Source organism: Salvelinus fontinalis, chromosome 5, assembly GCF_029448725.1.
Source record: "Salvelinus fontinalis isolate EN_2023a chromosome 5, ASM2944872v1, whole genome shotgun sequence".
NCBI classification, from domain to species: Eukaryota; Metazoa; Chordata; class Actinopteri; order Salmoniformes; family Salmonidae; genus Salvelinus; species Salvelinus fontinalis.
The window spans coordinates 46,493,048-46,547,076 of NC_074669.1; the positions used below are offsets into that span (position 1 = coordinate 46,493,048).

Sequence of the window (54,029 nt, forward strand, 5' to 3'; positions counted from 1 at the left end):
CTTCATTTTTGGGATCCTTATTATCCACCTGCACAGTAGGTGATGAAATACAATTGTTGTGAACACCATTATATCATAGAAGAGAGTCGTCCCTCCCATCAAAGGAGTCATCTCAGGGGTGACGACTGATGTTCAGGTTGAATACCTGAAGAGAATTCCTGGTGTGGTTGGTGCCCGGCGTCTGACCCGTTAGGTAATTGGAGAAAAAGAAGAAAGTCTGTAGGTCCTTTTGTTTTTTGACAAAGAGCAAATACCTACGCATGTGAAGCTTGGTTATAAAAGGTATACCGTAAGAGCTTTCGTCCCCAAACCACTGCAGTGTAAGAATTTTAAAGGATTTGGTCATGTTTCAAGTGTGCGCAGATGGACAGAGTATATTGAACGGTGTGTAGAAGGACAACGGTGTTGCAATTGTGGTGGGAATCAGGATCCCGAGTTCCTGGAGTGCCCTGTAAGGGTGAAGGAGATTGAGGTGGCAAAAGTTAGAGCAGTCAATCGAATCTCCTATGCAGAGGCGATTAAAATAATTGAGAAAACAAGTGATGCTAGTGAAGATATGGTAGTGGATGCACCACAGCCTGTAATAAATGTTTGCTGCCAGTCAAAAGACACCCGTGTGTTACAAAAGTGGATTTTGTGGCGTTCATTGCCACAGTTATAAACTGTACGGCACAAGTGTCAAAGAAGTCTGAGAAACTGGACATTTTTTGTGGCTGCAGCAAAAACGTTTTTGGGACTTAAGGATTTTACATCTGAAGACTTGCAAGGGGTACTGGCGCCGGAAGACCCACCCTCCCAGGTTTCCCTTGAGCCTGTGTAGTGATCAGATCTGTTTTATTCATTTTGAACAGAAAAGTTGTTTGATTTAGTTTAGTTAAATTATAAATGTTTTGGTCATTTTGTTGTTTTTTGCAGGGGTATTTAGTTCCATTTTTGGTAATCCTGTTTCCATCCCACATAGTAGTTGGTAGGATGCACATTAAATTGTGCGATCGCCAATATACCATAGACGAAGTAGAACAGGCGTTGTGCTGAAAATCTCCCCCCTGCTAGAATTCTCCTTCCCTTCGCGTTCTTCATTGCTGCGACTGGCCTGCCAGTTGTGATTTCTGCTCTTCACTCAGTTTTCGGTTTGGCTATTTGTTTCAAGTGTATGTGGCGGTTCTAGCTTGTATAGCGCCCGCATCCGATGGCGCCCCGTGCCGCCGCCCATGTCGCCCGTACATAAATCCGCTACTGATTTGTATTAGTCTATAAATAAATATCTTTGCCAAAATTCGTCATCTCTCCCATGTCTTATTCGACTAGTAGTTTTGAAAGTGTAAGGATAATAATTCAGCCATAGTTGTTCTGAAATGTTTATTGCTTGCCAACGTTTTACTCCCTCTATGCTTAATTTAACACACATACATGTTGTTCTATAGAAAGTATTGACTAGCCACAAAATTAAAGAAATTACAAGGTGGGGAGGGGGAGATTTTCGGGCACAACACCGGTCGGTGGAACGAAGATGGCCGCTGAAAGCGAGTGAGTTTGTTGATGAGAGCGTGTAGGTGGAGAAAATGTGTCAAATGCCTGTATAATACGTTAATTCATATTCAATACCATTTACTTAAATGTATCTTCAAATGATATGTACGTTGTAGATTGTGGTTAGCTAGCTATGGGTCGCTAGCTTGCTAGCTCCAGCAGCTAGTTTACTAACGTTAGCTACACCCAAATTAACCAACAACACAGCTGGGTGCAGGGGATGATGCAGCCAAGCATAATCTTGCAAGCAAGCTGTTTGTTCAACATTGTAATTTACTAAAGATATTACATACAGTGCTAGTTAGCTGACATACATATAGGAAAATACACGAAGTTTATATCTGATTGAACCAGAATCTGGCTTTAAAGGAGACGTTGAACGTGGCAGGAGAATTTCCATGTTCAACGTCTCCTGTAAAGCCAGATTATGGTTCAGTGCTGGGTCGTTCCATGGCATTTCAGCAAACCATGACACCAACCATCTCAGATTGTTCTGAAATAATTTCCATAGTTAGAAACCTATAACAATAGCATTTTTGACACGTTATTTTGATGAAATGTAATTTGATCTCTGATAAATTAATAAGCTAATTGATTACACCCAAATTGGCAATTTAAATGTATAGAATTCATAATACCCAATAAATATAGTACCTAACACTCTGATTTTGACCAAACTTTTTTATAACATTGAGTAAGGCATGAAGAATACAAGGAAATGGTAAAACGCCAGCCATGGACCCCTCGCACCAAACCCACCACAAGGAGTGTGACAAGTAGTATGAAGCTGCGCCTCTGATTATAGTTTCTTTGTTTTATGTAATGGATTCTCATCTAATTTGTTGACCCCCCCCCCCCCTTCATAGAAATTAGTCATTGAAGTTGTTAGGTTTATGTCCTATCCTACATTCTGAAATTACAAGGTTCTGACCACTAAACAGTGTTGTTCCTGCTAGGAGGTGATCAAAAAAGAACAGCCCCTCAATATTAAAGGGATAGTTAACCAAAATCACAACATTTGTTTCCTTACCCTGTAAGTGGTTTATGGACAAGATATGACAGCAACCCATGCTTTGGTTTTGTTTACCTGGCCACTATTTCAAATGCTAACGTTTTAGCATTTGTGACACAAATCCAATGCAAGTCAATGGTACAGTGCTTAATAGAAAGTCTACACCCCCTTTGATTTCTTCATATTTTATTTTGTTACAAAGTAGAATTAAAATGTTTTAATTGTCATACTCTGTCAAAGCGGAAGAAAAGTAATAATATATTTTTTAAAGATGAATGAAAAATAAAACGGGCGGCAGGTAGCCTAGTGGTTAGAGCGTTGGGCCAGTAACCAAAAAGTTGCTGTATCAAATCCCTGAGCTGACAAGGTAAAAATCTGTTGTTCTACCTACTGTTCCCCGGTAGGCCGTCATTGTAAATAAGAATTTGTTCTTAACTGACTTGCCTAGTTAAATAAAGGTTACATTTAAAAAAACATTTTTTTTTTCCTTGATTAGATAGGTATTCACCACCATGAGTCAATGCAACTTTGGCAGCGATTACAGCTGTGAGTCTTCCTTGGTTAGTCTCATAAGAGCTTTGCACACCTCTATTGTGCAATATTTGCCCATTATTCTTTTCAAAATTGTTCATGCTCTGTCAAGGTGTTGGATCATGGCTTGACATCAATTTTCAAGTCTTGCCATAGATTTTCAAGCAACTACTGAATAAGTCAAAACTGTAACTTGTCCATTCAGGAACATTCATTTGGCTTTGTGTGTAGGGTGTTGTCCCGCTGAAAGGTGAATTCCTGTTCAAGTGTCTGGCGTTAAAGCAGACTGAATCATGTTTACCTCTATGATTTTGCCTTTGCTTAGCTCCATTTCTTTTCATCCTGACAAACTCACCTGTCTCTGGTGATGTTAAGCATACCCTTACCATGATGCAGCCACCACCATGCTTGAAAATAAGGAGGCAGTTATTATTAGCTGATGTACGAAGGGCTATATAAAAAAATAAACTTGAGTTACTCAGTGATGTGTTGGATTTGCCCCAAACATAAGGCTTTGCAAAAATATATATAAATATTTTTTTGCACTATTATTTTTTTGCTTTGTTGCATACAATGCATGTTTTGGAATATTCTTTGTATTTTTATTATTTTAACTGTCATTTAGGTTATTATTGTGTAGTCTAAGGCTGACCTCATTTAGTCAACTGGTTGATTGTTTGGTTGATAGGCTGTTGGTCAACCAAGATTTCTTTAGGTGAGCGCTAGCAATGTTAACCAGTATATTGGTGTTGATAACAATGCCGGGGAGGCAACAGAGTTGGGAGATTCGAAAACAGACCTTGCCTTAATTGTCTAAGAAAAGTTAGGGGAGAGGAAACCCCTACCTAATTAGGTATTTTTTGTATTTATTTATAGATTTTTTTTTTTTTTACAAGGCAGTTCAGGGAAGAACACATTTTTATTTACAATGACGGCCTACACCGGCCAAACCCGAATGATGCTGGGCCAATTGTGCGTCTTAGCGTCTGTAGTGACGCCTCTAGCACTGAGATGCAGTGCCTTAGATCGCTGCGCCACTCGGGAGCCCAATAATCAATAGCCTAACTATTAAATGTGCCTGGCTTTATAAATCAATCATATATCAACTGAAATAAGACAGATATTGCGTCTGTTGCCTGTTTGGTTGATAGCCTACTGATTCCATGAGCACCAAGTCTCAACAATTTCACAAATTTGGCAGTTTTAATTTTTGCTATGCTGTAATAAAGGCTTTAAACTTTTTTTTCATTAGACCAGCATCTGGTATTATTTGTCATTTATTTAGTGTTTACACTGTTCCAAATTGTCAGACATGATTTAAAATAATAACCCTCCTTTTTCCTTAATCTCCTTATTGTTATTATCATCATAATAATGAATGTCATTATCATTAGTAGGCTTAGTATAGCCTTGTAAAACCACCATCGAGCTGTAGGCCTAAGAGTGCATCCTGTTTAGTCTTCATACTGTAACTTATTTAGGTCTATATTTCAATACTTATATAGGCTACTGTATCAATCAGTCATTAATTCATTCATGTCATCAGACAACATACGAGTCATTCATAATGTGAAATGCAATCCAGCATTTTAGTTTAAAGATAAAAAAGCGACCATTGAATAGTTAGCGTAAGCATTAAATAGGCCTAAACCATTTTATTTTGGAAATTGCATTCACGAATGTGACAGTTTTTAGTAGTGATTTATCGATATCAGATATTTTCCTTGCCAAAAAACCCCCGATACCGATAACTGATATTTAACATTTTTGCGGCCTTTTAAGCATTCTAGTACAGTTAAATAGTTAACACACACACAGACGCAGCGGTCTAAGGCATTGCATCTCAGTGCAAGAGGCGTCACTACTGTCCCTTGTTCGAATCCAGGCTGTATCACATCCGGCCGTGATTAGGAGTTCCATAGGGCGGCGCACAATTGGCCGGGGTAGGCTGTAATTGTAAATAAGAATTTGTTCTTAACTGACTTGCCTAGTTAAATAAAGGTTACACACCACACTGAACAAAAAGTTATTTTGTTGGCATTTACCTATGTCCCCATTACTACTAAAACATAATCAAAACCTATTTGCCAGCAGCATACCACCCTGCATACCACTGCTGGCTTGCTTCTGAAGCTAAGCAGGGTTGGTCCTGGTCAGTACCTGGATGGGAGACCAGATGCTGCTGGAAGTGGTGTTGGAGGGCCAGTAGGAGGCACTCTTTCCTCTGGTCTAAAAAATATCCCAATGCCCCAGGGCAGTGATTGGGGACACTGTCCTGTATAGGGTGCCGTCTTTCGGATGGGACGTTAAACGGGTGTCCTGACTCTCTGAGGTCATTAAAGATCCCATGGCACTTATCGTAAGAGTAGGGGTGTTAACCCCGGTGTCCTGGCTAAATTACCAATCTGGCCCTCAAACCATCATGGTCACCTAATAATCCCCAGTTTACAATTGGCTCATTCATCCCCCTCCTCTCCCCTGTAACTATTCCCCAGGTCGTTGCTGCAAATGAGAACGTGTTCTCAGTCAACTTACCTGGTAAAATAAAATAAAAAAAATAAAACATTTCTTTCACTTACTTGCTGTGCTGTTTCGTTGTTCAGTCGTTTCATTCTCAACCAGGATGGAACGCCGTTTGGGCCGTTTCTATGGAACGCCGTTTGGGTCTTTGCACGTCAAATAACTCTATTTGACATGTCAAATAACACGACAATCTGTTTCAGTAGCTATAGTTAGCTAGGTGTCATCATCTAAAATAACCCTAATTTATAAGACAGTTCTTATTTGATTAATGGTGGTCAGAACCATCTATGTGAAGCTAGGCATAATAAGGATTAGCCACAATAGTGGACTTTGCGGTTAGCCTTCAGAATAAAAGTAGGGCATAATTCTACTATTTGTATGATTTGCATCACTGTCAATTACATACTTTTATTTTGAAGGCAAACTGCAAATTCCACTATTGTGCCTAATCCTTATTGTGGCTAGCTTCACAACCCATAACCTGGTCCGGTTCAGCCTCACTAGACAGATGAAGCTAGCTGGCTGCTAATAACGTTAGCTTTGGGCAACAAAGTTAAGTAGCTGGCTAGCTATTTATTTTCATGAACTGAAGTTCAATTTCAATAGGCGAACAACAAGTGGCTACCTAGCTAATACTCTCTCACAAGGATTCCTGAATCATTGCTAAGAATAATGAAAATAACTGCACTTTCTACTAGTCATTGTTTTTAGGTTGGTTTTATTGGTGCTAGCTAGGTACCAAGCAAAAGCTAGCTACCCCATACATTACATTTTTTTACATTTTAGTCATTTAGCAGACGCTCTTATCCAGAGCGACTTACAGTAGTGCATACATTTTATTACATTTTACATACTGAGACAAGGATATCCCTACCGGCCAAACCCTCCCTAACCCGGACGACGCTATGCCAAATGTGCGTCGCCCCACGGACCTCCCGGTTGCGGCCGCGTGCGACAGAGCCTGGGCGCGAACCCAGAAGTTGCCCCTTAGAAGTTGCGGTCGAACAGATTATGCTTTATCACCAATGCGGTATTGTTAACACATCGTCTGTGGCCAGTTATTGCTTGTTTGCAGACTTTTTTTGTACAGCTTTGACAGTACTACTGTATTTTTTTTGACACGCAAAGACCCAAACTGCGTTCCATAGTATGTCGTGAAGCTAGTATCAGTGACACTAATACTATGTAAATCCAGTAGGGCAACATCTGAAAAATAGGGCACTTGATAGTGTGGACCGGTGCTCGACCAGTCGGCGAAAGCCAACATCACCCACGACAGAGAACGGTTGATTGTCAAGGGCAATGAATTCCATTATCTTGCCGTTAACTTTGAGTTGTCTCGTAAAAATGTTCTTACTCTTTTAAATGACTGCTAGACTTGTTAACTGCTCGATCCACACAGCAGAAAATTGTGTGGATTAGGAATGCTATGTAGCGCAACATTTTACGTGGCGTCATTACGTCATGTACCTACGTTTTATTGGTATGCACGGTAGCTTTGACATCGTTTTTTAACATCGGTGTTAAACTAGATATCGAGCCGATACCGATGTTGGCATTTTTAGCTAATATCGTCTGATTCCAATATGTTCACCATTATATTGTGCATCCCTAGTTTTTAGTGTTTACTGTAATAAAGGCATTACAACAGACTCTCTGGTACGCTTATAATTTATTTGGTGATTACATTGTCCAAACGGTCAGAAAAAATGTATATTGTAATCTGTTTGGTCGGAAGTTTATTTACACTTAGGTTGGAGTCATTAAAACTCGTTTTTCAACCAGTCCACAAATTTCTTGTTAACAAATTATAGTTTTGGCAAGTCGTTTAGTACATCTACTTTGTAAATGACACAAGTAATTTTTCCAACAATTGTTTACATTATTTCACTTGTAATTCACTGGATAACAATTCCAGTGGGTCAGAAGTTTACATACACTAAGTTGACTGTGCCTTTAAACAGCTTGGAAAATTCCAGAAAATGATGTCATGGCTTTAGAAGCTTCTGATAGGCTAATTGACATCATTTGAGTCAATTGGAGGTGTATCTGTGGATGTACTTCAAGGACTAACTTCAACCTCAATTCCTCTTTGCTTGACATCATGGGAAAATCAAAAGAAATCAGCCAAGACCTCAGATAAAAACTTGTAGACCTCCACAAGTCTGGTTCATTCTTTGGAGCAATTTCCAAACGCATGAAGGTACCACGTTCATCTGTACAAACAGTAGCACACAAGTATATACACCATGAGACCACGCAGCCGTCATACCGCTCAGGAAGGAGACGCGTTCTGTCTCCTAGAGGTGTTCTGTCTCCTAGAGGTGAATGTACTTTGGTCTGAAAAGTGCAAATCAATCCCAGAACAACAGCAAAGGACCTTGTGAAGATGCTGGAGGAAACAGATACAAAATTATTTATATCCTCAGTAAAACGAGTCATACAGTGGGGCAAAAAAGTATTTAGTCAGCCACCAATTGTGCAAGTTCTCCCACTTAAAAAGATGAGAGAGGCCTGTAATTTTCATCATAGGTACACTTCAACTATGACAGACAAAATGAGAAAAAAAAATCAAGAAAATCACATTGTAGGATTTTTAATGGGGGGTCTGTGGGTGGCTTTTGACCACTTCTTTGGATTCCTCATGTCTAACTCATTGTTGGAAAAAAGTTGGGTCCAAATCAGGTGCTCGGTACTATATTTATTGAATATTATATGAATCCTATTAATGAAAATAGACAATTTGGGTGCAATCAATTAGTTTAGTTTCTCAGAGATCAAATTATATTAAGACAAAATAATTTCTGAATAATCTAAGATGGTGGGTGTCAATCCTTTGTGCTTTTTGAGGTTGAACGACCCCGCTGTCATTTATAGCTAGCTTGATAATTTGCCACACATGATTATCTGAGCTATGCAGGCTCTACATTTTACATCTGGTTAAGCTAGCTAATGATCCTGCTCTGCAGTAAGTTAATAAGTTACAGTTCAAGCCATTTCTGCTGTAACATCCAGATTGTTGCATCATTCATTGACATTGGCTACATCTCCTCTCTACAGTGTGCTGTCTGAGATTGAGGTTCTCCAGTCCATCTATCTGGATGAGCTGCAGATTAACAGGAGAGATGATGGGTGAGCCATTCTATTTGATGATAGTGGTGTTCTGGGGCCTGGGCTAAGACCTCACTTAAGATTTTGCTGACTCATGAATCTATATAAATACCAGCTGTAGCCTGATTTGCAGATCTGTTTGTGCTGGTGTGGCATAGCAACAAATGACAAAACAACTTGGTTCACCTTAAGCACATACAGTACAGATCTGTGACCAAACTATAATACTATAGGCACACAAACACCACACACACCATTGTATCAGAAGTGCAGTGTGCAAGTTAACTATGTTTTATGTTGCATCACGAGGATGGGCCAAATCGAGGGATATTGCAGGTCTGTTGCATCATACTCAGCTGATTGTTGCGTTCCCTCTGAATTCAACATCCTGTCCTCCCAACTGCTCTTTGAAGAGGACTATCGGCCTTCACACTTAAACAGACATCTCTTTCTGCTCTCTTTTCTATCCCTGGGTGTTTTGCTATAGCACATGACTGTTTAGCCTCCCCCGGACAATAGATAAGACTAGATGAATAGCTGATAGACTTCGGGCTTTGAAGTGTGTATATAGACTTCGGGCTTTGAAGTTAATTGACATTCTCTGTTGCTCTCTCTTATAGGGGATGGGAGGTGAGTCTGGTTCTATATCCCTCCACGGGTGAAGATTCCTTCTCTCAGTTTGTGCGACTCACCCTGACTTTGACTCTCGACTTGCAGGTATGCTCATATTCCCTTCTTCCTTGTCCTTTGCAATTCCCCAAAAATATTCCCCATTCCCTGGCTTAGGGCATGTATTTAGGTTACTTGTGTAAAAAAAAAAAAAGATTTGTGTACCCGCCTAAAGATACTGGCCTTCCCTGCTCCTGGAGAGCTACCTACAGGGTGTGTACACTTTTGTGTATTGGTGCAGGGATGTAACAAAAGCTTGCTTACCCAGTAGCACTGTAGGACCGGAGTTGAGGGGTCCTATGTGAGTTTTGAGACAACCCTCCATGTAGCAACAACACTTCCTGTAATATTGTTTCTGAATCATGTGAAAGTTTTTCCTATGCTTTCAGAATTTCCTGTCCTTAGGACCCTGCCCTGTCCCTTTCATTCTCAGGACATGCCACTTCCAATGTTATACACTGATCTCTCTCTCTTCCTAAGTATCCCTGCTCTCCTCCCTCCATTTCCATCCACAACCCTCGGGGTCTTTCTGATGACAAGCTGTGCAGGTAACTAGAGGAAGTCTGTTGTCCATCTTAGGTTCATTGTAGTCTTATCCACTGCTCTGATGAAGGGTAGTTAAAAACATTTTTGTGTCCCCTGTTACTTGTATTGCTCCCAGATTTCTCTCTCTCTCCCAGTGTGCAGAAATGTCTGCAGAAAGAGGCGGTGTCCTGCCTGGGTTCCGCTGTGTTGTACCAGCTCATTGAGGCCAGTTCTCTTTCTCTCCCTTTATTTACCCCCCTCTCCCCTTTTCCCTCATTTTCTCTTTCTCTCACTCCCTCTGTTCTTATTTGAAATCTCTTAGTTGGAGACCACAGTAATTTAAGTACTGTATTTGTGATATTAAAATTAGAACTGTGGCTCGAGGATGCCCTTTGACCTGATTTTATTTTATTTATAAATTTATAAATAGAGATGAATATCAAGTACCTGACTCAGTCCCTCTTCTCTGTCTCTCTCAGAAAGCCAAAGAGATCCTGACAGAGAGCAATATTCCCCATGGGAACTGCGTCATCTGCCTTTACGGGTTTAAAGTGAGCTGTATAATTTGTATTTCCATTAGTCCACACAAGATGAAAGTTTAAACTAGTCTTCCTGTTTGAAACTCTGTAGACAATGTTTACACCAATCCAATGCTTTTGAAATCTATGAGGGGGAGTGAGCAAGTGGACACAAAATGGGACCGCAGCATTGTCCTCCCCTGTGTCTTTCTGGTATGTCCCAGGATGGGGAGGCGTTCACCAAGACCAGATGCTACCATTATTTCCACTCCCACTGCCTAGGCTGCTATATCATGCACTCTGAGACTGAGCTCCAGGAGAGGGAGAAGGAGCTGGAGCAGGACAAGACACGGGAGAGGACCGATGAGGTGAGATCAAGTGTCCATATGCAGCGGTGGAATTGAGGGGGAGCGCCTGGGTGTTCCTAAAGTGAAACAGAATTTTTTTTTGGGGGGGGGGGGGGGGGGGTCAATTTATTTTTTTTAGCTATATTACTGGATATTTTACAGTGATGATTCACTTTGTGGTCAGTTTGACTGGTGGTTCTTTCTTTCTCCCTCCCCCTGTAGGAGCTAACGGTTGTGTGTCCCGTGTGTAGAGAACCTCTGACTTACAACGTTGACCAGCTCCTGTCCAATCCCGCCCCTAGCTTTCCAAAGGTAAAGACACAATTGCACACACTTACAACACACTGTACTGCTATGTAGCTGTTCTTTTTTCTCTACAGCACATTTTTTTCATGGCTTGCAATTTTAACTAAACTACTTGAGGGACACAACCCCTTAAATTATAGTGGCTACTATTGCAAATACATCCATGCATTTGTGCTGACCTCTACTTCACTCAGCTGGAGGGAGCGGTGATGGGGGTGGAGTTTCGGCAGAAGTGGGCTGAGCTCCAGAACCTTTTGGAGCGTCAGAAAGCAAAAGGCGGGATTATCGACACAGAGGCGGAGTCTAACCGCTTCCTCATACATATTAATGAGGTAAGGAAGCAAGGAGGGGCTTAGAAAAAATATTAGCTGAAGTGTCTGTGTGTGAGCGTGCACTTTCCTGATAATGTATCTTAATTAAATAACGTTGCCACTTGTTTTTCATAGCCACCTCCTGACTCAGACAATGTCAGCGCTGATGGGAATGCCTCTCCCAGCCAATCACTGCCCTCCCTTCCCCCTGCCTCCACCAATCAGATCACAGCACCAAAGCTGCAACACGCTGGCCACTCACATCGCAGGGGAGGGCTAGGTCACCAGTACCGTCACCAAGTGCCGCAGGGCCACTTCAGGGGCCCCAGGAGGGGAGGGAGAGGCAGGCCAGAGGCGGGGCGAGGCAGGCCCCACACCCACCCAGGGACACCTGTCCCCCCCACTGACCATCTGGACAAACTCTCTCTGTCCTCAGAGAAACATGACAACCTTTACAGTGCTCCTCCTGACAACTTTCACAACGCACCAATCAAAGCCAGACTTCAGGAGAACTCTAGCCACCCAGACCTGGGACAAGCACAGTTAAGCCAATTGGAGAAGGAAGAAGGGGAGGGACGTACGGAGCTAGGCCTACAAGAGGCTCCAGTTCCTAAAGACGGTCAGCCAATAAGCAAATCAAGCCTGGACACTTCTAAAATAGACATCCCACCTAGCAACGGCATTGAAATGGAGCCTGGGCGAGGCCATAGGGAGAGAGGAAGGAGGAGGGTCCCTCGCGGTTCAGTGCAACAGCCTGACCAATGGCAAGAGAGGCATTTCAGAGGAACAGACCAATGGGATGCTCGGGGGAGCGGGTGCCATCACTACTGGGACGGGCGAGGTCAGCCAAGCAGGGGAGTTGCCAACTACCCCCGTAGCAGAGAAGGCAGAGCTCACATGGCTGGTGGGAGGGGCTTCCATCAGAGTGTGGTAGAGGGAGATGTGGGGAGAGATGCTGCTGCTCTATGACAAAGGGACAAAGGAGGAACTAAGAACAACTATGTCTGTACCTCCATTTACATTCTCGACACACCTAAAATAAAGCTTTGCACTGTCTGGCACCTAAATGAATCGGTGTGTCCTGCCTTCTTTCCTATTGCTGTTTGAATTGTTGTCAGTGGGCAGTTGTTTAGTTTATGCTGAAGCATTCTTTTTACTGCATAAGATAAAGAAATGACGGGCCACATTTGTCTGAGGGAACATACAGTATATTTATTATTGACAGAAATCAGCTGAAATTGACCTGCCTTGAACATCACACACATCAACTTATTTCCCCCCACCCTCCCCCCTTCCTTTTTTCCTCTTGCTTTCACTCCACCCCTTATTTCTGCATACCAACCCCTCCCCCTGGGCGTCCAGCCTCACCCCCAGCCCAGTAGTAGTAGTTGTAGGCCGGACGAGAGCCCCCCTGCTGGAAGTCTGGCCTCTGCAAACGCGGCCCAGTGGGGACACTGACACCCCGGGGGAAGCGCTGCACTGGCCGGTAGATGTCTCTGCACTTCAGGGTTTTAGGAAACAGCTCCACCTGAGAGTAGGACAGGGGTATGAAAGGATAAGCTTAGGCACTGTACATTATTTATGAGGGATACCTGGAGAAAATCGGACCTCTGAAATAAAAATGTATGGCCCTCCTTTCAGTAAAATCTATGTTTTACTTGACCCTCCCTGATCACTTGAAAAAAGTGACCCTCCCCTATACCCCAAATAATAATTAAAAGGTGCATTATGCAGAAATCGCTCCGCCATTTCCTGGTTGCAAAAATGCTAATAGTCGCCTAATTTCAGTAACGACGCAAGCAATGTAGAGAATGAGTACTGTCTAAACTGCTCTGCTCTGGCACCCCAATGGTGGAACAAACTCCCTCACGACGCCAGGTCAGCGGAGTCAATCACCACCTTCCGGAGACACCTGAAACCCCACCTCTTTAAGGAATACCTAGGATAGGATAAAGAAATCCTTCTAACCCCCCCCCCCCCCCCCCCCCCCTTAAAAGAGTTAATGCACTATTGTAAAGTGGTTGTTCCACTGGATATCATAAGGTGAATGCACCAATTTGTAAGTCGCTCTGGATAAGAGCGTCTGCTAAATGACTTAAATGTAAATGTAAATGTAAACCCCTGTGAAATATACACTACATGAACAAAATTATGTGGACACCTGCTTGTCAAACATCTCATTCCAAAATCATGGGCATTAATATGGAGTTGGTCCCCCCTTTGCTGCTGTAACAGCCTCCACTCTTCTAGGAAGGCTTTCCACTAGATCGATGTTGGAACATTGCCTTTTATAAACGTTCTATGTCATTTTACATGACTGGAAACACACACATTTTTTTAAATCCACAACCGAGCATGACAGCGAATGAATGAATGCATGCTACTGAGATGTTTAGATTTCTATACAGGCTAAATGTAAAAAAAAAAAAAAAAAAATTTAAAAAATAGGATAGTCTAAGTTTGGAACAGTGCTAACGTTGTCAACAGTAAAAATGTAGCGGAACAGAACCAGTTACAACTGAAGTATCTGATCATCAATGAATGAGAATTACAATTGTGTTTTAACACAGCAGCCGCACATCATCAGTTAGGCCTATAACTTGTAACTTAAAGTTCATTTGGGAAACTATAATTTTCTAATACAATTTTATTCCTTGATATTGTTACAAAATAATTGATAAGGGCATGGGAATATGAGTGTCTGCTAGACTAAATTAACAAACTAGGCATGCATAGCTCACCGCATGATCAGCCCGGTGCCAGGATAAAGTGACTTTGTTTGAGGGCGTTCTTGCATCAGAATTATAATGAATTCTTCTTATATCATGCTATACCACAAACAAAGTTCAAATGCAGAGACTGAGACCACTGAGTGCTTTTGCAGTGACAGGTTGGTGTGAAATCTGTAGCCCATCTCCGCTGCGCTGTATCAGCGTAAAATAGGGTCCTTCTATCAGTTGTAAGGACAAAGATTCAGCAGGAGGCAGACAGTGTTGGATTTATTTACACAGCGCGGTTGTTTCAAAGATGACAGTGATATTTACAAATACACTGTATACAAAGTTCTGACTTCAATGTCAGCATTCAAAAGAAAAAGCCTCTCATTAGGCAAAACTTGTCTTACCATTAAAGCACAGGTGGGGTCTACCAGCCTCAGATACAGCCTCCCCTTGAGTTACCCAAAAGTGAACTAACTAGAACATCCCCAAACCAGCACTTAAATACATTTGGCCATACCTATACTTGGAGCGCAGGCCAGGTATATCTGTGCACGCTAAAGCATGTGCTTTCATGCAAAATAAAACATGACAGAAACCAGACAAAGACAATGAAGAAATTGACAGTAAACTGGTAATTGCAATTAAATAAACCAAAAGTTTTTACCACAACTGTTGTGCAGTTTGAGCTCTCCAAACAATGTTTCCACTTGAAGAATGATATGAATGTATATTATATTTAATGAATTAATGAATTTCTGTCACCAAACATTTTAAATTAATGAGGGAATATGTTGGGATTAACAGATTAAACTGATTAATATATATTTCACGGGGCATTGATAAACATTGACACAATTAAATAAATAGTGTGCACGAATTGGCGGGAGTCGTGCCTATAGCACGTCTTCGCCACACACCCCTCCCCTTATTCTGGTCTCGACATCTTAAATTATGCTTGAGACATGTTCCTCACAAATAAGCAGTAACCTCAAACATTTTCAGGACGTAGCAGTGTTCATTTTCCATTCAACTGAAATCCTTACAGTTCAGTATTTCTAAACACCCCCCTTAAACACACACACTACCCAAACTATTGGACATGTGACAGCAAGTCAGTATGGCACATTCCAAACGAGCACTGGGTACTTGATACATATTGACCAATATGGGTATGTCCATTTGGTGAATGTAGATTGGTGGAGGAAGTAAAGGAACATCATAGCAGTTGCCCCAAGGCAGATGAACATGTTGCCCAGGCCCTCAACTCTGTTCACTAACCTTTTGGCGATGAGGTGGCACAAACTTCCCTGCTTAGGCCTTTGTTGAACCAGGTAAGGGAGTATTCTCTCCCAAACTATGCACAGTGGACACTGAGGTTGTCTCCAGACCCCCCCCCCCCACCCCCCACCCCCCAGCTGTGACTGCTAGGTCATAATAAATTCAGCTAGGTCATAATAAATTCAGTGTCAGTCACCCCCCAGCTAGGTCATAATAAATTCATAATGAAAACCTCACACACTCATCATCATAGGGCAGACACTCCTGCAGAGCAACCCCCCCCCCCCCCCCCCCCCATAGGAAGAGCATAAGAGCAGGAAGGAGACAGTTCGGCCTCCAACATGGCGTCCTCACCAGGGGCCGACTGGTAAAATTGACCCCGCCCTTATAAATCAAAATCAACTGTTACAGACGGAGGCGCTTCACATTATTCACTTAGCCTACCACAGAGATGAGAAGTATTTCCCCCCCGCTTTTTATGGAAGCCCCAGAAACTTTCCATAGCCCCCCTTACATACAGTATTAGTCAAAAGTTTGGACACACCTACTCATTCAAGAGTTTATTTTTACTATTTTCTACATTGTAGAATAATGGTGATTCCATCAAAACTAGGAAACAACACATACGGAATCATGTAGTAACCAAAAAGTGTTAAACAAATCAAAATATATTTCGTATCGCTGCAGAATGCTGTGGGTAGCCATGCTGGTTCACTGTGCCTTGAATTCTAAATAAATCATAGACAGTGTCAACAGCAAAGCAACCCCATACCATCACACATCCTCCTCTATGCTTCACGGTGGGAACCACACATGCTGAGATCATCCGTTCACCTACTCTGCATCTCACACGGCGGTTGGAACCAAATCTCAAATTTGGACTCATCAGACCAAAGGACAGATTTCCACCAGTCTAATGTCCATTGCACGTTTTTCTTGGCCCAAGCAAGTCTCCTTCTTATTGGTGTCCTTTAGTAGTGGTTACTTTGCAGAAATTCAAACATGAAGGCCTGATTCACCCAGTCTCCTCTGAACAGTTGATGTTGAGATGTGTCTGTTACTTGACCTCTGTGAAGCATTTATTTGGGCTGCAATCTGAGGTGCAGGTAATTGCCGATTTCTGAGGCTGGTAACTCTAATGAACTTATCCTCTGCAGCAGAGGTAACTCTGGGTCTTCCTTTCCTGTGAAATTCCTCATGAGAGACAGTTTCATCATAGCGCTTGATAGTTCATGCGACTGCACTTCAAGAAACTTTCAAAGTACTTGAAATTCTCCGCATTGACTGTCCTTTGTCTTAAAGTAATGATTCTCTTTGCTTATTTGAGCTGTTCTTGCAAACAAAACCTACAGATGGAAATTATTCCTAGGTGGGGTCTGGCATCCAAATTAAGGTCGGACAATGGCACACATTTTGTAAATAGTGTTATTCAAAATATTTCTGAGAGTCTGTGAAGGTTGCTGAGAGATCTACGTGGGTTCACGCCAGCCACTGCAGGAAGGTGCCATACGACCCAGTCCAAGCTGTACCAGAGGATGAATCGCTGCAAAGGACCTAGCTGGCCATGGGAGGATCAGGACCAGATTCTGCGTATCCTGTTTGTAGCTTTTCTGGCTAGCTTCTTTATTGCAACTGCTGTATTAACTCTGAAGGGATCAGAGCAGACCAGAGGAGGTGATGACAGGAATGCTACCAGTCTGACCAATTCCAGTGCAGTCCCACGGCGGGACTTAAATAACAGCCGCTCAAACAGAAATAAACGTTCAGCCCCTTGGTGGTATCTCCAAGAGAAGCTGAACATTTCAACACCATGGAAAGACAATGTATGGTATGATATGCTGACGTTTCACGTCAGACAACGGAAAAATGGGACTTGTATAGCATGCCTTCCCACCCCTACTAGTTCAATTTCTATGTTCACTCTGTATGAAAACCTATAAAGTGAAGTGCTACTAATGACGTACTGTGTTCATCTGTGCAAACACCATGGGACCACGCAGCCGTCATATTGCTCAGGAAGGAGAAGCGTTCTGTCTCCTAGAGATTAACGTACTTTGGTCTGAAAAGTGCAAATCAATCCCAGAACAACAGCAAAGGACCTTGTAAAGATGCTGGAGGAAACAGGTACAAAAGTATCTATATCCACAGTAAAACGAGTCCTATATCGACATAACCTGAAAGGCCGCTCAGCAAGGAAGAAGCCACTGTTCCAAAACCGACATAAAAAAGCCTGACTACGGTTTGCAACTGCACATGGGGACAAAGATCGTACTTTTTGGAGAAATGTCCTCTGGTCTGATGAAACAAAAATAGAACTGTTTGGCCGTAATGACCATCGTTATGTTTGGAGGGAAAAGGGGAGGCTTGCAAGCCGAAGAACACCATCCCAACCGTGAAGCACGTGGGTGGTAGCATCATGTTGTGGGGGTGCTTTGCTGCAGGAGGGACTGGTGCACTTCACAAAATAGATGGCGTCATGAGGAATAAAAATGATGTGGATATATTAAAGCAACGTCTCAAGACATCAGTCAGGAAGTTAAAGCTTGGTCGCAAATGGGTCTTCCAAATGGACAATGACCCCAAGCATACTTCCAAAGTTGTGGCAAAATGGCTTAAGACAACAAAGTCAAGGTATTGGATTAGCCATCACAAAGCCCTTACCTCAATCCTATAGAAAATTTGTGGGCAGAACTGAAAAAGCGTGTGCGAGCAAGGAGGCCTACAAACCTGACTCAGTTACACCAGCTCTGTCAGGATGAATGGGACAAAATTCACCCAACTTATTGTGGGAAGCTTGTGGAAGGCTGTAGTTCAGCACAGTTCAACTGTAGTTCAGCATCGTCGTGGTTCTATGATATGTTAGGCCCACGGGGTACTCTGATGTTACAAGTTTTCCTCCCAGTAGCAATTATGCCTTATGTTTTGTGCCTGTTCTATTTTGATAACATGTATGAGGGCTTTATTGCTGAAATGGGGTGGGGTTGCTCTGGGCCCTGACAAATCCTGAATGATGCCTCTGCTAACAAAGGATGATAGAACAGAGGATGAGGACCCTAATTTGAATGAGTTGCCAAACTATTTATCTCATGGTGAAGGTGATGATGATGAAGAATGCTCACCTGTTTAGAATAATAGTAAACGTGTTTTTATAACTGAAGTTATTTTTTATTAAACTCCATTGTTGCATATACTGCATTATGCATTGAATATTTGCTTGTCACTCTCTATGAAGATATAGGCTTAAATCGTATAAACTGTATGTATCTTTTGTTTTTCTTCATGGTTCATGCTGTATCATAGACAAATTGGTAGAATGCTTATATGCGTTGGAGATTGAAATGGGAGACAGTGCTAAGGTTTTTTGGGAGGACGTTGAGTCTGTGATATTGTCACGTTCCTGACCTTATTTTCCTTTGTTTAACTTTGTTTAGTTGGTCAGGACGTGAACTGGGTGGGTAGTCTATGTTATGTGTTTTTATGTTGGGTTCAATGTGTTGCCTGATATGGTTCTCAATTAGGGGCAGGTGTTTGACGTTTCCTCTGATTGAGAACCATATTAAGGTAGGCTGTTCTCACTGTTTGTTTGTGGGTGTTTGTTCCTGTGTCTGTGTATGTCGCACCACTCGGGACTGTTTCGTTTGTTCTAGTCTGTACCTGTTCGTGCGTTCTTCGTGTTTATGTAAGTTCATATGTTCAGGTCGGTCTACGTCGTTTTTTGTTTTGTAATTTCTCAAGTGTGTTAGGTATTCGTCTTGTTTAAATAAATTACATCATGTATTCCACCTACGCTGCATTTTGGTCCGATCCTTCTCGCCTCTCCTCGTCCGAGGAGGAGGAAGAATATGACAGCCGTTACAGAAACACCCACCAAAAAAGGATCAAGCAGAGTGGGAACAGACAGCAGCAGCAGCAGAGACCGAAGACACAGGACTCATGGACTTGGGAGGAGATCCTGGACGGCAAGGGACCCTGGGCTCAGCCAGGGGAATATCGCCGTCCCAAGGCGGAGTTGGAGGCAGCGAAGGCAGAGAGGCGCTGGTATGAGGAGGCAGCGCGGCGACGCGGTTGGGAGCCCGAGAGTCAGACCCAAAAATGTCTTGGGGGGGGGGGGGGGGGGGGGCACACGCGGAGTGTGGCAAAGCCGGGTAGGAGACCTGAGCCAACTCCCCGTGCTTATCGTGGAGTGAGAGGGTGTCGTACTGGTCAGACACCGTGTTATGCGGTGGAGCGCACGGTGTGCCCAGTGCGCGTGCTTAGCCCAGTGCGGGCTATTCCACCTCGCCGCACTGGTAGGGCTAGGTTGGGCATCGAGCCGGGTGTCATGAAGCCGGCCCAACGCATCTGGCCTCCAGTGCATCTCCTCAGGCCGGCGTACATGGCACCAGCCTTACAAATGGTGTCCCCGGTTCGCCAGCATAGCCCAGTGCGGGTTTTTCCACCTCGCCGCACTGGCAGGGCTACGGGGACCATTCAACCTGGTAAGGTTAGGCAGGCTCGGTGCTCAAGAGCGCGTGTCCTCCTTCACATTCCGGTATAACCGGTGCCACCTCCACGTACCAGTCCTCCGGTGGCAGCCCCCCGCACCAGGCTGTCTCTCCGGGTTCTCTCCCCAGTTGCTCCCACCTGTCCAGTGCTGTCAGAGCATTCCTCTTCTCCAGCGCAGCCAGAGTCTCTCATCTGCCCAGCACTGTCTGAGCTGCCTGCCTGCACAGCACCGTCAGAGCTGTCCGTCTGTCCCGAGCCGTCAGAGCTGCCCGTCTGTCCCGAGCCATCAGAGCTGTCCGTCTGTCCCGAGCCGTCTGAGCTGTCCGTCTGCCAAGCGCCGCCTGCGCTGCCTGTCTGTACTGAGCCTTCAAAGCCGCCCGTCTGTCCTGAGCCTTCAAAGCCGCCCGTCTGTCCTGAGCCTTCAAAGCCGCCCATCTGTCCTGAGCCTTCAGAGCCGCCCGTCTGTCCTGAGCCTTCAGAGCCGTCCGCCAGACAGGAGCCGCTAGAGCCGTCCGCCAGACAGGAGCCGCTAGAGCCGTCCGCCAGACAGGAGCCGCTAGAGCCTTCCGCCAGACAGGAGCCGCTAGAGCCTTCCGCCAGACAGGAGCCGCTAGAGCCTTCCGCCAGAAAGGAGCCGCTAGAGCCTTCCGCCAGACAGGAGCAGCCAGAGCCTTCCACCAGCCATGAGCAGCCAGAGCCGCCAGCCAGCCATGAGCAGCCAGAGCCGCCAGTCAGCCATGAGCAGCAAGAGCCGCCAGCCAGCCATGAGCAGCCAGAGCCGCCAGCCAGCCATGAGCAGCCAGAGCCGCCAGCCAGCCATGAGCAGCCAGAGCCGTCAGCCAGCCATGAGCAGCCAGAGCCGTCAGCCAGCCATGAGCAGCCAGAGCCGTCAGCCAGCCATGAGCAGCCAGAGCCGTCAGCCAGCCATGATCAGCCAAAGGCCGTCAGCCAGCCATGAGCAGCCAAAACCGTCAGCCAGCCATGAGCAGCCAGAACCGTCAGCCAGCCATGAGCAGCCAGAGCCGTCAGCCAGTCCGGAGCTGTCGTCCCTCAGTCCGGAGCTGCCGTCCCTCAGTCCGGAGCTGCCGTCCCTCAGTCCGGAGCTGCCGTCCCTCAGTCCGGAGCTGCCGTCCCTCAGTCCGGAGCTGCCCCTCAGTCCGGTGCTGCCCCTCAGTCCGGAGCTGCCCCTCATTCCGGAGCTGCCCCTCATTCCGGTGCTGCCCCTTAATCCAGTGGGGTTAATTTGGAGGTTGGCCAGTTGGGGTAGGCTACGGAAGCAGGGATTGACTATGGTGGGGTGGGGACAACGTCCAGAGCCAGAGCCGCCACCGTGGACAGATGCCCACCCAGGTATTCGTCTTGTTTAAATAAATTACATCATGTATTCCACCTACGCTGCATTTTGGTCCGATCCTTCTCGCCTCTCCTCATCCGATGAGGAGGACGACAGACGAGCGTTACAGATATAGCTGTCACATGCAGCAACCAATGCAATGAATTATTGTTTTTAAATTTCTTGTTTTATGAAGAATGTATGCACCACTATGTGGAAGTAAAACCTCAATGAACCAACGAATGGTTATTTACAATGGTAATATACTAGTGCAAGGAAGTTTCTTTTCCTGTAAGTTTGAGTTGGAAGCGGTTTGTTTTATTTGTACTAATGTTTTTTTAAGTTGTAATCCTTTTTTAAGTTGAGACTATGTTTCAAGATGGGGAAATGTCGTAGAATCACAACATTATGTTAATCACGTGACTTTTTTTGTAATCCTATATTAGTACTCACACTCTCTGTTTGATGACAAAACCACCGCGCCACATTCATATTTAAGTGAGCACATCACAAGCCAAGGTGAGTCCAAACATGTATTGTTTGCTGCTGCATAAATGATGTAATATGCAAGGGAGATATGTATACTGTAGCTAAGAAAGTAATACTAAGTGTATGTTGTGTAATAAGCTGTTAGTAGCCCATGTGCCTCACCCTAATAATTTGGTCTATTTTCCCCTCTTAATTTCACCTAATATTACTCTTCTGACTCGGTGGTGCTGCACATGTAGCCTATAACCTGTTTTTGAGAAATGTCATCATCTAATATTGTAAGAGGTTTCATTGTCGGTTACTGGCCTAACGCTCTAACCACTATTTATCCTACGGTTCTGACTTGGTGTACAGGGACAATACTTAAGAGCCCATGTTCTGCATTCTGTCGCTGTTCATTTCAAAAGTGCTGAACACATAGTTATATTGAATACGTCCGTCGTCGCTTGCTCATTAATGTCTTAATCGGAATGCCTCTTATCCGCTCATCGTTTCTTTATGCCATAGTTTGTACACCTCAATTGTCAGTAGAAACCAGATTTTGTTTAAGTAAGTCATCTATATCACCTATGTTTAAAAAAAAAGAAGGCCGTAAACGAGGCTGAATTAATTGTTTCGCTGCCAGATAAGGCTCACACTGATAGCCAGGTGTAGCGGTGGTAAGGATTCACTCCATTGTGCTGGAAAGAAAGCACTGCTGTTGGGACAGCTTTATATAGGCCCTATAACAGTTTGTGGGCACCGCTTGTCGTCGTTACAGTGCAATTAATGTTTTGTTTGGTGTTGTGTAGTGTTTTTGCTGGCATAAATCCCAATTTTTTTGTTGTTGAGTTTTCCCCACCAAGATTTAAATGCTAAAATTGCCACTGGTCTAAGCACGGCGAATGGGGGTAGACAGGGTTAGGGAGTATGGGATTACAAAAAAAAGGTAACTGTAATCCATTACCAACTAAAATATTGTAATCAGATTACAAATACTTTCGAAAAACTAGATTACTTCTAGGATTACTTTTAAAATCAGAAAGGGTGTTTGCGAAAAAAACATCTTTGACACTTCTCTGTTTTCTTAATGACATTCAAATCAGCATTGAAAAAAGGCGCAACTTTAAATTTGTTCCACCTGAACGAGTCTGACCACAAGTCAGAGACCACTATGATGACACACCAAATGTGTTTGCTGGATTGCATGAAAAGAGCAGGAATAGGCTTTTGCTTTTGGAAGTAAGGATGACAGTAATGGTGTAGTCTACGGCGATACAGACATCACTGATTATTGATATCTACATAGCGCATTGTGAATCACAGTGCTGCTCTCTCATTTGAGCTATTTGCGCCTTACGGATTGTGGTTGTTGTGGATGGCTGTTCACAAATCTAAATGTGTATTTGAACCCAATAATGGTTGAATTCAAGAAGTTTAAGCTGCCTATCAATCATTGTTTTTCAAACCAGTGGACAACCAGTGAAAAATGCGCTCTTGCATCAGCTGCATAATGCAGATCCAAGCCTATGGAATAAAAGTGGGGCTTTTATTGCTCAATCTAATTCATTCTGATAAAATAAATAAATCCATGGGCCTAATGGACACATGCTCAAACTTGCACACTTTTGATAGACATAAAGGGGCAATGTGTAGTTTCTACATCCATTTTTGGACTTAGATATATATATATATATGAATTAGATAGATATATATCTGTAACGGCTCTCTTTCGGTGAGTGAGTTGACCAAGGCGCAGCGGGTGATGAATACATAATGTTTTAATGACAAGACGGAAAAACACGAAACGAAATACATTTGAATGATTTACAAAATAACAAAACGAACTAGACAGACCTAAACTATGAACTTACATGAAACGAGGAACACAATAAACAGGAACGACCGAGACGAGACAGTACCGTATGGTGCAAAATACACAGACACCGCGACAATCACCCACAAACAAACAGTGAGTACCTCCTACCTTAATATGACTCTCAATTAGAGGAAAACGCAAAACACCTGCCTCTAATTAAGAGCCATACCAGGCAACCCAAAACCAACATAGAAACGGAAAACATAGACTGCCCACCCAAAACTCACGCCCTGACCATCACACACATACAAAACAACAGAAAACAGGTCAGGAACGTGACAATATCTATATCCATTGATTCTTGAAGAATATAACTTATAAATCCCTCATGAGCTTCGTTCAACTGTCACACTCCAAGAGAACCCAAAATATACGCTTGTTTTATTCCATGTTTGTAAACATTGTAAATATAAACAAACACTGTATTGCCTCATAACATGGTTAAAACAATAATTGTATATCATGGATGGTCAGTCCTTGCATCCATAGCTCTGTCTATTAGCCTGAGAGTGGTTTCATTTCTCCAGACCCATCCCTCAGCTTTTTACCAAAACAGAGGCGGGGCGACCGTTTTGTTATTGTTTCATCTGTGGATTTGCCCTTTAAAAAGCTGCATATTATTAAAGTGTCACCAACAAAAAGGTAAACAATAGGCCTACAGCAAATGCAGCCTATGGCATAAAAAAAATTCACATGTAAATAGGACTTTTCAGTAGTGCTCAAAGAATTCCATTCCATGAGCGCAGCATTTATTTTTCAACTCGAATCAATGAGCCCAATCAGTCCTCTATGACAACAAAATCATAAATTACGAGGGGTGGCTAATAAGTCCTTAGTTTTGGGGTCATTGCTCAGGTAAAACAATTTGGCAAATCAATACTTCCATATTTCCAAGTCCTACTCTTGAAGATCAAGGGGTATAACATTTAATGGAATGACTGGAATTCTGATAGACTTTGGTTGTTAAGGTAAAGATATAATTTAATTGCATTATATGTAGTAGAAAGCGATGGGTTAGAAGAAGCCTACATAACCAACTCATGAAGTAAAATGTAACATTCATATATGGCCAGCTGTGTAAACTTTAACATTTATTTATCCTGCAATAGATGTCCTTCAATTGGTATACATGTTTGTCTTCTAATGCCTCTTATGGGGAAAGTAAGAGGCATTAGTAACGGAATGTAATCAGATTACGTTACTGAATTAGGGTAATCCCAAAATGACGTTACTGATGACAATTTTGGACAGGTAACTAGTAACTGTAACGGATAACATTAAGAAAATAACCTACCCAACCCAGGGGGTATATAATCTGATCCTAGATCTGTTAGAAGAACAACTTGTTTAGAAGAGTCGAGAACGCCCCCTCTCTGCACTGCGCAAACTCACATCGTCCGGGGAAGGCAGTGTTTTCAAATAACACAAGATGTCTGCCGGAATAGCGTTAACGACGAACGAGCGTCATATTCGAGACAATAACTACAACAACAATCTTCCAGAGGACCGAATGGACATTGAACTTGACACAGGACACAACGTAACGGACCGGGAAGACTTGGACACTGGAATACAAGCCACTTGTTCATCTAACGGCAGTGGCGGGGAGGAGGATGAGTCGGAGGCCATTGATCGGGAAAGAGAAGGCGGGGGCTCGATTTCTCAGCGCAACGGGGAAGGAGTGTTGTTGGGCAGGGAGCAAGAGGTGTCAGTCGAAATCGGAGAGACGTATTTATGTCAGCGAGCCGACAAGACATGGCGTAAGTATTTGTTTATAAGCCAAAAATAGTTAGCTACGTTTGAAAGACTTTGAGGCAGAATACTATTTATCATCTGTGCGTCCCGACTGGTTCTGCATATATCTTCAGATTGATAGTAGGCTGGACACGTGACATTTATAACAACGCTTTAAAAAAACTAAAACTAGTTCATTGCATCCACCGTGGAGCCCAGTTTCTTAATATTACCATCTGTCCAAACTGCTTGGCGTAGTGTTGAATTAATCGCGAAAAAACATTTTAGGGTATTTTTCACCCTGCCAGCTCCTATTAGTTCTATTGAGCACAGTGGCACCAACTCGCTTCTGAACGTTCAATTCCAAGCCTTATTGTTCTAGGTCACAATTCCTGCCTGGCTATTGTTGGCAATAAGACCTGCCCATATTAAACTCGTAGGCTTACCTCAGTAATTTATTATAATTAACAAGGTTGGGGCTACTTGGTGAGCAAACTCGCTGTTCGCCTGTGTAACGTTACACGTTGTTGTGACCCGCAGAGCTAACGATGGCTGGCGCATAGCCATCAAACGTTAAACATTTTCTGCTCATGGAGGGTGTAAGCCTAAAAACAAACGCATGTTCCTGTCATCTTTTTCAAGATGTGGCCGATTTAAACAGCCAGAGGACATTTTTTAATTAAGAAATAACCATGTTAATGTAGATCTGTGGAAATGCTACCTCAGATTATTAGCCTAGAAAGTGTCACGAATTAGTTATTTAGTACCCACAGAAGGCCACAGGGTGGAGCAAGAGAGCTATAAACCCATACTGTGTTTTGCCTTTTTTTCTAACCGTAGGTATAACCTGTTTTAGCCCTTAACCCTAAACCTTGGGTAGGGTACCCTAGAATACTTTTTAAAACTATTTGTGTGATAATATTGTTAGTAAATACCATTATAGTACTAAATAGCATTTTGTTGTTTTTTATTCAAAACCTATGCAAGCATTTAGCAGTTTTTGTTATTTTATGATATTTATTATTGTATTTATTATTGTAAGGCAGAAAACTTGATAAACAAGCCACATTTTATTTTTCAAATGTGGTTTGAACTGGGTGTGACCTATATGTGAAAGTCCAACAATTGGATGGGATAGGTGGGGCAGGTTTGAGACTGATCTCAGGAATTAATAAGAAAAATACACTTTATTTCTCAGCTGCCTCACCAGTGACATTATGTGGATTAATAACTTTAAATTGCTAAATATTTCCAATAGATGGCAGCATAAAACCACAAAGCATCAATTATAGGCTATAGCAGTAATAAGATTGACATAAAATAGCATGCAACCAAAGACTATATGTCCCATGATTTTCTAAAATGATCACTCATTAATTTACAGGTAGCTATTTATCTCATATTAGGCCTGTGTTGCTTTTGGGAGAGCAAAAAAAATAGTGACTATAGCAGGTATTGAACCCCGGCCAAATAATCACTAGTCAGGTGCGCTAACCTCAACCCTAGTAGACATGCATAATAAAAAGCTCTGTTAACGTATATCATATTATGAGTACACAGCCTCGAATAGAAAAGATGACTGCTTCTTCCAGCCCGCCAACAAATTACATCATGCACCCTCACGGTTAGCAAACTTACCTCCAAACATGCCCCTCGCTTGCGCGAGAAGGCAGAGTGCTCGCTGAAGGCACACGTTTTTGGTGGGGCTTGTTGAGTTGGCTACTTTTGCATGAAGGCAGAGCGGGTCGATGATGGTTGACGAATTTGACAATGAATGTACTAGGAAAATACGTTTTTGTTGACCAGAGGGGACTGAATTAATGTTCAGGCTTATTGATAATTTTTATGGTAATGAAGTATAATTTCAAAACATGAGCACATAAACAAGTAATAATAAACATGAATCATCATTATATTTCTTCACAGCAATCTGTTAAATGCCTTTTCAGCCCTTCCACTTGCGTTAGCAGTGAAATTTAATTTGTGGTCTTATACGGCCATCTATTGGAATTATTTAGCAACTGCAGTAGTACTGAATAAATTGTAAATCCTTACTAAAGTAGTAATTACTCAGAATTGCAAAATATGCACTTTTCTAGTTAATTTTATCACGTACAACCATAAAATAACTATTTAAATGAAACTGACATAAACACCATACATTTAGTTAATACATTTTTTTAATTTTTATTTATTTAGATGGGTGCCATTATCTGCGAAAGTAATACCCCCTTAACAAAAAACTACCGACACTGGACACAGACACTAAAAACGAGCTTTTTTAAATTATAAATCTGGTAGCTTTCAAAAGAGCCTTTACTTTGCTGAGCAGTTTGTTTTCATGTGTGTGCTGCCTGCCATGTCACCAGAGGAGTAGATCTGTGAATAATGAAATTTAATACATTTTTGCCACGCTTTCACATTGAGGCCTAATTTCTAATGATGTAAGTTTTGGCAGACATCAACAAAATTAGTCATAGAACTGAGGTCGTCATTTATTTTTTATTTTTTCAAGTCAGACACCATTTTAATCAGGATAATCTCCTCTTTCTAATTATATAAGGCTGGGCAGTGTATTCTGCAGTCATTGATCGATAAAGACCAGAAATAGTCACAAGTTGCCATTTTTCCCCCTTCTTCCTCGTTATGCAGACATAAGCACACTTGGCACCATTGAGGTGCGGATGTTTACTTTCTACACAAGTTATTTTCCAGTTTCGTCCTAAGAACAGATTGTAGGGGTAAAATAAAAAAGGTATACCTTTTTTGGTGCCATTTAGGGAAAATGGAATTCTAAGGATCATTGCAGTCAGAAGAGGCTCAGCGAAGGTTTGTTCCAATTCATTTGCTATGGCCTCGCGCTAGTGTTCCAGCTCAACCAACCTTCTTTGGATGTTTTTCAGCCTTGGGTGAATTTTGACTCGTTCTATTGTTCAGCTTACTGATAGAGATAGTCACAATGTTTAACTATGCAGTTTTTTTATCGACTTGTTGTTGGTTATCTCAAGATCAAGTTTGCTTCTTGAACATTAGATATGTGAAATTGTGGTTTTGTTCATTGTTTACATTCAAGGCCATCAAGCTCTATTAGCTGTAAGCTATAGCTAGGCTGGACAATAGAACAAGTCAAAATTCACCCAAGGCAGAAAAATGGCAAAGGAGAGTTGGCTAAGCTGGAACACTAGCGTGAGCCCATATCAACTGAATGTAAACAAACGTTCGCAGAGCCTGTTTTGGCTGGAGTGACGATTAGAATTCCATTTCACCAAAATGGCACCAAAAAATGTATCCCTTTTTATTTTACAACTACAATCTGTTCTTAGGATGAAACTGAAGGAAAAAAAACTTGTGTAGAAAGGAAACATCCGCACCTCGATGGTGCCAGGTGTGCTTATGTCTGCATAATGAGGAAGTAGGGAAACAATTAGGGATGCACGATATATCGGTGAACATATCGGAATTGGAGAATATTAGCTAAAAATGACATTATCTGTATCGGCCCGATGTCCAGTTTAACACCGATGTGGAAAACCAATGTCAAAGCTGACGTGCATACCAACAGTGGCTTGCGAAAGTATTCACCCCCTTGGCATTTTTCCTAACCTGGAATTACAATTAATTTTGTGGGGTTTGTATCATTTGATGTACACAACATGCCTACCACTTTGAAGATGCAAAATATTTTTTATTGTGAAACAAGAAATAAGACAAAAGAACTAAACTTAAGTGTGCTTAACTAGTCCCCCCCCCCCCCCAAGTCAATACTTTGTAGAGCCATCTTTTGCAGCAATTACAGCTGCAAGTCTCTTGGGGTGTGTCTCAAAAGCTTAGCACATCTAGCCACTGTGATTTTTGCCTATTCAAGGAAAACCTGCTCCAGCTCCTTCAAGTTGGATGGGTTCCGCTGGTGTACAGCAATCTTAGTCATACCACAGATTCTCAATTGGATTGAGGTCTGGCTTTGTGACTAGGCCATTCCAGGACATTTAAATGTTTCCCCTTAAACCAGTCAAGTGTTGCTTTAGCAGTATGCATAGGGTCATTGTCCTGCTGGAAGGTGAACCTCCGTCCCAGTCTCAAATCTCTGGAAGACTGAAACAGGTTTCCCTCAAGAATTTCCCTGTATTTAGCGCCATCCATCATTCCTGCAATTCTGTCCAGTTTCCCAGTGACTGCCGATGGAAAAACATCCTCACGGCATGATGCTGCCACCACCATGCTTAACTATTGGGATGGTGTTCTCGGGGTGATGGGAGGTGTTGGGTTTGCGCCAGACATAGCGATATCCTTGATGGCCAGAAAGCTACATTTTAGTCTCATCTGACCAGAGTACCTTCTTCCATTTGGAGTACCTTCTTCCATTTGGAGTACCTTCTTCCATTTGGAGTACCTTCTTCCATTTGGAGTACCTTGGCGAACACCAAATGTGTTTGCTTATTTTTTTCTTTAATAACCTTTCTGGACTACCCATCCCGGATCAGGGATCATTGTCATCAGAAACGCTGACTAGCATAGCCTAGCCTAGCGCCACAGGTATATAATATCATGAAATCACAAGTCCAATACAGCAAATGAAAGATAAACATCGTGTGAATCCAGCCAACATGTCCGATTTTTAAAACGTTTTACAGCGAAAACACAACATATATTTCTGTTAGCTCACCACAATATCCAAAAACACCGACATTTTTTCAAAGCAAAGATAGCTTTCACAAAACCCACAAATAGAGATACAATTAATCACTAACCTTTGAACAACTTCATCAGATGACAGTCATATGACATCATGTTATACAATACATTTATGTTTTGTTCGATTATGTGTATATTTATAGCCACAAATCGTGGTTTTACATTGGCGCCATGTTCAGAAATGGCTCCAAAATAGCGAAAGTAATTACAGATAGCCACGTGAAATACAGAAGTACTCATCATGAAACTTTGATGAAAGATACATGTTTAACGTATAATTAAAGATACACTGGTTCTTAATGCAACTGCTGTGTTAGATTTAAAAAATAACTTTAGTAAAAAGCACAGCATGCAATAATCTGAGACAGCGCTCAGCCATTCTCCGCCATGTTGGAGTCAACAGAAATACGAAATTACATCATAAATATTCCCTTACCTTTGATCTTTCATCAGAATGCAGTGCCAGGAATCCTAGTTCCACAATAAATCGTTTTTTTTGTTTTATAATGTCCATTACTTCTGTCGAATTAGCAACTTTGGCTAGCATGTGTAGTTCACGTGTCCATAGAACTTTACGCTAATGAACGAAAACTTCAAAAAGTGATATTACAAATCGAATAAACTGGTCAAACTCAGTTGAGAATCAATCTTCAGGATGTTTTTCTCATATATATCCAATAACGTCCCAGACGGAGCATTTCTTCATGTCTATCTAACGCATTGCAGACAAGGACATGACATTCCCAATGTGCGTGGCCAAGAACTGGCAATATGCCTGACCTGTCACTCCAAAGGCTCTCATTCGGTCCCACATCAGGCTAGACGCTGCATTCCACGTTCTACTGCCTGTTGACATCTAGTGGAAGGCGCATGAAGTGCATACAGATCCATAAATATAAGGCAATTGAATAGGCGATGCCTTTCACAGCGACCTATTTCAGAATTTTCACTTCCTGTTTGGAAGTTTGCCTGCCATATGAGTTCTGTTTTACTCACAGATATAATTCAAACAGTTTTAGAAACTTCAGAGTGTTTTCTATCCAATAGTAATAATAATATGCATATCATATGATCTAGGACAGAGTACGAGGCCGTTTAATTCGGGCACCAATTCATCCAAAAGCGAAAATGTCGCCCCCTATCCCTAAGAAGTTTTAAGCAATGGCTTTTTTCTGGCCACTTTTCCGTAAATCCCAGCTCTGTGGAGTGTACGGTTTAAAGTGGTACTATGGACAGATACTCACATCTCTGCTGTGGAGCTTTGCAGCTCCTTCGGGGTTATCTTTGGTCTCTTTGTTGCCTTTCTGATTAATGCCCTCCTTTCCTGGTCTGTGAGTTTTGGTGGGCTGCCCTCTCCTGGCAGGTTTCTTGTGGTGCCATATTCTTTCCATTTTTAAATAATGGATTTAATGGTGCTCTGTGGGATTTTCCAAGTTTCAAATATCTTTTATAACCCAACCCTGATCTGTACTTCTCCACAACTTTGTCCCTGACCTGTTTGGAGAGCTCCATGGTCTTCATATTGCCCCTTGCTTAGTGGTGTTGCAGACAGTGGGGAGAACAAGTATTTGATACACTGCCGATTTTGCAGGTTTTCCTACTTACAAAGCATGTAGAGCTCTGTAATTATTTTAAGTAGGAAAACCTGCAAAATCTGCAGTGTATCAAATACTTGTTCTCCCCACTGTACATACATGCAAACAAACAAACAGTTGAAGTCGGAAGTTTACATACACCTAATGGTGATCGAGCGGCCATCAGATTTGCCACCAATGCTCCTTATAGGACACATCACTGCACTCTATACTCCTCTGTAAACAGGTCATCTCTGTATACCGGTCGGAAGACCCACTGGTTGATGCTTATTTACAAAACCCTCTTAGGCCTCACTCCTCCCTATCTGAGATACAGTTGAAATCAGAAATGTATATACACCTTATACATTTAAACTCAGTTTTTCACAATTCCTGACATTTAACCCTAATAACAATTCCCTGTCTTAGGTCAGTTAGGATCACCACTTTATTTTAAGAATGTGAAATGTCAGAATAATAGTAGAGAATTATTTATTACAGCTTTTATTTCTTTCATCACATTCCCAGTGGGTCAGAAGTTTACTTGCACTCAATTAGTATTTGGTAGCATTGCCTTTAAATTGTTTAACTTAGGTCAAATGTTTTGGGTAGCCTTCCACAAGCTTCCCACAATAAGTTGGGCGAATTTTGGCCTATTCCTCCTGACAGAGCTGGTGTAACTGAGTCAGGTTTGTAGGCCTCCTTGCTCACACACGCTTTTTCAGTTCTGCTCACAGATTTTCTATAGGATTGAGGTCAGGGCTTTGTGATGGCCCCACCAATACCTTGACTTTGTTGTCCTTAAGCCGTTTTGTCACAACTTTGGAAGTATGCTCGTGATCATTGTCCATTTGGAAGACCCATTTGCGACCAAGCTTTAACTTCCTGACTGATATCTTGAGATATTGCTTCAATATATCTGCATAATTTTCCATCATGATGCCATCTATTTTGTGTAGTGCACCAGTCCATCCTGCAGCAAAGCACCCCCACAACATGATGCTGCCACCCCCGTGCTTCACAGTTGGGATGGTGTTCTTCGGCTAGCCTCCCCCTTTTCCCTCCAAACGTAACGATGGTCATTATGGCCAAACAGTTCTATTTTTGTTTCATCAGACCAGAGGACATTTCTCCAAAAAGTACGATCTTTGTCCCCATGTGCAGTTGCAAACCGTAAACTGGCTTTTTTATGGCGGTTTTGGAGCAATGGCTTCCATCTTGCTGAGCGGCCTTTCAGGTTGTGTCGATATAGGACTTGCTTTACTGTGGATATAGATACTTTTGTACCTGTTTCCTCCAGCATCTTCACAAGGTAATTTTCTCTTCTGGGATTGATTTGCACTTTTCGCACCAAAGTACGTTCATCTCTAGGAGACAGAACGCTTCTCCTTCCTGAGAGGTATGATGGCTGCGTGGTCCCATGGTGTTTATACTTGCGTACTATTGTTTGTACAGATGAAAGTGGTACCTCCAGGCGTTTGGAAATTGCTCCCAAGGATGAACCAGACTTGTGGAGGTCTACAATTCTTTACTGAGGTCTTTGCTGATTTCTTTTGATTTTCCCATGATGTCAAGCAAAGAGGCACTGAGTTTGAAGGTAGGCCTTGAAATACATCCACAGGTACACCTCCAATTGACTCAAATGATGTCAATTAGCCTCTCAGAAGGTTCTAAAGCCTGGACATCATTTTCTGGAATTTTCCAAGCTGTTTAAAGGCACAGTCAACTTAGTGTATGTTTACCTCTGACCCACTGGAAATGTGATACAGTGAAATAATCTGTCTGTAAACAATTGTTGGAAAATTTACTTGTCATGCACAAAGTAGATGTCCTAACCGACTTGCCAAAACTATTGTTTGTTAACTTCTCTGGGATATGTGGGACGCTAACGTCCCACTTGGCCAAAAGCCAGTAAAAATGCAGAGCGCCAAATTCAAATAAATTACTATAAAAATCTAACTTTCATGAAATCACACATGCAATACACCAAATTAAAGCTACACTTGTGAATCCAGCCAACATGTCAGATTTCAAATAGGCTTTTCGGCGAAAGCAAACGATGCTATAATCTTAGGATAGCACCACAGTAAACGAAGAGAGAGAAGCATATTTCAACCCTGCAGGCGCGACACAAAACGCAGAAATAAAAATATAATTCATGCCTTACCTTTGACGAGCTTCTGTTGTTGGCACTCCAATATGTCCCATAACATCACAAATGGTCCTTTTGTTCGATTAATTCCGTCGATATATATCCAAAATGTCCATTTATTTGGCGTGTTTGATCCAGAAAAACACCGGTTCCAACTTGTGCAAATTGACTACAAAACATCTCAAAAGTTACCTGTAAACTTTGCCAAAACATTTCAAACTACTTTTGTAATACAACTTTAGTTATTTTTTAACGTAAATAATCGATAAAATTGGAGCCGGGATGATCTGTGTTCAATACAAGATTAAAACAAACTGTAGCTAGCTTTCTGGTCACGCGCCTCTATCTAACAGTACACTTCAAGTTACCCTCGTTCTGGATGGCTGTTCTTCTTCATTACACAAAGGAAAAAACCTTAACCAATTTCTAAAGACTGTTGACATCCAGTGAAAGCGGTAGGAACTGCAAGAAGGTCAATTAGAAATCTGGATTCCCAATGAAAACCCATTGAAAAGAGAGTGACCTCAATTTTTTAAAATAATAATCTGAATGATTTGTCGTCTGGGTTTTGCCTGCTAAATAAGTTCTGTTATACTCACAGACATGATTCAAACAGTTTTAGAAACTTCAGAGTGTTTTCTATCCAAATCTACTAATAATATGCATATCGTATCTTCTGTGGACGAGTAGCTGGCAGTTGAATTTGGGTATGCTTTTCATCCAAACGTGAAAATGCTGCCCCCTATCCTAGAGAAGTTAACAAGAAATTTGTGGACTGGTTGAAAAACGAGTTTTAATGACTCCAACCTAAGTGCATGTAAATTTCCGACTTCAACTGTATATTTCCTTATAGTAAACAATGGGATGACCTCAGAGTTCCATGATACATTTTTTGTTTACATTTTAACTACCAGCAACGTGGGCAGGTCTCATTGCCAACAATAGCAAAGCACAATAAGCTGGGAATAGAACGTTCGGAAAGTGAGTTGGTGCCACGGTGCTCAATAGAACTAATAGGAGCTGGCACGATGAAAAATTCCCTAAAATAAGGCCTGTTTTTTTTGTGATTACTTCAAAACTACAGCAAACAGCTGGGACATATGGTAATCTTATGAAACTGGGTTCCGCGGCAGATGCAATGTACTAGGTTTTATCAGAAAAAAAGCATTGTTAAAAATGTAATGTGTCCTGCCCTACTATAGCTTGCTATATGTGCTTTTTTACAGAGATGGCTACAGTTAAATCAGTAAAATGCAACTTTTTTCATTTTTTTCCTCCAGATTCTGCTGAGGTTATCCAGTCCAGGCTGAACGAACAGGAGGGCAGAGAGGAGTTCTACGTACACTATGTTGGATGTGAGTGGGACACACACAGCACTTCTTCTACTTTCCTCCACCTCCCTTTATCATTTCTTCCTTCTCCGCCAACCCTCTCTCTAACTCTCCCATGGTCTTGTAGTTAACAGACGTCTGGATGAGTGGGTGGGCAAGGCTCGTCTGGCACTGACCAAGACGGCGAAGGACGCAGTGACAAAAATCGCTGAGGGTGGTGGAGGGGGCGAGCTGGGGGAGCAGCCCGAGAGGAAGATCACCCGCAACCAGAAACGCAAACATGATGAGATCAACCACGTGCAGAAGGTAGGCTAGTGCAGGAGGTTCTAGACTACATACCCCAACAGCGGTGGATCATATCCCCATTGTCAATTTCTAAACTGTTCTTCTGTCAGTTAGATTCAGATATTAAATGGGCTCCCTCTTTGTTCTGTTTTCTAATCGAACTGCTCTTTCCCGCCAGACGTACGCAGAGATGGACCCCACCACAGCTGCCCTGGAAAAGGAGCATGAGGCGGTAAGCGTGTGTAGCTATAATGTCATGCACTTTTTGATATACAGTACCAGTCGAAAGTTTGGACACCTATTCATTCCAGGGTTTTTCTTTATTTGTATTTTTTTCTACATTGTACAATAATAGTGAAGACATCAAAACTATGAAATAACACGCATGGAATCATGTAGTAACCAAAAAAGTGTTAAACAAATGAACATTTATTTTATATTTGAGATTCTTCAAAGTAGCCACCCTATGCCTTGATGACAGTTTCGCTCCCTCTTGGCATTCTCTCAACCAGCTTCATAAGGTAGTCACCTGGAATGCATTTCAATGAACAGTTGTGCCTTGTTAAAAGTTAATTTTGTGGAATTTCTTTCCTTCTTAATTCGTTTGAGCCAATCAGTTGTGTTGTGACAAGGTAGTGGTGGTATACAGAATATAGCCCTATTTGGTAAAAGACCAAGTCCATATTATGACAAGAACGGCTCAAATAAGCAAAGAGAAACAACAGTCCATCATTACCTTGACTGACCTTCATGTCTTAATCTGGTCAGGCAATACGCCATCCCATCTGGTTTGTTTTTAGTGGGACATCATTTGTTTTTCAACAGGACAATTGCAAATAATAGTGATGTCTTCACTATTATTCTACAATGTAGAAAATAGTAAAAATAAAGAAAAACCCTTGAATAAGTAGGTGTGCCAAACTTTTGACTCGTACTGTATGTAGTTGTAAGACAATAGAATTCTTAGAGAAGGGGGGAAAGTAAAACATGTGTCCTTGCCTCTCTCCCAGATCACTAAAGTGAAGTATGTGGACAAGATCCAGATTGGAAACTTCGAGATTGACGCCTGGTACTTCTCCCCATTCCCAGAGGACTACGGCAAGCAGCCCAAGCTGTGGATCTGCGAGTACTGCCTCAAGTACATGAAGTACGAGAAGACCTTCAGATACCACTTGGTCAGTGACTGTCAGCTTCATCAGTTTAAAAGCACTGTTAGCTTCAGCATAGCTGTTGTCTTTCATTACCATCTAGCATTTGAGACTAGCACTTCTATTTGACCAATATACAGTTGAAAAGCTTTGGACCACATACTTATGTTTCATCCTTCTCCACCTCTATTTCCTCTTTACCTTTCCTTCTCACTCTATCTGTTCCTCCAGTCCCAATGTCAGTGGAGGCAGCCTCTTGGGAAAGAGATCTACAGGCGGAGCAACATCTCTGTGTATGAAGTGGATGGACGCGACCACAAGGTAAGAACACAGGAGGCAGGACCAAACCACAGAGAATTACCCCAAAATGCCCTGAAAGCAATTTAAACAGGTCTTAGTTAACTGGGAACAAGAACAACCTAGACCTTTCAACTTAAGTCTTGGGGGTACCCCTAATTTGCATATGTTTGTTCCAGCCCAGCACTAACATAACTGACTCCTCTTCATTGAGTATCTGCAAGGTGTATTAAAATGAACAAACCCACTGACGGTAATACTGACCCTCGTCTCTTTCTGTAGATCTACTGCCAGAACCTGTGTCTACTGGCCAAGCTCTTCCTGGACCACAAGACGCTGTACTTTGACGTGGAGCCTTTTGTATTTTACATTCTGACTGAAGTCAACAGGCAGGGAGCACACATAGTGGGATACTTCTCCAAAGTAAGTACTGGTCCCAGTACAGGGATGGGGATATCTGTGGCTGCTTGTCCAAAGTATAAATGTATAAACTCAGCAAAAAAATAAACGTCTATTTCAGGACCCTGTCTTTCAAAGATAATTTGTGAAAATCCAAATAACTTCATAGATCTTCGTTGTAAAGGGTTTAAACACTGTTTACCATGCTTGTTCAATTAACAATTAATGAACATGCACCTATGGGACGGTCGTTAAGACACTAACAGCTAACAGACGTTAGGCAATTAAGTTCACAGTTATGAAAACTTAGAACACTAAAGAGGCCTTTCTACTGACTCTGAAAAACACCAAAAGAAAGATGCCCAGGGTCCCTGCTCATCTGCGTGAACGTGCCTTAGGCATGCTGCAAGTAGGCATGAGGACTGCAGATGTGGCCAAGGCAATAAATTGCAATGTCCGTACTGTGAGACGCCTAAGACAACGCTACAGGGAGACAGGATGGACAGCTGATCTTCCTCGCAGTGGCAGACCACGTGTAACAACACCTGCACAGGATCGGTACATCCGAACATCACACCTGCGGGACAGGTACAGGATGGCGGCAACAACAACTGCCCGAGTTACACCAGGAACGCACAATCCCTCCATCAGTGCTGACTGTCCGCAATAGGCTGAGAGAGGTTGGACTGAGGGCTTATAGGCCTGTTGTAAGGCAGGTCCTCACCAGACATCACCGGCAACAACGGGCACAAACCCACCGTCGCTGGACCAGACAGGACTGTCAAAAAGGGCTCTTCACTGACGAGTCGCGGTTTTGTCTCACCAGGGGTGATGGTCGGATTCGCGTTTATCGTTGAAGGAATGAGCATTACACCGAGGCCTGTACTCTGGAGCGGGATCGATTTGGAGGTGGAGGGTCCATCATGTTCTGGGTCGGTGTGTCACAGCATCATCGGACTGAGCTTGTTGTCATTGCAGTCAATCTCAACGCTGTGCGTTACAGGGAAGACATCCTCCTCCCTCATGTGGTACTCTTCCTGCAGGCTCTTCCAGACATGACCCTCCTGCATGACAATGCCACCAGCCATACTGCTCGTTCTGTATGTGATTTCCTGCAAGACAGGAAAGTCGGTGTTTTGCCATGGCCAGCGAAGTGCCCGGATCTCAATCCCATTGAGCACGTTAGCGCTAGGGCCATTCCCCCCCCCGAATGTCCGGGAACTTGCAGTTGGCTTGGTGGAAGAGTGGGGTAACATCTCACAGCAAGGACCGGCAAATCTGGTGCAGTCCATGAGGTGGAGGTGCACTGCAGTACTTAATGTAGCTGGTGGCCACACCAGATACTGACTGTTACTTTTGATTTTGACCCCCCTTTGTTCAGGGACAGATTATTCAATTTCTGTTAGTCACATTTCTGTGGAACTTGTTCAGTTTGTCTCAGTTGTTGAATTATGTTCATACAAATATTTACACATGTAAGTTTGCTGAAAATAAATGCAGTTTATTTACAGTGAGAGGACGTTTCTTTTTTTGCTGAGTTTATCTGTAATGTAGCTGTTTATTTTTTGGGGGGGGTTAGAAACAGATTTCATAAATGGTTGTAATTTAAATCAAATGTTATTTTTCACATGCGCCCAATACAACCGGTCTAGACCTTACAGTGTAATGCTTACTTACAAGCCCTTAACCAACAATGCAGTTAAGAAAAAAATACATGCAAAGAAAATATTTATTAAATAAACTGAAGTAGGCCTCCCGGGTGGCGCAGTGGTCTAGGGCACTGCATCGCAGTGCTAACTGCGCCACCAGAGTCTCTGGGTTCGCGCCCAGGCTCTGTCGCAGCCGGCCGCGACCGGGAGGTCCGTGGGGCGACGCACAATTGGCATAGCGTCGTCCGGGGTAGGGAGGGTTTGGCCGGTAGGGATATCCTTGTCTCATCGCGCTCCAGCGACTCCTGTGGCGGGCTGGGCGCAGTGCGCGCCAACCAAGGGGGCCAGGTACACGGTGTTTCCTCCGACACATTGGTGCGGCTGGCTTCCGGGTTGGAGGCGCGCTGTGTTAAGAAGCAGTACGGCTGGTTGGGTTGTGCTTCGGAGGACGCATGGCTTTCGACCTTCGTCTCTCCCGAGCCCGTACGGGAGTTGTAGCGATGAGACAAGGTAGTAATTACTAGCGATTGGATACCACGAAAATTGGGGAGAAAATGGGATAAAAATTTAAATAAAAAACAAACAAAAAAATAAATAAAATAAAAAATAAACTGAAGTAAACAATAAAAATAATAACAATTTAAAGAGCAGCAATAAAATAACAGTAACGAGGCTATATACAGGGGGTACCGGTACAGAATCAATGTGCTAAGGGTTAGTCGAGGTAATTGAGGTAATGTGTACATGTAATTCAAATAGTCCGGGTAGCCATTTGGTTATCTGTTCAGAAGTCTTATGGCTTGAGGGTAGAAGCTGTTAAGAATCCTTTTGGACCTAAAAATGTCTCATGTCTTGAGGAAAGTCCCAAATCTGAAGGAAATTGTTCATTGTTTTAGGTGAACAGATAACTGGTATAGTGTAGGCCTATAAAAGCTGATCTTGTTGTGTGTTCCACAGGAGAAAGAGTCTCCAGATGGGAATAACGTGGCGTGTATCCTCACCCTCCCACCTTACCAGCGCAGAGGATATGGAAAGTTCCTCATAGCCTTCAGTGAGTGGGTTACACACACACACACACACACACACACACACACACACACACACACACACACACACACACACACACACACACACACACACACACACACACTAGAGCTGGGCAATATAGACAAAATATTATGCTAAATTGACAATTATCAGGTCAGCGATAAATTGTGCGCTAAGTTAATACAATTATTAAGCACCATTTATTTTATTATACCCCTTAAACTTCTACTTTGAATGTTACCAATTTTCCATTTCAAACTTCACATTTCTAGTAAAGGCTACTTATCATTATTGTCAATATCAGTAAAATGTTGTTTATAAATGGCCGGTTTGGTTGGTGACAATTATTTTTGGTTTATCGTCCCAGCTCTAACACACACTATCACACATGTTCTCTCTCTTTCTCCCCCCCCCCCCAGGTTATGAGTTGTCTAAATTGGAGAGTACTGTGGGTTCTCCAGAGAAGCCCCTGTCAGACCTGGGCAAGCTGAGCTACAGGAGCTACTGGTCCTGGGTGCTGCTGGAGATCCTCAGGGACTTTAGGGGCACACTTTCCATCAAGGACCTCAGGTACACACAGACAAGTGACTATTTTCACCTCACCATAAATACATTCTCATGTACAGTACCAGTCAAAAGTTTGGACACAACTACTCATTCCAGGGTTTTTTGTTTTTTACTATTTTCTACATTGTAGACTAGCAGTGAAGACATCAAAACTATGAAATAACACATATGTAATCATGTTAAAAGTTATTTTGTGGAATTTCTTTCATTCTTAATGCGTTTGAGCCAATCAGTTGTGTTGTGACAAGGTAGGGGTGGTATACAGAAGATTGCCCTATTTGGTAAAAGACCAAGTCCATATTATGACAAGAACGGCTAAAATAAGCAAAGAGAAGTGACAGTCCATCATTACTTTAAGACATGAAGTTCAATCAATTTGGAAAATTTCAAGAAGCCATCAAGCGCTTTGATGAAACTGGCTCTCACGAGGACTGCCACAGGAAAGTAAGATCCAGAGTTACCTCTGCTGCAGAGGATAAGTTCATGAGAGTTATCCACGTCATAAATTGCAGCCTAAATAAATGCTTCAGAGTTCAAGTAACAGACACATCTCAACATCAACTGTTCAAAGGAGACTGTGTGAATCAGGCCTTCATGGTCGAATTGCTGCAAAGAAACCACTACTAAAGGAGACCAATAGAAAGAAGAGACTTGCTTGGGCCAAGAAACACGAGCAATGGACATTAGACCGGTAGAAATCTGTCCTTTGGTCTGAGTCCAAATTTGAGATTTTTGGTTCCAACCATCGTGTCTTTGTGAGACGCATAGTAGGTGAACCGATGATCTCAGTATGTGTGGTTCCCACCGTGAAGCTTGGAGGATGTGTGGGGGTGCTTTGCTGGTGAAACTGTCAGTGATTTATTTTGAATTCAAGGCACACTGAACCTGCATGGCTACAATAGCATTCTGCAGTGATACGCCATCCCATCTGGTTTGCACTTAGTTCCGCTATCATTTGTTTTTCAACAGGAGAATGACCGAAATCACACCTCCAGGCTGAGTAAGGGCTGTTTGACCAAGTTAGGAGAGGGATGGAGTGCTGCATCAGATGACCTGGCCTCCACAATCACCCGAACCTCAACTCAATTGAGATGGTTTGGGATGAGTAGGACCGCGTAGTGAAGTAAAAGCAGCCAACAAGTGCTCAGCATACAGTGGTTGCTCTGCTAAAAGTTTTGCGATTATGCTGCGGTACTTACAGGTAATTTGTGGTTTAGTACGGTACCCTACGTCATTGCTCCAGACCAGCGCAAGGGGGAGTTATAGCACTGATTATGCTTTTGGGTCCTACTGTGTCTGACAATGAATGGGTGACATAAACCTAAATAGAAACTGTTAATTGTGCACGACTTCACACTAAGGTTTTTATTTTGTTAGGATTATTTTGCTCTTACTGTAGTAGTGTATTGGCCTGCAGTTCTTCAGCTATATCCACTGAAAGCGTTCAAGGCACGAGGGCAGGGGGCACGGGATGGGCCGCAGAGCTGCGAACAGAGACGGACCTAGCCCATGGGGAAAGGAGGAGGGGGGGGGGGGGTAAACCCCCACTCCGCCACACTGGGTAGCACAGAGGAACACTTTAAGGGGCATTGCACTAATAATGGCGCTGACTAGGGAAACGTTCCCTCTGTTCTTAGTGCCAGTCTGCACGTTCAAACTAAAACAATGTAACTAATAATGACATCTTTATGCTTTCGTTAATAAAATAATTATAAAAATACTCTTTCAAAATGCCAATGTTTATTTAGTTATGATCCATAACAAATTACTATGGGAATAAATATCATTGAATTACAGAAATATTGGAACAAAGTTGTCTAATGAAATTAAACAAATTGTTGCTTACTGGAAAATACTCTTTCAAAAACACACGGTCACGTTGTACCGCACCATTATGGCTATTAGCAGGTAGCTGGACAATAGATTTGCCTAGAAGGTGGGTAGAGGGAGAAATCTATCGTCAAATGTATTTCTTAGTTAGGTTGGCTGTATCACAACCGGCCGGGATTGGTTGCAATTTCAGTTTAATCTACCAGAAAAGACGAGACAAATAATACAACAAAGTATTATTATTATGTATCACATCCGACCGTGATTGGGAGTCCCATAGGGCGGCGCACAATTGGCTCAGTGTTTCTCTCCCTCTTAAAACAAAAAATATATATTTTGGCCTTTACAAATATTATTTTGGCCTTTATTCAGATTACAATCGCTCTTTCATTAAAAAAAACTATCGTTATATATTATCAAGTTGATAGTCATATAGCCGGCACCTACATAAAGCTGAGTGACTCACTCATTCATGGCTTTGGATCAAAATAAATAAATACCAACCTTCTTTCTTAATTTTTTGGGGGGGTTATCCTGACCTGGACACCATGTACAGTATTATAACAGCCCATTATGGGCTATTAGCAGGACAATATACCTTTACCAACGCTTTTTGTATCTTGATACTTTGTGGGTGGGGCCTCCCCAGTGGCGCAGCTAAGTCACCGCATCACAATGCAAAATGCATTGCTACAGATACCCATGCCGGCCGCCACCGGTAGACCCATGAGGTGGCTTTTGGTTTAAATTTAGAATCCTCCAATCCTCTATATGTAATTATTGGCAGAGAGTCAGGTCATATTTTTTAATATACTGTAGGCCTACCGTAGACGATATGAGTCTCACTAGTGTTGAGAAATGTACTGTTAAAAGTGGTGTAGGTCTTATTTATTTAAAGAGCATATTGAAGTTAGAAGCAATAGGATTTGAAGCAATAGCCTACAACTATTTTAGCACAGTTTCACGCTGCTCTGAGACAAGCATGGGGACTGGTCTTGATAAATCAATGCGATTTTTATTTTGACTGCATCTCCGTTTGGGTATTGGTTAGACTACAATTATGGTGTAGAAATGTTATGCTCTCAGTGTAACCTTTTTATTTAACTAGGCAAGTCGGTTAAGAAGAAATTCTTATTTACAAGGACGGCCTACTCCTTCCTTCCCGTCGGGGAATTGAGTCCCAGTCTTCCGCGTGCCCGCATGACACGGGATTCTTTAGCTAAATAGCCAAGTACTGTAGTCTACTCCCGACCGTCATGTTGTACAGCGCCATATTTTCCGTTCCATCCCAACGGAAACCCAGAGGGTTTTTCTTGGAATAAAAACACCATAATATTAAGCAACATTTCTTAAAATCAGCCCCAAATACTATGGTCTTATAAAATAAAAAAGTTTTATATTCTCTAGTACAGGCACTACTGAAGGCCATCAAATGCTAGTCAAAGATGCACTCTTGTGGTCAAACTAGCATTAATGGTACCAGTGGTTGGCACTTAAATAACGTGCTGTGCTGCAGTACGCTGCAACTTTTAAAGGACGAACCACTCTGTGGGAATTCCTTCAAGATTGTTGGAAAAGCATTCCAGGAGACTACCTCGTGAAGCTGGTTGAGAGAATGCCACAGTGTGCAAAGCCGTCAAGGAAAAGGGTGGCTACTTTGAAGAATCTCAAGTATAAAATATATTTTGATTTGTTTAACACTTTTCTTTGGTTACTACCTGATTCCATATGTGTTATTTCATAGTTTTAATGTATTTATTCTATAAATTCTTTATTTAAAAAAAAAACTTAAATGAGTATGTGTCCAAACTTTTGACTGGTACTGTATGTGAATATCCATCCACTTGCACATCCACAACATAGGTACACCTGCATTCACTTGTACATATGTCAAGTACTCCCACATCATAACTGTACACATATGACCTCACACAGACTCAGCCCCAGATTCTCATTGCTCTCCCCCCTCCACAGTCAGATGACCAGTATTACCCAGGGTGACATCATCAGTACGCTGCAGTCCCTCAACATGGTGAAATACTGGAAAGGCCAGCACGTCATCTGTGTCACGCCCAAACTGGTTGAGGAACACCTCAAGAGCGCCCAGTACAAGAAGCCGCCAATTACAGGTAGACATGTTTCCTATTGACGTCTCATAGGCTCCATCCCAAATGACACCTTATTCCCTACACTACTGTTCAAAAGTTTGCAGTCACTTAGAAATGTCCTTGTTTCTGAAAGAAAAGCAAACAAATGTGTCCATTAAAATAACATAAAATTGATCAGAAATACAGTGTAGACATTGTTAATGTTGTAAATGACTATTGTAGCTGGAAACGGCTGATTTTTAATGGAATATATACATAGGCGTACAGATGCCCATTATCAGCAACCATCACTCCTGTGTTCCAATGGCACGTTATGTTAGCTAATCCAAGTTAATCATTTTAAAAGGCTAATTGATCATTAGAAAACCCTTTTGCAATTATGTTAGCACAGCTGAAAACTTGTTCTGATTAAAGAAGCAATAAAACTGGCCTTCTTTAGACTAGTTGAGTATCTGGAACATCAGCATGTGTGGGCTCTTGAGGATATCATAGTGTTACTAATATGTGTGTGTATGAGGGTCTCGTCATGTATGTTTTATTTTGTGTGTGTGTGTGTGTGAGTGAGACCCTGACCAGAATGTTTCTGTCTCCTCAGTTGACACCGTGTGTCTGAAGTGGGCCCCGCCCAAACATAAGCAAGCCAAGTTCTCCAAGAAGTGAGGGAAGGTGCTAGTGACATCATGCCAGACCACCCAACCCACACACGCATGGTATTTGTTCTCCAATTCCCTTCTTCCCTCCACTTGTTCTTTGTCCCCAGTGTATACTATTTGTTGTGAAGAGGAACCAATATGTACATTACTAGCGTCTTTTTTTCTGTTTTTTAAATAAACAAGAATAGTGATATTCACTTGGGTGGTCTTGTTTCTTTCCTTTAACTTTGTGATTTGTACTGACAATTTCTACTTGACTCAATAGCAGTGTTTCTCCTAGATATATTTTTCCCTTGGTGGGGTGCAAAGGCACCTGAAGCAACTACTATGAAGACTGAGTGAAGACTACTCCTATATGCTTTGAAAATACTGGTAATAACAATCAGGGATGCAATAAAAAAACGGTCAGTATTGTTATTGATTTAAAAAAATAAAGTAACAATGGTATTATATGGCGCACAGTTGTTACTCAATTGTGTAAAGTGATATGACATGAAGTGAGAGAAGGCAGTTGGTATTAGATTTCACATGGCGGCTTTAGGTATTTTCTCAACAAATTTCCATACGGCTCTTGCCTTGACGACTTTGTCTATATTGTCATGGTGATAATAAGACATTTTAAAGGAATTGAATGGGAAGGCAGGGGTGTACAACTTGTGTTAGAGCAAAAGCTTGCACACCTACCTGAATACCGGTAGACTTACTTTGCCTGGCTACTCATCCATATCGCTCTGGCCAACTGACACTTCTTCTCCACGATGAGTCTGGATTTGCCTCCTTGACGATTTCTAGAATGCGAGCACATTCTGATTGGTCCCAGAAACCGATGGGTTTGGCCAAAGCCGGCCTACATGATGATGTTTTCAACTTTGATACTCTTATTGGTTAGATTTGTTAGATGATCCAATAGCTGATGAATTTGTTTTGTACACCACCCCTCATTTTGAAGTCTGTTTCAGATTGACTGAATGTATGTAGCGATCTATAGAGCATCAGAATTTAAGTCTGAGTGATTCGTCAGGCAAACACTTACTAGTCAGCTGAGCTGCACTGTTTCAGGACCGTCTTAAAGGAATACTTAGTGATTTTGGCAATGAGGCCCTTTAGCAACTTCCCCAGAGTCAGATGAACTCATGGATACCATTTTTATTTCTCTGTCCAGCATGAAGGAAGTTAAGAGGTAGTTTCGCAGCCAATGCTAACTACATTGCCCTCAATGTATTCATACCCCTTGATTTAGTACCGGCCAAATATATATATATGTTTTTACGCATTTACACACTACCCTTTTAATGACAAAGTGAAAACATGATTTTAGAAATGTGTACATTTATTTAAAAAATGATATCCAGAAATATCTAATTTACTTAAGTATACACACCCCTGAGTCAATACATGTTAGAATCACCATTGGCAATTAGTATTTCTGGGTATGTCTTTAAGAGCTTTGCACACGATATTTTCAAGTCTTGCCATATATTCACGCTGATTTAAGTCGAAACTGTAACTAGACCACTCGAGAACATTCAATGTCATCTTGGTTTGCATCTCAAGGGTATATTTGGCCTTGTGTTTTAGGTTATTGTTCTGCTGAAAGGTGAATTTGTCTCCCAGTGTCTGTTGGAAAGCAGACTACACTAGGTTTTCCTCTAGGATTTTGCCTGTACTTAGCTCTTCTGTTATTTTTACCCCCCCCCCCCCCAAAAAAATACCTCTAGTCCTTGCTGATGACAAGCAAACCCATAACATGATGCAACCACCACCATCCTTGAAAATATGAAGAGTGGTACCAAGTGGTGTTGTGTTGGATTTTCCCCAAACAACGCTTTGTATTCAGGACATAAAGTTAATTTATTTTCCTCATTTTTTTCAGTTTTACTTTAGTGCCTTATTGCAAACAAGATGCATGTTTTGGATTATTTATATTCTATACAGGCTTTCTTGTTTTCACTCAGTCATTTAAGGTTAGTATTGTGGAGTAACTACAATGTTGTTGAGACGTTCTCATATCAGAGCCATTAAACTCTAATTGTTTTAATGTCATGGTGAAATCTCTGAGTGGTTTCCTTCCTCTCCGGCAACTTAAGTTAGAAAGGACACCTGTATCTTTTGTAGTGACTGGGTGTATTGATAAAGTGTAATGAATAACTTCACCATGCTCAAAGGGATGTGTCTGCTTTTTTTCCCCTATCTACCAATAGGTGCTCTTTGCGGGGCATTGGCAAACCTCCCTGACCTTTGTGGTTGAATCCGTGTTTGAAATTCACTGCTCAACTGCAGGACCTTACAATTATCTCTATTGTGTGGGGCACACAGATGATGTAGTCATTGAAAAATCATGTTAATCCCTATTATTGCACACAGAGTGAGTCCATGTTTACTCCTGAACTTTAGGCTTGCCATAAGACAGGGTTGAAGAAATATTGACTCAAGACTTTTTTAGATTTTAATTTTAATTAATTTGACATTATGGAGTATTGTATGTAGGCCAGGGACACAATCTCAATGAATCCATTTTATTTTCAGGCTTTAACAGCAATGTGGGAAAAAAGTTAAGGGGTGTGAATACTTTCTGAAGCCAGTGTTACCCATAGACCTCTCATTGCGCTATCCGGAGTATCCCTTTAACCGGGTGTGGCCTGCACACAACTCTCCCAGCCTAAAGGAAAAGCACATCATTTAGAAACCTCTAGCACAGAATCAAAGTGAAGATGACATAGGGAGACTAGTTAAATTTCATGACATGTTTCGTTGTCCTTAGGCCTGTATTTTGGCCAAGTTTTATCGATAACCTCTGCTCTTAGCTAAGAGGCAGCACGTTCTGATTGGCTAACTCTGCTCAGTTAGAATATGCAGGTAATTACACATGCCCCCCCTTTATCCCTTCCTTTCCTGCCTCCTGTACTGATTCAACCACATTCTTCTGAGATTCACCCTGAAACGGACTCAACTACCGGGCACGGATAGTGCTCAGTTATTCTGAAATAATTCACGTTTGTTGGTATCAACGCAATCCCTCAACAGCTCTTCTCAGTTGGTGCCGGTTATGACTGTATTGCATTAGTTATAAGAAGCTAAAACATTTTTTTATCCCAATATGTTGTTTTTCAGCAGATTTTTCCTTTTTATACACCCAGCAAAAGACCAATGCTTCCGTTCCGCTCGCTTTGAAGAACAATGACTTGATGTGAACATCACGGAGTTGGAATTTGAATAGGCTTTTACTCAATTCTATTTTCCTAACGTTTTTTCCTAAAAATGTAATGATTTTGAAATGGGATGGTGAATCCAGGCAACCATTTCTAGATTGTTTTGTCACCCACCAGTAAGCCTATTCTTTTCCACTGCCTTTTAAGCTTATTGATGCTGATAGGCTATTACAGTAGACTCATACAGGGGTTCCCAAACTTTTCTTGCCTGTGACCCCATTTTGATATTAAAAAAAAGTGATAAATGCTGGGCTAATACACTTTGTAACACATTTATTTGATGTGCAATAGCAAGGTTGATCTGCTATATATCCCCTCACCTTCAACTCTAAAACCACATAAAAAAAGATCAAAGAAGGTTCTACTTTTTCAAGGTCTCTTGGTAAAGAACCCCTTTACTACAGAGGTGATCATCGGGAAATTCACATTTGCTTTCATCCACAGGTTTGAGGACAGGTAAAGCTCAAAGTAAGGTGAACAGGTTACCCTATGCTTAATGCTGTCTGGGCATTGCTTTGTTATTACTGTTGAATAATGTATGTAGACTGTGCTATGACTGCAACTGGTGTGTTGTGAGGAGTGAAGTAGACCCTTAGCCGGCCCTGATCTGTTTGTAAATTATAGGCTCCTCTTAGCATTTGTGTAAACTGTGTTGAAGGAATATTGGTATTTGTGTTTGACAAAAGGGGGGCAAGCGGGGAGAGGTATGTTACCCCTAATCCCACCCTACCCCTTGTACCAAAGTTCTGTCCCCTTTGGTACAAGGGGTAGGGTGGCCACCACCACCCCTACTACCACACCCGCACGTACGTACCTATAGTCTAACTTGTGCATATGGCTAAACCTTGATGTGAATCTCTCTACCTCTGTAGCAAATCTGACTACTGGATTACTCCCCTTTTTGATTTTGCTAATATATATACTTATTTTCCACCATAATATGCAAATAAATCCATTAAAAATCCTACAATGTCATTTTCTGGATTTTCTTTTCTCATTTTGTCTGTCATAGTTGAAGTGTACCTATGATGCAAATTACAGGCCTCTCTCATCTTTTTAAGTGGGAGAACTTGCACAATTGGTGGCTGACTAAATACGTTTTTGCCCCACTATGTTGATATGCTTCAGTTTGCTGCCGTATGACTTTTCACATTTGTCTCCGGCGATCATAAAGTAAAATAGATATTTGTCATTTATATTTGCAATCCACTTATCCAAACGGCTAACTCATTTACCTGACTCTTATGAATAGCTCTTATCAATTTGTAAATTACAGTGCATGGAGAAGGGTGTTATTTACATCGGAAAAAATAAAGTAGATGTTCCACTCGAAACCGACAGGTTGCTCAACATTATCGTTTCATCATGTGTAAAGGTCCTCCTGTCCACTTTTTTTTCTGACATTCTGCATAGCAACAGGGACATGTGATAGACAGACCTGACTTCTCCCCTCTCCGGGCCCCAGGTGACTGAGGCCCATATGAGGGAGGAAGTGCATCTGTCAACACCAGAGTCCGAAGGGATATATTCTAATAACAAGAGTTCAACAGTTTTAATCATATACGCATATTGAACAGATAAGACATCTTAATTATCCACGTTACCAAGTTCATTCTGATTCTCCCGCTACAGGGGCTATGCTAATAGTCTGAGTAGCCATTTGAATGGTTGTTCAGGAGTCTTATGGCTTGGGGATAGAAGCTGTTAAGAAGTATTTTGGACCTAGACTTGGCGCTCCGGTACCTCTTGCCGTGCGGTAGCAGAGAGAACAGTTTATGACTAAGATGGCTGGAGTCTTTCACCCTTTTTAGGGCCTTCCTCTGACACCGTCTGGTATAGAGGTCCTGGATGGCAGGAAGCTTGGCCCCGGTGATGTACTGGGCCGTACGCACTACCCTCTGTAGTGCCTTGCGGTCGGAGGCCGAGCAGTTGCCATACCAGGTAGTGATGCAACCTGTCAGGATGCTCTCGATGGTGCAGCTGTAGAACCTTTTGAGGATCTGAGGACCCATGCCAAATATTTTCAGTCTCCTGAGGGGGAATAGGCTTTGTTGTGCCCTCTTCACGACTGTCTTGGTGTGTTTGGACCATGTTAGTTTGTTGTTGATGTGGACACCAAGGAACTTGAAGCTCTCAACCTGCTCCACTACAGCTCTGATGATGAGAATGGTGTGTGCTCGGTCCACCTTTTCCTGTAGTCCACAATCATCTCCTTTGTCTTGATCACGTTGAGGGAGCGGTTGTTGTCCTGGCACCACAGGTCTCTGACCTCCTCCCTATAGGCTGTCTCATCGTTGAACACCTTAGTGTTCTTGGGCACAGGGACTATGGTGGTCTCCTTGAAACATGTTGGTATTATAGACTCAGTCAGGGACAGATTGAAAATGTCAGTGAAGACACTTGCCAGTTGGTCAGCGCATGCGCTGAGTACACGTCCTGGTAATCTCTGGCCCTGCGGCCTTGTGAATGTTGACCTGTTTAAAGGTTTTACTCACATCGGCTACGGTGAGCGTGATCACACGGTCATCTGGAACAGCTGATGCTCTCATGCATGTTTCAGTGTTACTTGCCTCGAAGTGAGCATAGAAGTAATTTAGCTCGTCTGGTAGGCTCGTGTCACTGTGCAGCTAGTGGCTGTGCTTCCCTTTTGTAGTCTGTAATAGTTTGCAAGCCCTGCCACATCCGATGAGCGTCTGAGCCAGTGTAGTATGATTCGATCTTAGTCTTTTATTGATGCTTTGCCTGTTTGATGGTTCGTCGGAGGGCATAGCGGGATTTCTTATAAGCTTAAGGGTTAAGGGTATAAGCTTAAATCCTGCTCCTTGAAAGCGGCAGCTCTAACCATTAGCTCAGTGCGGATGTTGTCTGTAATCCATGGCTTCTGGTTGGGGTATGTACGTACAGTCACTCTGGGGACGACATCATCGATGCACTTATTGATGAAGCCAGTGACTGATGTGGTGTACTCCTCAATGCCATCAGAGGAATCCCAGAATATATTCCAGTCTGTGCTAGCAAAATAGTCCTGTAGCTGACCACTTTTTTAGGGGATGTCTCAGGGAATGTCTCGATTAATAATGAGGAAAACATGTTCAGATTACATGTCTCGATTAATAACAAAGATAACATCTCTGAGGGTAACATGGCTCATTTTGATTATATGATGATAACATGTCTCAACAGTGGAGTTTGATGTATAACGTTATTATGTATAGAGATATCAAAGAGAGAACTATTTCCGAATATGCTGTCAAATAGAACTAGTGTAAATATCTAAACCCCTGTATGAATAGAACACAAGTCTAAAGGAGGAATTTGTGATGTAACACAAATGTATAATGGGTTACTAGAGATAAAGTAACATAATATTGAATATCATGGGTTACTATGATGATCTGATGAAGTAAGAATAGAAAAAATATAATAATATACAACTTGCACACCCACACGTAGACGTACGTAAGTGGTGTAAAAAGTATTCTGAGAAATGTTCAGAGTGGTTCCTTTATGGATCATTTGAGGTATGTTAAGGTTAGAACATTGTATGGGACTTGACTTACCCCTAACCAATAAAACTATAAACACTTAGAAGATTTCCTCCACCCTGGTAATGCATTTTGAAATAAACCTCATACCCTGAACTAATGAATGTTGAACATGACTTTCTGTTAACTAAACTTAAAAGGCGACAATTTATTGTACTCCCAGTGGGGTTTTTGTTGATATCCCAAACGATGACGTTCTTAACCAATTTGTGAGTAGGCAAAATGGAGACTGCATCTGTTTCCCTGTCTTTGCTGTCTCAGGTGCCAGTCTTATTATGGATGGAGTGCGCCATCTACTGGGGACTAAGACAATGTCAACCCAGTTAATACGTATCGATCCCTCCAAAGCATTACATATGAAACTTAAAATAGACATTTAATAAATAGTATTGTCCACCAGGGAACTGCGTAACTCTTTCTCCCCCCTGTATCCATAGGAATCACCTTCCTTGCGGCCCCTACTATTGCTCCTCTTAATTCTTCATTCACTGTTTCTATATCTGAATTGAGATCAATCTGAGACAGCTTTTGTTCTCTCAACTCCTGAAACTTACCCCACTCCGCTTTCCTAAATATCCATCTCCTCACTCCATTTTCCTACTGAATAGTGATTCCTCCAAAACATACCAACTATTTGTGCCTGCCATTGAACATGAGATCAAAGTAAGATCCAGAGTAGATTCATTTCCAGTTACTGGTCAATCCTGGTTCCCTGGCCGTCATTAAGACTCACAAGCCCTTTCTCATTCAGGAGTTCCTCCAACACTTGTCCATTTACATCAGTCTGTAACCCTTCCCAGAGAGTACAATGAGCATTAAAATCACCCAACAACATTACCTGTCTCCTATCTTGACTTTCTACATTCCCAAGGGCCATCAACTCTATTCTCTTACACGGGTTGCAAAAGTTCCCTATTACCATACCCCCCCAAACACACCTCTACCACTACATATTCCTGTTCAACTCCCTCTCCCACACACCTATATGGGATCCCCTGCTTTATGGAGGTAGCACATCCTCCTCCCCCTCCCCCTGCCACCCTATCTCTACAGACTGCCTTGTCACCTTGTAATACAAAATGTCGAGTAAGTTTAAGCTATTTCTCGCGGAGACATATCAAATCAGGTTTGGCTGGTATCTTTACAATTGGCTCATTCATCCCCCTCCTCTCCCCTGTAACTATTCCCCAGGTCGTTGCTGCAAATGAGAACGTGTTCTTACCTGGTAAAATAACGGTAAAATAAAAATAAAATAAAAATCTACTCAAGAAACGGTTTGAACTGTTGCCCATTAGCCATGAAACTTCTGGCATTCCATTGACGGATTAACACCATAATGAAAATTAACCAATATATGATTCCTGGCTGGACTGATTCTCAATCTTATTGAGGTCATCCTGTACATTTTTCCATGTCAGTCCTGTGATCCCAAGATACCTCACTGCTTGCTCCACTATGATCTGTATCTTCTTAGTCTTTGATTGTAATTTTTCTGTGCATTTGATTGCTGCTGTCACAAATGTAACAACCTTCCTCATGTCTACTACCATTCTTTGTGTTCTCCCCCATTAAGCTCCCTATATCATGCCCAACCTGCATACTGATCTGCCCTGGAATACCTGTTCTTCTAGGTGCCCCGATTGTTTCTGTGTGAACTACCTTCACTGCTTCTGCATACAAGATTGTTCGCTCACTCCTCACCTGCTGCACTTCCACCTGTCTTTTCATCACTGAACAACCCCCATACGCCCCCTACAGTTACAGCACTTGAACTGTACCCCTTCTCCACATTCCCCATGTGCTCCCCCACATCTCCGCACATCTCCCTTTGCCTTTACACACAGGCCCAAACCTTTGACAGTTATAGCAACGCAATGGCTTCGGAACTTATGCTCACACATAGTAACTCATATACCCAATACTAACTTTTCTGGCAGTACCAGATCATCAGTTTAGTAGCACTGACAAGCTATCCACCTTCTTTCCTTCTCGTGTCATCTGGAGGCACTTTGCCTCAATAAGAGAGCCTCCTTTCAAGTGGTCCTTAATTTCTTTTATGTAAACAATTTCTGGAACTCCTGTAATAACTCCCTTCACCCACTGCCGTCCAGTTTGATCTGGCAGGCTACCATCAGCCACATGTTTACATACCTACTTGAGTTTGAGCGCCTTCTCATACTGTTTAGCATTGAAACACACCACCAAACTTCCATCCCAAAGAACTTTAGCAGACACAACTTCTCCTACTTTACTCTACAAATAC

General features: G+C 42.2%; 2 protein-coding genes across 4 annotated transcripts; both read left to right on the forward strand.

The window, feature by feature from the left end:
• Positions 1 to 1,430: 1,430 nt before the first annotated feature.
• Positions 1,431 to 12,454, forward strand: LOC129855701 (E3 ubiquitin-protein ligase RNF25-like). 3 transcript variants are annotated; one of them, XM_055923638.1, is made up of 10 exons: positions 1,431 to 1,527; positions 8,657 to 8,728; positions 9,328 to 9,424; positions 9,857 to 9,924; positions 10,057 to 10,126; positions 10,381 to 10,452; positions 10,644 to 10,787; positions 10,989 to 11,078; positions 11,267 to 11,404; positions 11,519 to 12,454. In XM_055923638.1, exons 1-10 carry the CDS (start codon positions 1,511 to 1,513, stop codon positions 12,350 to 12,352), a joined length of 1,602 nt encoding a protein of 533 aa, XP_055779613.1. In that variant the 5' UTR covers positions 1,431 to 1,510; the 3' UTR covers positions 12,353 to 12,454. The 3 variants fall into 3 exon arrangements, with proteins under 3 accessions (XP_055779613.1, XP_055779614.1, XP_055779615.1); XM_055923639.1 differs by lacking the exon at positions 8,657 to 8,728 and having other exon boundaries at positions 1,450 to 1,527; XM_055923640.1 differs by lacking the exons at positions 1,431 to 1,527; positions 8,657 to 8,728 and having other exon boundaries at positions 9,334 to 9,424; positions 10,038 to 10,126.
• A 12,462-nt stretch (positions 12,455 to 24,916) lies between these two features.
• Positions 24,917 to 45,209, forward strand: LOC129855703 (histone acetyltransferase KAT8-like). Its single transcript, XM_055923645.1, has 11 exons — positions 24,917 to 25,306; positions 34,979 to 35,053; positions 35,157 to 35,335; positions 35,493 to 35,546; positions 36,325 to 36,489; positions 36,694 to 36,783; positions 37,042 to 37,182; positions 39,765 to 39,858; positions 40,274 to 40,424; positions 44,226 to 44,380; positions 44,955 to 45,209. The coding sequence occupies exons 1-11, from the start codon at positions 24,976 to 24,978 to the stop codon at positions 45,017 to 45,019; spliced, it is 1,500 nt and encodes a 499-aa protein (XP_055779620.1). The 5' UTR covers positions 24,917 to 24,975; the 3' UTR covers positions 45,020 to 45,209.
• Positions 45,210 to 54,029: the final 8,820 nt, after the last annotated feature.

Bases quoted from the DNA above. Each gene is read 5' to 3' on its own strand.
- LOC129855701 (XM_055923638.1), top strand. The intron at 10,127-10,380 runs GCCAGTTCTCTT...TGTCTCTCTCAG, and splicing joins TGTTGTACCAGCTCATTGAG to AAAGCCAAAGAGATCCTGAC. The intron at 11,079-11,266 runs GTAAAGACACAA...TACTTCACTCAG, and splicing joins CCGCCCCTAGCTTTCCAAAG to CTGGAGGGAGCGGTGATGGG.
- LOC129855703 (XM_055923645.1), top strand. From the start codon at position 24,976: ATGTCTGCCGGAATAGCGTTAACGACGAACGAGCGTCATATTCGAGAC. The intron at 35,336-35,492 runs GTAGGCTAGTGC...CTTTCCCGCCAG, and splicing joins AGATCAACCACGTGCAGAAG to ACGTACGCAGAGATGGACCC. The intron at 36,784-37,041 runs GTAAGAACACAG...CTCTTTCTGTAG, and splicing joins TGGATGGACGCGACCACAAG to ATCTACTGCCAGAACCTGTG.